Here is a 72,089-nt window from a genome sequence, read left to right on the forward strand (position 1 = left end):
AAAACTTTGAAAAAAATTTAGAAGAATGTATAACTAGAATAACCAATACAGAGAAGTGCTTAAAGGAGCTGATGGAGCTGAAAACCAAGGCTCGAGAACTACGTGAAGAATGCAGAAGCCTCAGGAGCCGATGCGATCAAATGGAAGAAAGGGTATCAGCCCTGGAAGATGAAATGAATGAAATGAAGCGAGAAGGGAAGTTTAGAGAAAAAAGAATAAAAAGAAACGAGCAAAGCCTCCAAGAAATGTGGGACTATGTGAAAAGACCAAATCTACGTCTGATTGGTGTACCTGAAAGTGACGGGGAGAATGGAACCAAGTTGGAAAACACTCTGCAGGATATTATCCAGGAGAACTTCCCCAATCTAGCAAGGCAGGCCAACATTCAGATTCAGGAAATACAGAGAACGCCACAAAGATACTCCTCGAGAAGAGCAACTCCAAGACACATAATTGTCAGATTCACCAAAGTTGAAATGAAGGAAAAAATGTTAAGGGCAGCCAGAGAGAAAGGTCGGGTTACCATCAAAGGGAAGCCCATCAGACTCACAGCGGATCTCTCGGCAGAAACCCTACAAGCCAGAAGAGAGTGGGGGCCAATATTCAACATTCTTAAAGAAAAGAATTTTCAACCCAGAATTTCATATCCAGCCAAACTAAGCTTCATAAGTGAAGGAGAAATAAAATACTTTACAGACAAGCAAATGCTGCGAGATTTTGTCACCACCAGGCCTGCCCTAAAAGAGCTCCTGAAGGAAGCGCTAAACATGGAAAGGCACAACCGGTACCAGCCACTGCAAAATCATACCGAAATGTAAAGAACATCGAGACTAGGAAGAGACTGCATCAACTAACGAGCAAAATATCCAGCTAACATCATAATGACAGGATCAAATTCACACATAACAATATTAACTTTAAATGTAAATGGACTAAATGCTCCAATTAAAAGACACAGACTGGCAAACTGGATTAAGACTCAAGACCCATCAGTGTGCTGTATTCAGGAAACCCATCTCACGTGCAGAGACACACATAGGCTCAAAATAAAAGGATGGAGGAAGATCTACCAAGCAAATGGAAAACAAAAAAAGGCAGGGGTTGCAATCCTAGTCTCTGATAAAACAGACTTTAAACCAACAAAGATCAAAAGAGACAAAGAAGGCCATTACATAATGGTAAAGGGATTAATTCAACAAGAAGAGCTAACTATCCTAAATATATATGCACCCAATACAGGAGCACCCAGATTCATAAAGCAAGTCCTGAGTGACCTACGAAGAGACTTAGACTCCCACACATTAATAATGGGAGACTTTAACACCCCACTATCAACATTAGACAGATCAACGAGACAGAAAGTCAACAAGGATACCCAGGAATTGAACTTAGCTCTGCACCAAGCGGACCTAGTAGACATCTACAGAACTCTCCACCCCAAATCAACAGAGTATACATTTTTTTCAGCACCACACCACACCTATTCCAAAATTGACCATATACTTGGAAGTAAAGCTCTCCTCAATAAATGTAAAAGAACAGAAATTGTAACAAACTGTCTCTCAGATCACAGTGCAATCAAGCTAGAACTCAGGATTAAGAATCTCACTCAAAACCGCTCAACTACGTGGAAACTGAACAACCTGCTCCTGAACGACTACTGGGTACATAACGAAATGAAGGCAGAAATAAAGATGTTCTTTGAAACCAACGAGAACCAAGACACAACATACCAGAATCTCTGGGATGCATTCAAAGCAGTGTGTAGAGGGAAATTTATAGCACTAAATGCCCACAAGAGAAAGCAGGAAAGATCCAAAATTGACACCCTAACATCACAATTAAAAGAACTAGAAAAGCAAGAGCAAACACATTCAAAAGCTAGCAGAAGGCAAGAAATAACTAAAATCAGAGCAGAACTGAAGGAAATAGAGACACAAAAAACCCTTCAAAAAATCAATGAATCCAGGAGCTGGTTTTTTGAAAGGATCAACAAAATTGATAGACCGCTAGCAAGATTAATACAGAAAAAAAGAGAGAAGAATCAAATAGATGCAATAAAAAATGGTAAAGGGGAAATCACCACCGATCCCACAGAAATACAAACTACCATCAGAGAATATTACAAACACCTCTATGCAAATAAACTAGAAAATCTAGAAGAAATGGATAAATTCCTCAACACATACACCCTCCCAAGACTAAACCAGGAAGAAGTTGAATCTCTGAATAGACCAATAACAGGAGCTGAAATTGTGGCAATAATCAATAGCTTACCAACCAAAAAAAGTCCAGGTCCAGATGGATTCACAGCCGAATTCTACCAGAGGTACAAGGAGGAGCTGGTACCATTCCTTCTGAAACTATTCCAATCAATAGAAAAAGAGGGAATCCTCCCTAACTCATTTTATGAGGCCAGCATCATCCTGATACCAAAGCCTGGCAGAGACACAACAAAAAAAGAGAATTTTAGACCAATATCCTTGATGAACATTGATGCAAAAATCCTCAATAAAATACTGGCAAACAGAATCCAGCAACACATCAAAAAGCTTATCCACCATGATCAAGTGGGCTTCATCCCTGGGATGCAAGGCTGGTTCAATATACGCAAATCAATAAATGTAATCCAGCATATAAACAGAACGAAAGACAAAAACCACATGATTATCTCAATAGATGCAGAAAAGGCCTTTGACAAAATTCAACAACCCTTCATGCTAAAAACTCTCAATAAATTAGGAATTGATGGGACGTATCTTAAAATAATAAGAGCTATTTATGACAAACCCACAGCCAATATCATACTGAATGGGCAAAAACTGGAAGCATTCCCTTTGAAAACTGGCACAAGACAGGGATGCCCTCTCTCACCACTTCTATTCAACATAGTGTTGGAAGTTCTGGCCAGGGCAATTAGGCAGGAGAAGGAAATCAAGGGTATTCAATTAGGAAAAGAGGAAGTCAAATTGTCCCTATTTGCAGATGACATGATAGTATATCTAGAAAACCCCATTGTCTCAGCCCAAAATCTCCTTAAGCTGATAAGCAACTTCAGCAAAGTCTCAGGATACAAAATCAATGTGCAAAAATCACAAGCATTCTTATACATCAATAACAGACAAACAGAGAGCCAAATCATGAGTGAACTCCCATTCACAATTGCTTCAAAGAGAATAAAATACCTAGGAATCCAACTTACAAGGGATGTGAAAGACCTCTTCAAGGAGAACTACAAACCACTGCTCAAGGAAATAAAAGAGGATACAAACAAATGGAAAAACATTCCATGCTCATGGGTAGGAAGAATCAACATCGTGAAAATGGCCATCCTTCCCAAGGTAATTTACAGATTCAATGCCATCCCCATCAAGCTACCAATGACTTTCTTCACAGAATTGGAAAAAACTACTTTAAAGTTCATATGGAACCAAAAAAAAGCCCGCATCGCCAAGTCAATCCTAAGCCAAAAGAACAAAGCTGGAGGCATCACACTACCTGACTTCAAACTATACTACAAGGCTACAGTAACCAAAACAGCATGGTACTGGTACCAAAACAGAGATATAGATCAATGGAACAGAACAGAGCCGTCAGAAATAATGCCACATATCTACAAGTATCTGATCTTTGACAAACCTGACAAAAACAAGAAATGGGGAAAGGATTCCCTATTTAATAAATGGTGCTGGGAAAACTGGCTAGCCATATGTAGAAAGCTGAAACTGGATCCCTTCCTTACACCTTATACAAAAATCAATTCAAGATGGATTAAAGACTTAAATGTTAGACCTAAAACCATAAAAACCCTAGAAGAAAACCTAGGCATTACCATTCAGGACATAGGCATGGGCAAGGACTTCATGTCTAAAACACCAAAAGCAATGGCAACAAAAGCCAAAATTGACAAATGGGATCTAATTAAACTCAAGAGCTTCTGCACAGCAAAAGAAACTACCATCAGAGTGAACAGGCAACCTACAAAATGGGAGAAAATTTTCGCAACCTACTCATCTGACAAAGGGCTAATATCCAGAATCTACAATGAACTCCAACAAATTTACAAGAAAAAAACAAACAACCCCATCAAAAAGTGGGCGAAGGACATGAACAGACACTTCTCAAAAGAAGACATTTATGCAGCCAAAAAACACATGAAAAAATGCTCACCATCACTGGCCATCAGAGAAATGCAAATCAAAACCACAATGAGATACCATCTCACACCAGTTAGAATGGCAATCATTAAAAAGTCAGGAAACAACAGGTGCTGGAGAGGATGTGGAGAAACAGGAACACTTTTACACTGTTGGTGGGACTGTAAACTAGTTCAGCCCTTGTGGAAGTCAGTGTGGCGATTCCTCAGGGATCTAGAACTAGAAATTCCATTCGACCCAGCCATCCCATTACTGGGTATATACCCAAAGGACTATAAATCATGCTGCTATAAAGACACATGCACACGTATGTTTATTGCGGCATTATTCACAATAGCAAAGACTTGGAACCAACCCAAATGTCCAACAATGATAGACTGGATTAAGAAAATGTGGCACATATACACCATGGAATACTATGCAGCCATAAAAAATGATGAGTTCACGTCCTTTGTAGGGACATGGATGAAATTGGAAATCATCATTCTCAGTAAACTATCGCAAGAACAAAAAACCAAACACCGCATATTCTCACTCATAGGTGGGAATTGAACAATGAAAACACATGGACACAGGAAGGGGAACATCACACTCTGGGGACTGTTGTGGGGTGGGGGGAGGGGGGAGGGATAGCATTGGGAGATATACCTAATGCTAGATGACGAGTTGGTGGGTGCAGCGCACCAGCATGGCACATGTATACATATGTAACTTACCTGCACATTGCGCACATGTACCATAAAACCTAAAGTATAATAATAATAATAATAATATTAAAAAATAAAAATAAAAAAAAAAATAAAAAAAAAAATAAAAAAAAAAATAAAATAAAATTCACATTTAATTAAAAGAAAAAAAAAAAAAAAAAAAAAAAGAAACCTTCCTAAAGTTTCATAGCTAGTAGGTGGCAAGCAGGGATTCAAATCCAGGTCTATCATGTTCTTGAGCTCAAGCTCAGTGATGCTGTGCCACAGAGAGTATCATCATTTCCTGCACAGATGCTCATCTATTTCTAGTCCAGTCCCATGATATAAGGGCAAACTAAACCAAACTGGAGGCATTTCTCCCAATCCAATTCAAAATTGGAAGAAAAGCTTATCTTAAGCCTTAGAGGATTCTCTTAGATTTAATCTAGCACTTGAAATCTGGGTCTCAACAGAAGGGAAATTGTGGAAGGATCCAGACCAGATGAACTCTCAGACTCATCAGCATGGACCAAATCTAGGTCCTTTGAGAAAGGAACATAATTTATCCAGCACCCATAATGCCCCTCCTTCAAGGGTTGGTGACTAGACTCATCCCAGTCACCTTGCAGGAAATTCCGGGCATGAAACAGGCTCCAGTCCCAAATTTATGACACTTAGGCAGCCGACAGTCTTTGCAGACTTGAAAAGAGACTCAGATGAGGTTTTGTACACAGGCATTAATGCTATTTTAGCTACAAGAGATCTAGGCAGCCATATCTGCCAAGAGAAGTGGATTTTTCAGGCAGAGGTCTAAGATAGCTCCTTTACCTGCCATAGTAAATTGTCAGCTATAAAAAGTCATTCAGTCCCCAATGAAGAAGCTACTCCTGGTCAACAGTTAACTCACATTACAAAGAACATTTTAAAAGTCTGATGGCATAAAGAAAGTAAACAGAAGATTAATATCCAACATTTTTATGCAAGCAATATATCATTAATGATCATTATGGAGAACTTGCGTAGTTCAAATGAGGTTCCAGAAGACTGGAAGCGTTTCACTGTAGCACCAGTATTTATAATAGCCACCCTGGGGAACAGCAGGCCCATCAACTTGACATAGCTAATATGCAAGGTAATGGAAATAAGTAGAGGTGAAATGGAGCCACACGGACACTGAATTATCTTGGGAGCCAACTTCCATGCAAATAATTAGAAACTGCCCTGATTATTAGTAGAGTGGAGAGAACGCTGCCTCAAACACTTAGGTCACATTTTAACTTACTATTTAAAACTGGCGCATCATGTTGTCCTGCTGCTTAAAATCACAGCAAAGAACACTGGATGCAATTGACAGAGGACAAATCATTTCTAATGAAATTTGAGGAAGGAGTTTGTTCACATCGTTTGGGAAGCAGCACAACATTGGAGATGAGGGTGGTCTGTATTTTAGTCCCTGTCCCAAGTGACTCACTGTGCACCATTTTATTATAAAATTCCTTTAACCTTTTATTAATTTTCTCAACTGTAAAATTTAGATAGTATTGCCTAACCTCTTGTCTCATTGTTTGTGTAAAACAAGAGAGATGAGCCTATATAAAAATACTTGGTAGAGTATAAGACAGGAGAGGGAAATGCAGATGCATAAATGAGCCAAGTGGCTGCATGGAGGACGCTGGGGGATTTTGCAAACTGGTGAGAAACACCCTATTTTTTAAAAAGGCCTTTCAGCTCTAGCTCATTGTTGCCTTGCAGGAATGAAGGACTGGTGTTGCAGGCAGGTCTTCCCATTTTAAAGTAATATTGGAAATAGCTTTTCTTTTCTGGTAAGTGATCTAATTTAAAATGCAGCAGTGAAAACAAAAGTTTCTAAAACTCTGTACATGCAGATTCCATCCTATTCATGGACTATTAGTCCTCTCCCCCAAAGGGTCATATGGTATAAGGGTAATTGGGAATTTTATTAGTTGATAATAACAATAATTGCTAACATTTATAGAATTATAGACTAGAATATTAGCTGTGTGCTAGGTACTTATTTTTACTGTGGAAATGAGGGTTTCCTTCCAGCTTTATTGAGGTATAACTGACACAAAAATTGTATATGTTCAAGGTGTACAGCATGATAATTGGAGAGGTACTCTTCCAAATGTTATATAAAGTAGTCCCAGAAAGCCCAAGAAAAGGTACTATTATAATCCCCATTTCACACATGTGGAATCTGAGTGAGATTATCCCTGGTTAAAATTACATGAATTTTTTAGAAGCCTTAATTTCTAAAAAAAAAAATTATAGAAATCTTAATTTTTAAAAAAATGTAGTGGAGGATGTGATGTAGAAGCCCCCAACCCTCAACTCTTTTTAAACCAAACCCTTCACTGTGACCATTCCAAGGGAGTATTTTCCCAAAGCATGGTTAATTATGGATCTTTCCTGTACTGTAAATAAGTACAGAGAATTTGCCAATGTTTCCTCTCATACATCTACTTTTCTTTAGCTTACCTTGGCCCATGGAGTTAGTTAACTAAATAAAACTAAAAATTCATTTTTATTTAACTGGACAAAGCAGGGAGTGGCCAGGGAAGGTAATTTCTTAGCCTGACTTAGAGCTAACCATGATGTGGGAAAGGTGAGCTGCCCAATGTCAATCCTGGATCAAGTTCAAATACAAGAGTCCAGAGGAAACACAATAATATTTCATTTTCTCATTATTGCACATTAAAGACTCTACTAGAGGCCTTTCATCCTGGAAAATAATATCTAGAGAGGATCTTCAAGTTTAAGAAAGATATTTCCAAGAAGATCTAAAAATAAAGAGATAGGATACCCACAAGAGAGGAAAAATCCTCAATTTTCTATTAGTAGATCAAATAATGAGGTGAATATCTGAATGATGAATAAAACATGGCTTCATTTTCCCTTTCTTCTTGTCCCTTTAGCAGGTCTTTGTCAGTTCCTTTGCTTATTAGCATGACTGCCAGAGAGTAGGCAGAACAACAGTCAAAAAGCAGTATTCTTTGTGGGACAGTTAGAAGAAAATTATCATCTGTAGTGATTATTAGAAAAGGGCTAACAAATAAAGAAATTTCTGATTACCTACACACCTTAAGCATGCACAATTGGCATTAGTATTATTTGCCAATCCAAGTCTGTATTCCTACTCTTCCTTACACTCTCATTTCCCACATTTCTGTTTTCCCTGCCCAGACATTTCCAGCAGTCTCTTTCAGCATGGAGATGAAGGGCTTCCAAGTGATGGCAAGCAGTTAAAAATATCAGAAGGAGCTGGCAAATGACAGTAATAGTTAAGGGAAGTAAGAAATGGAATCTTACCAAGGGTCAGTGTGTGGGACTCCGACGATTCCGGTGCACGTGAATGACTAACTTGGGCCAACAAGAAAACAAAATGGGCAGTCCAGATGAAGAGGAGCCTCATGCCATCTCCCTGTCCACGGGCTTGGGGCCTGTGTCCCTTCTTTTCCTGTCATGGTCTGAGTGTTTCCCCAAGAAGCCAGGGAATTAGAACAGGATGTATGTAACCCCAGAGGGAATTCTAAACAAAAGCAAAACAAGAAAAGAAACTTCCCTTTATGTGCCCTTCACCAAAGGAGCATTCATTCTGAGAAGTAGATTTCTCTTAAAATGGCGTTTCCTTGGCCTGTGAGAGGGAACTAGTCAGTGATTCTCAGAAGCAACTGCAAAAGAGTCTTGGAATTATAACAGCTTGTTGCTAACCTTGACACTAATCATGAAAAAGGAAGTGGTAATCATTAGAAAATTCCCAAGAATAGGTTATGCTGGGACAGAGGGAAGAACGGTACTGATATTTTAAAATTGAGCAACATTTATCCCCTCCACATCCTCCAAAACAGCCCAGGGAGCTTGTGGATCCTAAGCGTTTTTATCACATTCAATTGTGTAAGTATTCATAGGGCTTTGGAGTATACCTACCACTATGCTAGGAGTTTCTTTAGCGAGAGAAGGCTTTTTCATTAAGCAAAGACATCATGTTTGGGAATGAAGTTAGTGGGGTCAGGAGAGATTTTCATGATTCTCGGGCTTAAGGAGGGACTTACATCCTGGCCCTTGATTCAAGACAGGAGAACTGTCTTGTGCACATTCCAGAAGTGGGTATCCCAGAGGTGAGGACATTTAAGGCACCTCAGTTATCAAAGAAGTACAGGCTATTGGACAACTTGCAGCCCGCTGTAGGCCCAAACTTAATGCTCTGTGGAGAACTAGACTCAATTAAATTGGGGACTGCCTTGCAGTTACCAAGTTTCATGCAACTTCTGATGGATTTGGAATGAGGAAGAGAGGCAGGCCCAGAGCAAAATCAGCTGAGTCGGGAAAGGGGAAAATAGACTCAGAATGTAAAAGCAGGGTTCTCTGATGGGCTGAAGAACTGACACATGGAAAATGTAATGCATTATTGACAAACACGTATGCTGGCTGCAAAAATAATTAACACAAGAAGAAAAGAAATAGGAATGAAATGGAGCAGAAAGACTTAGAAAGATTGTGAAGTGGCCGCTGAAATTGCCAAGCTAATGTCAGAGAGATGATTAAAATTTTCCAGTAGAACAGGTGAATAGGTACTTAGGAGAGTGTGGTGTAAACCAAGAGAAAGTGGATCATTATATGGATCTGCACTGAGGTACTAATCAGCATTTTATGTGCAACTTTGCGGTGCACATTTTAGCAGATGGAGGAAGCTCTTAAAAGCTGATAGCTAAACCAAGTCTGACTGCCTTTCTGTTTCATAATAACCATCCCTGGAATGGGTACTTGTTCCTGTGAGCACTGCAGAATCAGTTCCCAGAATAGAATTCCAGAAATATCAATATGTTCACAAAGTAAAAATATCTGCAAAACTCTAGGATCAAAGGAGAGGAAGGGAAAGGAAGGGAAAATTTACATCTTCCTAAACAGGAGTACCTAGATGAACAGGCTATAACAGAGTTCTCAGTAATGAGAACTCAAAGATCAAGTAGCAAAAAGGAGGAAATCTTCTGCAGGCCAGACTGTATATATGCACTCATGCACACACACATTTTTGTAGAAACTGTATTGCTGCAATAACCAAAACAATTAGATGGTGGATTGTGGGTATGTTAAAAGAGAATAATTCTTCATGATCAGAATGTCTTTTTCGCTCATTCAACAGAAAAAGACTCTTATTTTTTATTTGTTGGCAAAGCCAAATTAGAAAAAATATATATCTTTACGACCATAGGAGACAAATGAGTGATACCAAATATCACTAAAAATGCTATTAATCTACAGTGATATAAAATTACCATCTCAGCACAAAGAAAGCCTATATAATCTGAATTTCTCCGGCATCATAAAAACGAATGAGAAGCGAAATTGAGAGTAAGTATGCTTTTGAGATGCCGTTAAGAGTTACATGGATTGTTAACAAATGTGGCTAGACAGACTGGTGATTTACCTTGGGTAACAAATTTATAGAGATACAGAAAATTTCCAGAAGGGACCAACTCATTGCCCTTCACTTTGGTTGATGACACCTTTGAGGGTGTTATTCTCCTTTCTTGGATATTAAAGTGTGGCTGATTAGCTATTGACTTTATAGATTATTTCCCCATTTTTATTTGTTTATTTTCTGCATATAGCAGAAGCCAAAAATAGCTTGGGGTGGGGTGAGGGTGTGGCAAGGAAGAGGATACAGGTCAGGAGTTTCTTCATGTACCAGAGGAGCCTAAGTGACCTCACTGGGTGACCAGTGAGGTACACAAAGGACTTTGGCTTCATCACTATGGGGACTTCCTCAAATCTGGACAAGCCCCACTCTCTGTTAATCTTCCATTATCTCTTAATCAGTCTAGGTGAGTGGAACGTCAGCCCAATTCCAGGCTATTTCCACAAGACCCTGGAAGAGCTGGACAAGGGCAATGGCCAATTCTATAACTAAGAGGAAGTACAGGGCAATATCTTACAGGAAGTGGAGAGCAGTATTTAACAGGAAGTAGAGGGCAGTATCTGACAGGAAGTAGAGGGCAGTTTCTGACAGGAAGTAGAGTGTAGTATCTGACAGGAAGTAGAGGGCAGTGGCATTGGGCTGTTGAGGGGGTGAGAGGACAATGAGGATGTGGAGGAGGAAGGGTAAAAAGATGGGATAAGGAGGGAAATGAGTGTTTTCACATCTTCTCCCATATTTAAAAAATAAAAAGAAACAAAAAGGAACCTCACTACCAACACCACCACTTAGGGGAAATTTAGAAAGGAACGTGTGAGTTTTCAATTTGTCTCAAAGTTGGTGTGTGAACAAGATATGAAGGTGATAAAACTTTACGAAAATGCTGCCAGTAACCTCTGAAGTTTGCTGCTAGCCAGGGAAAATATGCAATGAGTGGTAGCAATGGCATTTTCCTTTATGTCAGCTGCCTTCTACAAAGATTTTAACATTTATATTATAATACTAATGCAAGACATCCCTGTGAGATGAGCAGAGGCTTTTAGAATCCCATTTCCCTGAGGATTACAGCCTCCTTCCCAGGGGCACATAATTAGAACAAGGCGAATCTGGAAATAGAACTGAAGTCCCATTCTAGTCTATTGTTCTTTCCCTGAAACTGAACCAGGCATCTTTTCCTAACATCCCTCTAGACAGAAACTCCATCTCTGAGAACATGAGGATGCTGGGCATGGCCTTTTATGTCGAGCAGAAGTTCCAAGGTTGGCCCCCACGATAGATCCAGGTTTATGGGACCTAAAGCTTAAACTTGTGGGTCACTCTTGAAGAAAAAGAATTTTAAAAGATGAGTTAAAAAGTAGGTATGCATGGGAGAATTTATTTCAAAAAGAAATTGCATCAAATCAGAATGTTGGAAAACTCACTGCTGTAGTTTAATTTATCTGACTCCTCCATTTGATCCTCAGTTTTGGAGTAGGGCCTAATGAGAGGTGTTTGGGTCATGGGGTGGATCCCTCATGAATGGTTGGTGCAATCTTTGCAGTAATGAGTTAGTACTTGCTCTATATTAGTTCCCGTAAGAGCTGCTTATTTAAAAGAGTCTGGCACTCCCCTCTTTATCTCTCGTGCTTCTTCCTTCACCTGTTATCTCTGCACAACTGGTTCCTCTTCCTCTTCCACCATGAGTGGGAACAGCCTGAAGCTCTCACCAGAAGCAGATGCTGGTGTCATGCTTCTTGGACTACCTACAGAACCATAAGCCAAACAAACCTTTTTTCTTTAATTATCCAGTCTCTATTATTCCTTTATAGCAATACGAATGAACTAAGACACTGAACAATATCACAAATTAAAAAAAAATCAGAAAGGAAAGTAACATTATGTTTTTGGTAATTAAGCGCCTAATTGCAGTTCTATAATGCTTGTTTCCCTTCATCTTTGCCTTTATACTCTTTGATTGTCCCTTTAGAAAAAATTACAAAATTGTTATATAGAGAGGAAAACATAATTCAGTCTTTCCTCTACTGTGTTTGATCAAAATGTGGTCATTATTGGTTTCGAAAAGTTACTTTTCACTTCAGCCTTTTATTGGCAATGCCATATCTGTAAATTCCTTGGCAGTTTTTGCCTGAGGCCAAAACTTTTAGAGACTGTCAACCTTCTAGTCTGGCTGGTCAGCCCCTCACTCCACCTCCCTGTTCCCAGTTACAGTTTCTCACCGACTCCTTCCTTACCAGGTCCAACCTGGGGTAAGGTGGCCAGGGAGTCAAGGTGCTCTGAAGCCTAGGTCAAAGTAGTAATGAGCAGTGCCTGGTTCAGATTCCTCTTACTGAAGGTAAGAATGGGTCAGGATGCTCATGGCAGGCCTATCAGAAGGAGCTGTCATTAGGTGTAGGCAGAGGGAGAGGATTTTCTGAGCCCACCAGGCCAGCCAGCAGCCCCAGGATCATGATAGGCAAGGGCAGTGATGCCCCCAGGCTGAGTTAGCAACTTTGTCTTCTTGCTGGGGTGGCTGCTTTCTCTTGAAGACAGCACCTGAGCCTTGAAAAAGACCTTGAATTTTAATCTCCATCTATGCCTTGTATCTGCATCTAATTGGCCATCAGCAAATTATGAAATAGAAGGTTTACTTTCAGGAACACCCTTTCTCCTATGAGCATTTTCTGTTCTTAGAACATAACTACAGAGAAAATTAACAGATAGAGAATTTAAATAATAAGTTTGAAGCTCAAAGGTGCTTTTTAAACCTATCAACAATAAACTGTCAAATTTTGAACAATCATGTTAAAGACTGAATTATCATTCTATGCTCTCTGTAATAAATATTTTGAAATTGTCATATGAAGAGTCAACCAAAGAGTATGTAGCCAAAAAGTGTAGGAAAAAAGGTATTGTACTGCTGTGATCCCCTAACCAGCCCCAGAAGCCAGAGGAGATTCCCCTCAACCCTGTAGGACTTGCTGTTGGCTTCCTGGTAGAGCTCATTAAGCAACACGTCCCTTTTGATTAAATGCCTGGGAGCTACTTAAGATGCCCCACACCTTGGGTGATTGAATTTAGATCAGAAATTTTAAAAACAAAATCATTAAGACTTTAAGGAATTTACCTATATCTGTGGAATTAAATGGAGCCAGTAGGGAAGATATTATGATATTGGAGAATTTCCCCTCATTTAAGCCAAGAGTTAGACATACCCATAACATTTATGCCTAAAGTTAACACCAAGTCCGAGCTTAGCAGGTATTGATCATTTACCAGCTGTATGACCTGTAACAAATTTCTTAACATTTTTATTAGTCCTAGTTTCCTCATCAATTAGAAAGGGGAATGATGCTATGGTCATACTTAGCTTGCAAGGTGTGAAAGCACCCTATTACAGTGCCCTACATATGGTGCTTAATAAATGTGATTTCTTCTTATGGTTTTACAATATGAGTTCTTGAATTTTATAGTTTTCTATGGTGTCTTTCATCTTTACTAAATGGTCCATTTATGTAACTTGAGCTCCTGCTGAATCCCAAGAGACCTCATTGTTTTTAAGTCCTTACTAATTCCTGATTTTTGCTTTATCTCCTTCACCTGAAGACCAAACCCTGAACTTTTGCTTATACCCTGTATTACCTATTTTGTGTGATGTTGATACTAATACCTGGAATAAATGTGCTCACAATGTTATATCATTTCTTCACATAGATTTTGATGCTCATCTTCCTAGAAAGACTAGCCACATCTCTCAACGGGCAAGTCTGAGGCATCATGATACACAACACTTTTTCTCCTGCTCAGATTTCTCTGGACTACACATATTTCTAATTTTAGGAGTAGCTGCAAGCAGTTAGGAGTCATGCACTCACATATTCAATGGTCTGTGCCAAAGCTGTCCATGTCTGATAGGGTAATGTGTACTCAGTTATTTTAAGTTCTTTCCTTTGAAATGAATGCTTTACTGTTTCCACATTTTCTGATATTCAGAAATATACTTTTCCAGACCTCTTCCTAACACATGTCGATTTTAAGGTCTGCACCAGAGCTCTGTTCTGCTCTTGACTGTTGAATATATGTGGCTTACTTTAAAAAAAAAATTGTGTTTGCCCATAGAGGGGCAGGGGACCGGGGAGGAGAAGGTAGGTAAGGTAGGATTCTGACTCCAGATGAGCTGATTAAAAGGTATCTGAGATAACTGTTTTCAAAGGTGGAAAGAGACGGCTGGAAATCAATGGGCAGGCATGTTGGAATATAAAAGTAATCAACATGAACACAGGCCATATCATCAATGCTCTCTGAATGCAAAGGGAAAGGGAACTACTATGCTGTGGCTTCCTTCAAATTGATGTGTGTTTCCAAACTTAGAGGAGCAAGGGAAATGCTTGCAGGGACTTTAACTTGAAAAAAAATAGGCTTGTGGCATTAACATAGCACGCTGAGTTCTTTGGAGTCAAGGTGCTGGCTAAATTTCTGCTGCTAATAAATGCTTTTATCACAAAGTATACCCAATTCCACCATCTGTGTGATGCATACCAAGTTTCTTTGGTTTGTAGCAAGACCATTTTGCATTACAGTTATTCAAAAAATCACTGATCAATTACTAAGATGCATCTTTATAAGAAATAAATTCTTGACATGCATAGAAGTATATGGATGGTTGAAAGTAACTTGGAAATTGGAGTAACTGAAATAATTTAATCTAATCCAATCATTTCACAGGTGGGAGAGCGGAGGCCCAAGTTACTTGTCAAAGTAACTATCATTCTTTGACCAGTATTAACATCTGTGTGTCCTGATACCTACTCGAAGTCAAACTATGACATGATAATATCTGTACACCAATCACACAGAAATGAACTAGAGGTGATATAGTTTAGACATCCCTTCCAAATCTCATGTTGAAATGTAATACCCAGTGTTGGAGGTGGGGTCTAGTGGGAGGCGGATCCCTCATGGCTTGGTGTTCTCCTTGCAATAGTGAGTACTTGCAAGATCTGGTTAAGTCTGTGGCACCTCTCCCCACCTCACTCTCTCTTGCTCCCACTCTGCCATGAGAGATGTCTGCTCCCACTTCGCTTTCTGCCATGAATAAAAGCTCCTTGAGGCCTCCCCAGAAGCCAAACAGATGCCAGTGCCTTGCTTCCTGTACAGCCTGCGGAACTGTGAGTCAATTAAGCCTCTTTTCTTTATAAATTATCCAGACTCAGGTATTTCTTTATAGCAACACAAGAATGGCCTAATACAAGGGGGGACTTGAGGACACCTATATAAACAAAGTGAAAACATTTACATTTTCTTTATACTTTATTATTATAATAAAAATAAAGAGCATTAGAGATGGATATTGAATAGTGAATGTGTGTAAAAGCTCAAAATAAAATCTTTTCCAAGAATTTTAATGAGAAAGTTGAGCTTGCTTCCAGGTACATAACTATTTTATACCAAGTTTTATGTTTGAAATGGCTACAAGCAAGTCCTGATCAAGTCTTTTTAATGATCTCTTCAAATTCTTGATAGTCACCGTTGATGAGAAACTTTGTTCTCACAAGTAGGTGATAAAAAATTTAAAACCATTTTTTACAGCCATTCAAAAATTTATAACAGTTGAAATTATCTTTAAAGAATTTGAGCTTTTCTTTTTTGTTTTCTTTGACCGATGTAAATGTTAAAATTTCTTTTGATAATGAGAATGGATTTCAAATTCAGTCAAACTTTTTTCATTCCAAGTATTTCAATAGAAAGGCACTTGAACATGCAGAACATGCTCGCAGTGCTGGAGCTCTTGCCCTGCTGTTTGTATGGGCTCCATTAAAAGGGCACTGCTACTGCAAGTACAGGTGTAAGTATCCAGCATACGTGAAGAAAGAGGTGCAGGGCAGCCCTTGAACTCTACCCTGCTGGAGTCTCACCTGTCCTCCCTATCTCCTCATCTCCCACACTCAATCAAGACTTGGACCTCATGGCAAGCTCCTCAGGCCCCTGGAACAAGAAGTCTCTGGCATCTCTGCAGATTTCTTGCCCACAGTGGGTAGCAGCGTGCCCTGAAGCAGACTGCTGAGACAGACAGTGAGGAGCACTTCCCTGGCAGCACTCAGTGTGTTGCAGACAAGCTTGTGGTATTTGCCACCTGCAGGGACTATGGGACATGCTGTCAGAATCCCCTCAAACTGCTTTCAAGGAATCCTGGACTGATGATCAGCTCAGGACCTCAGTTATCCCAGGCCTCATGGGCCAGGGGTTTATTAGATCACAACATACCTATAACCACTGCATGGCACAAAAATCAGGAAGCCCAGAGAACACAAATGTCTGGCCCACTTCTGTAAGTGACAGCCCAGGACTAGAAGGCATTGTCCACCACTCAGTCTGTATTCTTTCCCCTTTCTGTAGTTCATCTCATTAATAATTCGACCAACATACCATCCTCAAGGATAGAAGTATGTCTCCTGAATTCTACCAACAGACCAGTAAATGTGGTAGTTTTACTTCTCATGTATAATAAGTAGTAGTCCTAGAAATTCACCTGATTTGTGTCTATTTGAAATTTTATTTTATGAATTAATTAAAAATAATAAATCCTGTTACATCCATTGTGAGATCACAGAGATACTGCTGCCCTCTTCCCTAAATGTTCAACATCAGTGAGACTGGTACCACTGACCACTTTTCATCTATCACTATGGATGGAAAAATAAAAACAAGCAATTTTATCATGTTTTTCACCCAAACTCCATTCATTATCTGACTTTGCATATGCTTCATCCATTTCAATTCCCCTGGGCTGAGCAGTTTATGTTCTAAAGAGCTGCAGACTAGACTGAAAATGCCCTTCTTTCATCTTTCTTCTATAAAAGAAACATTTTTTTTCTCCTGTGCCTGGGAAGAAGTGCTGAGTGGACAGCCCTGGTGGCTTCTGTTTATACTGTGAGCAACTGAGACACAAATCAGTACCAGGGTTATCTTGATTTCTGCCTGGAACAGTACTATCCTGCAGGGACCCACTCTAGGGATCCAGAGGGTGATATATCCCTTTCTATCATAGGTATGTGCCTAAGAGGGCAATTTTAGCCCCTCTGATGCTGCCAGAGACTGTGAATAGCAATAGGATGGAGGAGTGGCACCATGTCACTACACTCTCATCATAACTCACCACCAACACACATTAAATTCCTACTTTGTGCAAAGCCATGTGTTAGTACTACGTACTAAGTCTATGTGCTAAGTCCAGCCTAGGATAGAAGAAATTTAATAAACATTTGTTGAACATTTCCTATACTCCAGGCACTAAATCAAATGTGTTGCATGCATCATCTAACTAAGCCTCACCATGATCCAATGAAGACTGTGTTATTATTCCAATTTTCACATAAGCATATTATTCCCAAGATTATGATGCTTCTATGTAAAGATTCTTCTTAATTATTTTATCTAATGCAAATATCTTTTTCTCCAGTTCAGCTCCTTGTTTGTTTTCTTCGTAACACTTCTCACATTTAAAAAAAATATTTTTTTTTATTTGTTGGATTTTTTTTTTTTTTTTTTTTTTTTTTTTGCTGTCTCTCTCACTAGTATGTTATGTTCTGAGGTTAGAGATTCTGTCTCTTTCGTTTCACTGCCTAGCAGGGTACCTGGACACATAGTAGGATCTTAATAAGTGTTAGTTGAGTGAATGAATAAATAAGTGAGTGAATAAATAAAGCTGATACAAAGAAGTTAAGTACCTTGCCCAGGGTCGTAGAGTTAGTGACAGAGCTGGGATTCAGTGTCCGTGAGCTTATGCACATAGCTAGTCTCCTAAATATGTGATAAACCTGTTTAGGATTTGAGATTTAGACATAGAAACCAATATAGAGGATTCAGGGGTTATGCATCCCAGAGAAAATCACTTTTTTCAGGTATAGTGTAGAACTGCATTCTATTTTAGATCCCCAGCTGAAAATATGGCAGGATTCCTGCCAGATATACTGACCCGCTGACCACATTACCTTTTCCTGCTCATCTTTTGATTTTCTCCTCCACTTCTCTTTGCTACTTAGGGACACTGGATTTTGTGGATGCTCCTTGGACACACTGGAATGCACCTTGGGTAGCCCATGGATCATTTTCCCCAGTATGAAGCATGGGAGGAGCTGGAAAATGAACTCATGAGCCGGTTGAGCCAGCACAACAAGCTGGAGCCAGGTAGGCCTGTTCATGATCCGAACTATATTTATTATCTGACTTTGCTTCCAGAAGCTGCATAGCCAGAAGTCAATTTTTCCCATTGATATTGGACCAACTGAAAGAATAGAAAGATTAAATTGATGAGAGGATTGGCTGTCATATAGAGCTTTTCTCTCATCTTTGGCTGAGAAGGGAGAATCAAACATAGTGCTCAAGGCTTCAATTGGAGTAGGCGCTCAACTAATATTTACTGCATGAATAAATGAATGACTGACTGGAGAATAAGTGTTTCCCTTCATTAATAGTCTATCTTTCCCTTAACTTGTTTAAGTTCCTTCTATGAGAATTTCTAATGAGAAGCTTTGACTCACAATGTTGTAAATATTACTGTTTCTCTCTTATATAGACCAATTATTACATTAAAATTGTAGTATCTTTTACTTCTCTTTCTTGGGGAAAACTTCCCAGGGACAGTGAGACTTTTTTCAGACAACCAGCTGCTTTGGGATTCATAAAACCACTGGTATTTTAAACTCTACAGATGATACCAAAATGTTTTTTTAAAAAACTGAAAAGAGTAAACAGACGGAATTTATTATCTCATCTTGGGAGGTGGGGCAGTGCGGCATGCACTTAGATCAAGAAATTTCCTGAGTTGTGAGTGGATGTGACTCACTTTTTATACCAAGGCCGTGGAATATTTATTAAGGGACAGTTTTCCATCTCTGTCTTCCTGAAATGGTATCATCTCTACATCATTGATAATAAATGTATTATATTTTCTGTTAAATATCATATTATCTGGGGGAAAAAAGAGGCACTGGTGTTACCAGTGGTTAGAAAAGAACCTTTGTATATCTCAAAGTTTTTACATCTTTAATTGGGATTTTTCTTTTCTCTATTTCTCTCTCTCTCTCTACCCCCCTTCTTTTCTTTCTTTCTTCTTCCTTTCTCTCTTAATATACATCTACTTCTCTTGAGCAATTACATGTCTTTGATAACTCTCATCAACATAAATTGTCAACATTATTATGAGCCTGTGAGTTTTCATCCTGAAGTGAGGCAGTGGAAGTTTCACTGAGGCAATATTCTCCTTCCAGTAGGGCTGGGTTGTTAGGCTAAATGTGTAGTTGAAGAGAGACCCCCACCCCCACCCCCATCCTCCAGAATTATCAAGAAAGTTCTGTGGGTATCGACAGTGGGAATTGAGCCAGCTACAGTTAACTTTCAACAATAAACCAACTGGGATGTCTCTGTGGCCTCATCAGCATGTGCATTCAAATGAGCTCCCATTAGCATTATTATCCCAAATTTCTTTCTTTTGTCCCACCCTGCTGAAGCATCCCTGCCAAGGCCTCCCAGTGAATTCCTGGGAGTCCCCAAGGAGTGTCTCTTCTCCTCACATGCCTGCCAGTCAGGTCCTTAAGCAGCCCCACACCTTCCTCTCCTGGATCCTCCACTCATGCCAGTCTGGAGGGAACCTCACTGTAGCACCAGCTGGTGGTGCCTATGGTAAGAACGAAGTGTAACACTGGCGACATCTCCCTAACCCGCTAATCTTCAAGCAGCCAGAGCTGTCTGGGTGCCTCAAAGAAGTAGAGGAGAATGGTCCTCAACCCTAGTTCTGTGCCATACTTTGATACGCACAAGAGTGGCCATGTTGGGGTCCAGGTGACAATGTCTCTTGAAAATAGCTCCTTCAGACTCTGGCCCTTACCCTTCTACCCACCAGGTGATAACCCAGTCCAGGGGATCAGTTGCAGATGGAGGTTAGATCATGGCTTCAACTCTCCATGGCTATGCCCCCATCTGAAAACTATGCAAAACAACAAACAAAAAGAAAGAAGTCACTACCGCCACCACCAACACACTCTCCTTGCTCCAAAAACAAGAGCTCTTATGGATATCAGATTATACAAAGTTGTACACAGAATAGTTACTACTCTATGCTGTTCCACAAGCAGCCTAATTCTTACCCTCCACCTGTGCGCTCAGCAGAGCCTTACGCTACTGTGCTCTACATGGCAGCCCCCACTTTCCATGTTCTGCACACCCCTGCTGGAGACTCCGCCATTCGCTTACTCACTGTGCGTTATAAGCATGATGCAATGAGCATTCCTTGCCTCCTTCACTTGCGCATTCAGCAGTTCTGCTGGTATCAGTTAGCCACAGCTAATGTTGTACATCAAACCACATTCAAACTCCATGGCTTAACAGAATAATCATCTATTCTCCCTCATATATTTGGGTTTGGCTGATCCAGGTTCAGTTCAGCTGGGCTTGATTTCAAGCTACAGATTGGGTCCAGATGTGCTCCTTATGTCTTCTTCACCCGCTTTGGACCACCAGGCTAACCAGGACATTTCTTCTCATGGCAGAAGCAAAAGAAGGGCCAGCCCAACTACACAAGCACATTTGCAGGCTCTGCTTATATCAAGTCTACTAGTATTCTGTTGAGCCAAGCAAGTCACAGGGCCAAACCCCACATCAATGAAGCAGAGACGTACCACCTCCGTGGAGGTATAGAGGGGCGGGAATTGGGGATGGTGGATAGGGAGTGAATATTTGCTAAATGATAGTCAAATCTATCCCAATGCTCAAGCTCTAACTTAAATGGTCAGTAAACAAGTATCAAATGTAGTCAAGAAAATACCAAAGGAGTTATTTTTGCCTGAAACAGGCTGCTCTAACAAGTTTATGTGGAAGGATACATCCATGTCTCATATTGTGGGACCATGTGTACAAATGTTTCACATCAAAGCATTACCACTTGCCTTCTTGGTCAGCTCCCAGCTGATTTTGTTTGAAACAGTCACAACTTAGTCAGTGAGGGATCTCTGGTTTCCAGAACCAATTCTGCCTTGTCTTTCAAGAAATCATTCCTGCTTTCTCTGCCTTGTATTCCATCTGAACTTCCTCTTTCACTATTGCCCCATTTCCATATCTCCTGTGTTCAGACTTCCCTGTTGTCCCAAAATGTTTCTGGAGAAGTCTGTAATAGCTTTCCAAATTCAAAAAAAGGAAAAAACAGAGGTCCTTTTCTATCACTCTTCTTCCAGCTTAAATTATGTGTGTGTGTTAATATATATGTGTATGGGTGTATTTATGTGTTTGTATCTATAAAGAGAATATATGTGTGTGTAATGTAATTATTACTCTTATTACTGGTGATGAAACAGAGATTAAACAAACAAAAACAGTAAAGACATATACAGCACTCACCCCTTCCTGCAGGTGAGGAGAGTTGCAACACTATATTTGGGATCCTTCTTGCTTCTATTGTTCTGCATTCTCTTTGATCTGAAATAGTGACATAGAAATTTTCTTTCACAGGGACAAAGATATCCTTTTTAGCCACATATTTAATTCTTCAATGTCAATATTTGCAGAAAACATAAGCACAGCATGATATTGCCTTGGAGTTGTTGATTAATCCCATTCGGAAGCTTCCCTAAGTTGTTTTTTTTTTATCTTCAGTTCGTCATTAGTCTGGTAATGGTGTGTGTGCCTCTGTGAGTGTATTATCGTATTGCCCCAAAGCCTAATAATGATGACAGTGAGGCTTTATTGTGGATTAAGTTTACAGACTTCCTCATTCCCATCCAGTTCCATGGGAGGAATGACTTAACTGAGCTTCCATGGGAAATAGAGACCAGCCATAGATGCCTGAGAGGAGTAATGATGGCACTGATGTAATCTCCAACCTAGATATGCCAGGGATGTTTGTCACCAGTTTAAGAAGCTAAAATGTCATCATGGAGTCTACAGTTCTTTGATAACCATTTCATCTACAAAACAAAGGAGGTGTGTGAACACATGAAAGGAAAAATAAGAGACACTGTGAGCTAGGGGAGCCCTGGATGCCCTCCAGGAGTCTCTACATCTTGGGGCACTGATGGTCCTCTCCCAGGGCTGGGCACAAGGAGTCTCTCATTGTGCTCACCCTTTTCCCTGCCTCACTCTGGCTTTTGGATGAGAGTAAATAGAATTGAGAAAATATCAGAAAAGTTGCTCCATAAGAGAAAGGCAAACCATTTTCAGTCTCCTAACCACTCTTCTTCCTTTCTTGAGGCTTAAACCAACTTTAATCACAAAGCCGTGAGGCCATTGGTTTTCCCACCCATTCGCTGCGATGTGGGATCAAACATTTTCTTTTTTGTGTCTGTTTATATGATCACTTATGTAGCCTGCAGACTTTCAGAGAGATGCAGTATTGGTTTCCTTCAAATATTAGGGCTTTATTTTATTTTCATTTCCCAAAATAAAAAGTCTGAGTCCCTTAGCTTGGGATCACTAAGTACCAAGAAATTAGCTGAGTTAAAGTGGCTCACAGAACTTGGGACAATTATAGCTTCTTCCAACGCCAAAAAGTACTTCTGAGCCAAGGTCATTCAGGAAATCTCAGCTAAATAAAAATGTCATTAAGTTTTGTAAAACCTTTTTGCTGGGCAAGAAGTAAAAAATAACTTAGAAACCATTTGAAAATCCTAAAGGTCAGACTTCTCTGAGCAAAGGCTTCATCAGGCTTCTGCCTCTTACTGAAAGTCAAAGCATCAAATGTCCACTGATTCTTGAGCCCTCTTTATTCCCCACCCAGAGCTGAGCCCAATGCCTCACAGTCTGCCTGTTTCCAATTCCTCTGTGCCAGCATATCTGTTAATGTCCCAAGCGGCTTCCTTTACAGCCGTGTGATCATCTGTGTATTATTAACTAACCACAAATTAAAGTCATTACTTGGTGCTTAATTTTATGTAACATTTCTTTGTAATGTGTACAAAAGAAATTTGTTTTTAGCAGGAGTTTTGTAAATAGCATGTGCCATGATTAATTAGAGAATATGAGTCTGCTGATTTGAAATTAAATTCAGTGCAACCATTTTCTTTAGAAATAATTTCTTAAATAACATTTCAAGGTGTGTGAGTCTTCAAAAGAAAAAGTAAGCATCTTGCATTGATTGTCCTAATGCTCCATCCTAGATACTGTTTAGACTTTACCTGCTAGAGAACTCGCTTTTATTTTTCTCAAATCTATAGGCACTGTAAGGAACAGCAGCATTCAAAGGGCTATTATAAATCCTTTTTGGAACAAGGCAGCGTATAAATGAATAAACTAACAAATGAGCAAATCCTCAAATACTTGGAGGTCAGTTATATTTCAGTATAGTTTGCTCTCCTCCAACTACTGTGCTTTTTCTCTTCCTCTTACACCCCAAGTGCATTCTTGCCTCTAGGCCTTCACACTTGTTCCTTCTGCCTGGACATCAGTCCCCCTGGGTCTTCGTGTGGCTTGAACTTTAAGTCAGGGACTTTTCTGATCATCGTAGCTAAGGAAGTTCCCTGCCCCAGCCCCTATCACATCACTGTGTTTAATGTTTTATTTGCTGAACAAATCACTCTGTGATATTACTTGGCTTTGTGGTTGTTTCTTTTCGTCTGTCTCCTCCTATGAAATGTAAGATCCTCAAGAGCAAAAACTTGTCTGCCTTGCTCTCCCTGTATCTCTAACACCAAGAACAATGTCTGGCACATCAGTGGGTGCTTAAATAATCTCTGCAAAATCAACGAATGGATCACATTGCTCTCACAAGCCAATAATTAACCATGCCCCTAATGGAGAGAAAGCGTAATCGGCTTTCAAAGTTTTCTTGAGGGAACAGAAAGAGAAATTCAGTATTTGTTGCCTAGGGAGATACGTTGCAAGGGAATGAAGAATTAAAATATGAACAAATTAGATGGGAAAAGCAGGAAGTAAATGTTCTAACTAATTGCTTAGTTTGTGTGAACACCAGACGCCCCCTGAGAAGTGAAGCCTTCAATCACTTGGCACCTCCTGCCTTTATGAGCCCAGCAACCAGTTGAACTGTTCCTATTAAAATGACTTGGCCAAGCCGTCATCTTTGCTGATAATAAATTAAAAGATCTGAAGAATCCTTCAACCTTCATGTATTTAAAACCAGATTCTTAGGGTTGGTATGGTGTTTCTGAGCAAGAATTAGATGAGGGTGGTGCTGTGATATCACAAAGAGTTTCTGACCAAGAGAATAAAAATTAAGAGGTATAAATTTACATGTTGTATCATACAACCTTTTAGTTTTGTCTTCAAAATATACCAAAGTCTTTCTTTCTCCCCGGAGTCTCGTGCCTTTTAAAGCTCTTCTGTAATTCTTCTTTTACATTAAGTCTAAATCGAATGGATGGGACCTTGCCTAGCAATATTAAGATTTTAGCCTGGGTCCAGTGGCTCATGCCTATAATCCCAGCACTTTGGGAGGTGGAGGCAAGGCATCTCTTGAGGTCAGGAGTTCAAGACCAGCCTGAGCAATATAGTGAAACCCCATCTCTACTAAAAGTTTTAAAATTAGCGAGGTGTGGTGACCCATGCCTGTGGTCTCAGCTATTCTGGAGGCTGAGGCAGGAAGATTGCATGAGCCCAGAAGTTTGAGGTTACAGTGAACTATGATCACACCACTTGTCTCCAGCCTGGGTGACCCAGCAAGACTCAAACAAACTACAACAATGACAACAACAAATGATTATATTTCCCAATTGTGAGTAGAGTCTGGAAAATGTTTATTTTCTGATTTTTCTGTGTACTTAAAGTGAACAAAAATTTAGGTGGCTCAGTGTGCAATGAGTTGCAATTGCCACATGTTCAAATTCCATCTCTGCCATTTACTAACTGTATAAACTTGGGCAACATACTTAAATCTCTCTGAATCTCAGTTTTCTCATCTGCAAAATGGGCTTAAGATAACTCCCGTGGATCAAATGTCAAGCATTTGTTTTCATGTAATCACAAGTGGCAGTTCTTTTACTTTTTACTTTTGGATTTTAAAGTGTACTCTAGAGAGTCATCTCCAATCCTGGTTATAGATTAATTCACCCAGGGTTTTTTCTCTCCAATATTTTAGATGTTCTACCTTTTACACATAAATTTCTCATCCACTTAGAATTTGTCCTGTTATTGGCCAGGCGCGGTGGCTCACACCTGTAATCCCAGCACTTTGGGAGGCTGAGGCAGGTGGATCATAAGGTCAGGAGATCGAGACCATCCTGGCTAACATGGTGAAACCCCATCTTTACTAAAAAAAAAAAAAAAAAAAAAAAAAATTAGTCGGGTGTGGTGGCGGGCACCTGTAGTCCCAGCTACTCGGGACCCTAAGGCAGGAGAATGGCATGAACCTGGGAGACGGAGCTTGCAGTGAGCTGAGATCGTGCCACTGCACTCCAGCCTGGGCGACAGAGCAAGACTCTGTCTCAAAAAAAAAAAAGAATTTGTCCTGTTATGTAGTACAAGGAGTGGCGTCAATTTTATCTCTTTGCATGCAGCTATCCAGCTACCCTAACACCATTTATTAAAAGTTCTATCCTTTACTTATTAGAGATACCATTTTTATCACATATTAAATATTCATGTGCAACTAGGTATACCTTTGAATTTTCTATTTTTTCCATTCTTATGCTTATTCATTAACACCAAACTATTTTAATTTTAGAGGTTTATGTTTTAATATAATACCATTGCTCTTCTTTTGAGGCATTTTCTAGCTATTCTTGCATGTTTATTCTTCTAAACACACTGTATAATCAATTTGTCTAGCTCTAGGAAAAAATGTGATGAGATTTTCACAGGGATTACATTAAATATTTAAATAAGCATAGAAATAACTAAGATATTTATGTTTTCTTCATGACTGTCATTTACCTTTCCAATTAAGTCTAATTTTGTACCTTTATGAGTGTTTAATAATTTTCCTAATAGTGATTTTGAACATTTCTTGTTAAGTTTATACTGAGGTATTTTGTTTTTAGCTATCAGACACATGGTCTTCAATTCCATTATATCTTCTAACTGGTTTTGTTTGCATCTATTGATTCAGGAATCATGTCGTTATGGTAGTACTGGTATTAGTATTCTGAAACTGTTGTGTATGTAGTGTGGGGTAAAGCAAGAATATGTATATATTGGTGTCATTGAGAACTGGAATTTTCAGCTTGGGTGAGAGTAGATAGAGCTTGTAAGATCAATGAGGTAAATATGTTGTAGTCCTGAAAATAAATCTGAGTAGCAGCACTAATTCATAATATGTTTTATGGTTTAAAAGCATGCATTTTCTAGTTCTTTCTACTGGAAAGGCCTAGAAACAATGGCCTACTAGCAATGAGCACCTCCAGAACCCTGATTGCATCTCTGAAACTATTTTCCACCAACAGGAACACACTTCTTGGAAAGATGGCTGATTCCAGATCTGAGACAGGAAGTTTATTAAATGAGCCTGGAATATATTGTCATGCCATGTATCAAGGATGCTATGAAAAAGTACTATGATTCTGTCCAAAGAGGATCCAACTGGCCAAAGATGGGATAATTTGAGCTCTTCAGTGGAATGATAAATGAAATGAATTCAATGGAAACATAACAAGTATATTTAAATTTAAGTTCAGAATGATATCAAAAATCTAAGTTCATTAATCATCTTTAAAGAATGCTACAGGATTAATTGTGTTAAAAAAAACTGGTCTCAAAGTAATCAAATAATCAAGGGTAAGTTTCTCTTTATAGAATTTTTCCAGCTAATAAATGAATGAAGATGGATAGAATTGAGATATCAGCATGTTGCAACCTTCTAATGAATTAATGGCTCTGGACAGTGTTCACTAATGGCTGCTAAACACCAAAGAGAGACACTTAGACATTACGTACCTCCTAACAGAAGTGCAGAACACTACATGTGCATTATTCTTGACAAAATAATAATTGAACCTGAATCTGGTCAAGCTTCTAAATCCAACTACCAATTTACAGCTTACAATGACAGAGGAACATGTTAAACATCACAGGGATGCCATCAGCAAACTCCAAACTGTGGGAAATTCCAAGACAGCCAGTTTATTCAACATTAACTTAAACAAGTTGCAAAGGGGAGGTGGGAGATATGGTTGAGAAACTTACAAATTTTTTTGGCATGCAAACATTCATTTGACCGTATTTTAAAGGCAGAGCAGAATCACATTCACTTTCTTATATATATTATAGTGATTATATATAATCACTATATATATATATATAATCACTATATATATATAGTGATTATATATAATCACTATATATATATAGTGATTATATATAATCACTATATATATATAGTGATTATATATAATCACTATAAATAGGCTGGATTTCAGAGCTCTAAGTTCGCTTTGGAAATTTTTGAACAGTTGACCACTAGCAGCCCAGCAAGCTTTTTCCTTCCCTTCCAGGCTCTCCTGCACTTTAGTAGGGAGGAGGCAGTGTGTTGGTGACAACTGATGCTAAATAAATAGTGCGTGGTTGTGCTTGCCAAACCCTTTCCACCTCCTCCACAAGCAACAGGGAGACTTAGCTTATTCTTTATCTAAAGTCTCTGAGTCAACAAGTAGGTTATCAGACACAGAATAGAGGGAAGCTTCTGTTGTAGATAATTTTAAACATTAAGAATGGATGAACTTGGAGCTTAAGTGTTCAGTCCTTCTTTTGCTGACCAGAGAGAGGTATGCTAGCAAGAGAGCTCAGATGCTTGGTCTATTGAAGCATCATGTAATATATTCAGTTCCTTTGATTAAAAAGTGCTGGAAAAGCCATCTCTGGGTGGAGAAGGGAAGTGAGTTGATTACAATGATGGTACTATAAAAGGCAAATCAAAGCAGCAAACAGCAGGCAATGCCCCTTTCCTCTTGAACTCCAACAATCAGTCCACTTCTGTCAGCTTTACAGGCCAAGCAAACTCAACTGGGAAAGCAGAGGATGATAACTGGGGCAGAAAAAGGAGAAGACCTTTGTCTAGACCTGTGGACCACTTCAGATACTCTTTCTTCCCAGCACTGTGTGCTTTCTAGTCAAGGTGGTTATGGGGTTTAAGACCATTTTCTGGCCAGTGCAGTAAAATCACATAAACAGCTGATCCTTTAGAGGTACACCATGCAGATGTCGTGTTCTTTTCCAATTGCACCTTCCATGGTTTAGAGGCATAGATAGCTTCCCCACTGATGCTCAGCCACTTCCTAAAAGCAAGAAGCCTTTCTTGGAAGACAGGAACAGTTAGATCATCTTTAGCTTGTCCAATGTTGAGAAGATAGTTGCCTCTTAAACTTGCTGTCTGAAGCAGTTCCAAAACCATTTCAGATTCACTTGCAAAGTCAGACATTGCCATGTTGCAACCATTGCCCCAGAATTTCTTGTCAATGGTGGTACACATCTCTTACTTGGGGTCTTTCAACCTCCACAGCTTAAGTTTCTCTTGACAGTTGTAGTACTGTCCATGGTGACAGGACCATTTCTGACCCCATTGGTTATTTACTACCACCTCTTCCTTGATAGAGCTATCATTGTAGAGCCAAGTTCAAATAAGTATCTGGACATTCTCATTTATTAGACAAAATCATATCAAACTTATGCCTGTTAACAAGATCATATAGCTGTGGCATTGTTTTTACACTGCCAAAATGCTGTGTTTTGAAGCCATTTTTTTTAATCAAGTAGCTACAGTGGATGGAACCATTCTAAGAAGTGATAGAGTTCATGGTGTATGTTCTTCTTCCAGACTGTTGTTTCCAACTCACCAACCAAACTGGTAGGGCCCCACATCCTTAGAATTTAAGTTCTAAGACATGAGACTCAGCCAGTTTGTGATGCTTTGTATCACGACTACATACTTGGCCTCCAAATCCTGGAAGAGATTGGCCCACTTGTCCATTCAGATGGAAGAAACCCACTGTGAACTGCTGCCTAAAATCTGCATGGCTGAAGCCAGGTGGGTAGTGGCGATACATGAAGCACTGGTAGTGGATCTGTCTTCACCTTTCCAGAGCCACTAGCACGAAGAACACTCCCCAGTGCACAAACATGCCCCAGTGCACGAACATACTGAAACTGGCCTCATCAAATCAGTGTGGCAGCACTGAGGAATCCAGCCTCAGCCAGTCCAAAGTGTACCTGCCTGGAGCCCCAAGCACCCACATGATGGCTCCATGCACCAGCAGCAGCAGTGGCAGCAGCGCAGGGGCCACTGCCAGCAACCTCATCTAGTGAGCCCTGGAAGCCTGCAAATTAACAGAGACTTTTAATTAATTAATCCTAATGAATAAACTTTGTTTGGATCTCAGTCAAGCAAACAAACTTATGTTTGTCATGCTTTAAGGAAAGCAGTACCAATAGGGTGTTCATGGAAGCAGATGGAATCTGTTGTGGAAATCGGAAAGAATTAAAAGAAGTTGGGGAGAGTGAAGGTTCAGGCCAAATGAGCTGGTGGTGGTACTTGTGGTGGTACTTTTCACAGCCTGTGTGGTGGTACTCATTACAACCTCATTTATTATACATTGTCTTCAATTTGCCCCTCGGGGAAATAGTTTGGTCTAAATAAAAGCTCAGAATAAGGATCTAGAAAAAGATTAGCTATATTAAGCCATGCACTCCAATTCAACTACAGATAAAACAAGAGGGAAAGAAGGCATATCTCCAAATTCAATTCTCCTAGCTTCAGTTATGTTTTATGGAGAACTTCTGCCATTCACGAGAGATGTAGTTTCCCCAGGGGAGACAGCAGGTGTACATTTACTCTCAAGGTTATTTAATTGCTGTCAGGAAGACATATGATTAACAAAGCCAAATGCTGGAAATATGAAGTATAGACAATTTTAAAGTTGTTTATATAGTGGATTACAGTATATCATACAATGTGTTTATTTGCCATAAACCTGCCTATCACAAGCTGTTTCCACACCTGTGTGTCTTCACTAAACTGCCTATTGCTTAGCTGTTTGTGAATTCCCAGCTATGTGGATGGCCACAGCTGGACAAGGGGCAGCTTCCACTGGTGGCCTCTCTGAGCCACCTCCAATGTACAAGCTTCACACCAGGGCTTTGACCACTCCAATCTAGGGTTGAGACCTGCTGGCCCATTGTGTCCCCTGCTTTGATGAGAGCCCTATGGAAGGAAACCAGTATGGAAATGAAGGGCCTATGGGGTTCCTCACTGTCCTTTATGACATCCCACTCAACGTGAGGCCCACTGTCTGTCATCTGTGGGATACTGTTCAGAGACTAAGTAGGGAGTTGAGGCATTTAGGACTGTCAGAGCCATTTGGCAGCATGCATTTGTGTATGTTGAATCTTAAAATTTTGAAAAGGGACTTGAGTTTTGTATGTATTGGTTTTTTATTTCACTTTATGTTTATTACATTTTGCCAATCAGTCTGTGACTGATTGGAAGTAAAAAACAGAACTGATCCTTCACTACAGATAGTTTGAGATGCACTGGTAGAGAGTGATGGCCCCAAAGCACGCTGCATCCCAGGGCTTCACCCTGACACTCAGCAGTTCCAAGGGGACAGCAGATGGGAAAAATGTGACCCACAAAGATGGCTTTCGAAAGGGTCTCTCAAAGGTGAGGAGCAAACATTGAATCTACTGCACATATGTTAGGTTCATTCCAGGGCAGGGCAGATCTAACAAAACCAGCCTAGCTGACCCCTAGTCACGGCATAACTCTTAGGCCTTTCAATACTAGCAGCAGCAGTAGTAATAATAGTAGTAGAAGATGAAGATACAGCTAAGACTTATATAGGACTTAACTGTGATCCAGGTTCTGTCCTAAATGCTTTGCCTTGGCAGCATGCATTTCTGAGAAGGGGCAGAAAGTCACTCTCTTTACACAGAGTCTAAGAAGGCTTATATAGACTTACTATAAGCTACAAAATAGCAAATGGTCTTCCTTTCTCTTTGAAGTGATCTATATTCTAGCCTACACATGTACATAGAAGTATAGCATCCAAATCTGTTTACAGTGATTCCTTGTATAGCCATGAAAATTTACTAATGACTGACCCCTTCTTAGGGTATTTTAAAACATCATGCCAAATATACTAGCTATATTGCATATGCCAGATATACTAGAGACAGTAATTAAAGAAATTTGATACCCAGGAAATAGGAGTTTGTGTGCAGATACTGGTCATGGAGCATATCTGGAAAATTGTTAGTACAGAAACAGCATTCAATTTTAGAAAATATGGAGATAGTTTGACCAACGTTTTGATTATTTGTTGCTGCACTTGGAAATTCTTGGGCATGAAACAGAGACAAAAAATATATAAGAATCAAAGACAACAGAACAAAACTTACATTACTGCATAGAGACATTATCCAAGACCAAGTCATTTATCTACTAGTTTACTCCCTCCGAAAAGATAGAAGACTGAGAAGTATTTCAGGTATTTCTGTGCTCCTTCCTGCATCATTAGGGTTTTTTAAAAAATGTTTGAGTTTTCTAAAGCCTATACTTAACAGTATAATAGAGAGTCTGTTCACCCTATTCCTCTAAGAATGAGCCTTCTTAGACTCTGTAAAGAGAGCTACTTTCTGCCTTCTCCGATAATCTCTGCAACAGCCAGAGCTACCCCTACTATTGTTGGCAGCCAGATTCCCTGCCTGGCTTTGAGGTGGTCAGAAAATAGTTAATCACACACAGATTTTCAGTGTATGGTTGTAGGGAGGATTAAGGAGTTCACCCTAGGGAAACATAAATGGTGGTAGCGATGGGGACTAGTTCCCTACCTCACGTTTCCATGGCCTCTGTCCCTCGTCAGGTTCCGTGGACAAGCTGGTGCTTGATTCTGCAAGCACAGTGGATAGTTTCAATCCCAGGTGAGCAGGGAGGGAAATGTTTCCCCTTCCAACCAACTGACTAAAATTTCTTCTTCTTCCCATAAATTTAAACCTAGTAGTAAAATGGTAATGCTGAATCCCAATCAATTACTATTCACTGGAAGCCCATAACATTCCAGAGCCATGATTCCTGCCCTTGGGAACTTTACCCTAATGAACTGTAAATCACAGGAGAGCCTTCTCCATATTAACTCTGTGTACCCTTCGAGATGAGGTCATGTTTGTAGGCCTACCCTAAAGGTAGAGAATCCAAAGGAAAAGAAGGCTAATGCTGCCCAAGACTCAAGGTGTGCTAGTGAAATGCCAAGAAGAAAAAGACATTTATTATTTAGTGGGGATATTCCCAGGAGAGAAATGTCCAGCTTGTATGAATAGCATAGGAGGTCACCAGCCTCAGGCACATGGCAGCTGTGAGGCCACACCAATCCTTCTGTCCTCATATTGGCAGACAGAGGCCTCCACTCTGGAGCTTTGGTGGAGGCCTGGCCACATTTGGGAGCCTGAGCTGGAGACAGAGCCACATCCTGGTGCTTGGTTTGAGCCCTGGTCTTTGACTTTGGCCAGCAGAGCCTGAAACCCTTGATGATGCAGGGATGAGCACAATTCCTGAGCTTGGGGTTGTCAGTGCAGGCAAGTTGATTGAGTCTGCACCTAATGCCCTTTGGGATCTTGGTCTTGACCTCCTTGGACTTCACAAAGGCCCTGACAGCCTCAGTTGATTCACTTGTGGCCCTGACATCATTGACCTGCATCTTCTTCTGGCCCTTCTTGTGCTTCTTAGCAAAGTGCATGTTCCTCAGGAACTTGGGGCCCACGCTTTTTAAGAGATTGACATCTTTGACATAGGATTTTCTTGATGCCATTTCTGTTCTATTTTCAGGACTAGTCGTGTGTAGTGTGGTTCTTGGACTTGGCCGTGTTTACACAGTAGCCCAAGACTCCCAAAGCAACTAGTAGCGGTAGAGAAAGCGTCCACCCTGTTTCTTTGTGTTATTTCTTATGTCTGTGATAAAGAGAAATAAAGTAACTTATAAAATATCTTCAAAAATTGTTATTGTATCCTCCCAACAAGGTGATAAGATAGATACTAATATCTCCATTTTACTGACAAGGAAACTAAAATGCAGGAAGAATACATCCCTTCTTGAGGTCTTGCAGAATCAGGGCCTTAATCGAAGTCGTTTTCCATCAACCCCAGTGCTTTTTTGCCATTTTAGCTGCCTTTATGGTCTTTTACTGGATTTTTTTCCTTTGGGTATTTCACAGTCATCTCAAATTGAATTTATCCAAAACGGAATTCCTAATTTCTTCAAATCGTGTCCTTCTCCTGTTTTCGATATAAGAAATCTGGGAGTCATTTTTGATACCTTGTCTCTCTCACTTTCCCATATCCAATCCATCACCACGTTATGACAAATATACCTCCAAAACACCCCTCTTGCTACTTCTTTCTGGTTTAAGCACTCTGGATATTTATTTGTTAAATAAGTGCTGAGATGTAATGTGTGTAATTAAGAAGGATACCAGGAAGACAAAGTAGCTGGGAAGTGAGCTAGATTTCCTCTTAAAAATAAAGATTTTGAAAGGTCTCTTCAAAAAAAAAAAAAAGAGAAAAAGAATTAAGCTCGTGAGTCATATTTGCTTTACTATATTGTGTAGTATTAGTACAAGTAGTCATAGTTATATCTTAAATTTTCATTTTCGTTTCCCTAGGTGCAACTGAAATTCTTTCTGGAACAAAGCAGTTTAAATTAAATTCATTGTAGTTTAATAATAAATGAATGCCTTAGATCAATTATCTAGTTTTCTTCTCACAACTAGACTCTTAAGCATAGGCAAACAGATGTTATTATAATTTATGGATTGAAAACTGAGGTTCAGAGAGGCAAAGTGACTTGCCCAAGGTCACACAGCTGAGACTAGACACCAGAATACTCACGCCAGCATGAGTGTTTTTTCCTAGTAAGCTCTGCTAACTTCTTTAACACATCCTCTCATCATATTTTAGTGCTGAGACAACACCAAAATGGAGACTAGAAAATGTGGCACATATACACCATGGAATACTATGCAGCCATAAAAAGGATGAGTTCATGTCCTTTGCAGGGACATGGATGAAGCTGGAAACCATCACTCTCAGCAAACTAACACAGGATCAGAAAACCAAGAACCACGTGTTCTCTCTCATAAGTGGGAGTTGAACAATGAGAACACATGGACACAGGGAGGGGAACATCACACACTGGGGCCTGTCAGGGGGTAGGGGGCTAGGGGAGGGACAGCATTAGGATAAATACCTAATGTAGATGATGGGTTGATGGGTGCAGCAAACCACCACGGCACATGTATACCTATGTAACAAACCTGCACATTCTGCACATGTATCACAGAACTTAAAGTATAATAAAAAAATAGAGAATAATATAGGAAATTCACTGATTTAGCAGAAACCTGTGGCGCATACACTGGCTCAGAGAACATAGTTGTTGCTGTTCTTCCTCCTCCCCCTCCTCCTTCTCATCTTCTAGAGATTGTGTGCACACTCCAACAAATGAAAACAAAGACCTTAATAAGAAATTTTCCTTATTGGTAATATGACAATTCTGAGTAGGACAGAAAAAAAACCCATAATGGCACATTTCTATGATACTCTTTTGCACACTAATTCTTTCTGCCATGGATACAAATCCTGCATGAAGTAACTATCAGTCTTGCTGAACCTTCACTCAAAATGTCTTCTGAAAAACTGTCTTTTCTTTTTTTTTTTTTGCTTTTTTTTATTATTATGCTTTAGGTTTTATGAGAACACATGGACACAGGAAGGGGAACATCACACTTTGGGGACTGTTGTGGGGTGGGGGGAGGGGGGAGGGATAGCATTGGGAGATATACCTAATGCTAGATGATGAGTTAGTGGGTGCAGCGCACCAGCATGGCACATATATACATATGTAAAAACTGTGTTTTCTTATGGTCCTTCTTGTAGTTAGAAACCATGTCTTCTAAAGAAATTCAAGAAGCAATTCAAAGCAATTTTTTCATTTACTATTTACAAGGATTGGGTTGGGTCACTCCAAAATATAATCTTTTTTTGTCAGCTCTGTAGCCTAGGTAAAGTATTTCTTTTCTCTCCAAGTGCATGTCATTGAAAAATTTACCACAAGATTCCTAAAACCTGGGTCTTATGCTAAAGTGCACTCCTAGCAGAGCAGACAAAGGTAATGATTTAGAAAATCTCTCGGTGATGTGGATGAGAATGAGTGTTAGAGCAATTCCTAGGCAGCAGAAAAAGACTCCAGTGCTTACATAGTCCCAGTGTGCACACATGGCTTCTGCTATAATTCTTTTTTGTTAAAACTTACCTGGCTTTGCACGAGACCTCAAATGCAGTGAATTCTAGATAACACCTAATATTTATTCATGCCATTGTCAAGAGCATCTTTGCAGTTCTTGCCAAGGTCTGTCGTCGAATATGTTTATCCAGCTGCATGGCAAAAACCTAATACATAGTCATCATTTTACTCAGTCACCTACTCAATATTTTCTTCTATGATTAAATTAACTCATAAATATTACACTTTTAATGCGAGAAAGCCATGGTTCATCCAGCCAGTTGAATAGTTGTTTGTCCATTATCTAATGTTGCCGGGCACTCAGTCATTTCATTATGGAGTTTGAAATAATGAAAATCATTGCATTTACTTAACATGCACAATAAACAGACCAGGATCCTTCCAAGAGCTCCTTTATTATGCAGTGCAAGGCCATAGAGGAAATTTTGTAAGAAGCACAAAGAACTGTGGGGGCTGTGTTGGAAATGATTTTGGTGTATACAAGCAAATCTGCTCTAATTGTCTAAAGCCAAGGACAGAAATGCTGACTCCATTTGCAGCTGGCACAATTTCTGGCTCAAGCAAGTAGAGTTGCAAATAAATACACACATCTTGATCTTGCTTATACCTGATTCACTACCAGCTGTGCCCATAACCCCTCTAGGCTGTTTCTATGTACTATGGCATTTTTGAGACCCCTTCCTCTAAATATCCAAACCCAGTCTGGTTTTTTAAAGCAACCTACAGCAGGTCTTACACATTCATCTCCATAGTATAAAGATTGAAGCTTGAGGACAAGAGTCTGCCTTTGTCCTCCAATGCCAGCCCTAGTGACAGTAGCATAATATGTATCCACATGGTTACCCAGCCCTAGAGACAAGAGACATATTGCATAGGATCATTGTGAAATCACCTTCTGAATGGAGTATTTATAGCTGGCACTGGCCGGGCAGTTATCTTGTCTAGAATTATATCCAAATTTTGCTCAATCATTCTGGGAATAGCCTTGGTTAGCAATTGCTCATAATGTCAATGCTTTTGGAAACTTTTTACGTCATTTTATTGTTTTTATTTCAAAAATAAAACTTAAAGGAGCTTGAAAAGTAGATTTTTAGATGATCACACAAAGGCTTGATTTCAGTAGTTTCAGTTCTGTGCATTTTACTTTATGTGCACCCACAGAAATTAGCCAAAATTAATCCATATTTGAACAAAGACTATGGATACAAATGAGCCCTAACTTCCGAGACTACTCAGTGAAGTGCACTAGCTGAAGCGTTTGGAATGCATTGGCCCTGGGAGGCAAGGAAGTTATAGCGAACAACATATGGGCTCTAAAATCTGGAACTATCCAAGACAGACAGAACAAGAGAGCTATTTTCACTTTCCTTGTTCCATTTTTTTCCTCCAGAAGATGAATGATTTCTAATCACATTTTACTCTCATCTTTAGAGCTGGATCCTGAAAGAGCGAGGTTGGTTTAAAACGGCTAGTGAGTTTGCAGCCTTGTCTTATGATTACCTCATGCATTTGTGTCATCTGCTTTCCTTGTGTGAAAACACACTGAGGAAATGTGTAAGTCCACTGAATTGTTCCAACTCTTTTATTCACCTTTCAGCATGCTAGTTCCTTCCCTTGGCATTGATATCATGCATTTGTCAAAGATAGACTGTCACTTTAGGGCCTCTATTATGTGCAAGAATTGGCAGCAAATTTTACCACTGGGATTTGCTTATATCCTCTGTATGTTATTGTACTTCTTTGGCATTCAGTAAATTCCGTGCACCCACTTCTTTGATGTTCATTCCAGCCCCTAAATGTGGAAACAATGACTAAAATTTTGGATCAAAGCATCCCATAGATGGCAAGCAACACAGCTCTCTGATAATTCACTAGAACAGAGAGCATCTCCCCTCCCCCACTAAATCTAGGCCAGTAGTCCTTCAAGAACAGCTCTGGCTTCCCCAGAGCTGCAAGGGCACGCGAGGAAGTTGAAGAAAACGACTCCAGAGTTTTAGTAAAAGGAAAGAAACTAAACTGGATGGCTCTTTGGAAGCTCCTGGCCATTTCTAACTATAGGGAAAGAAAACCATGGTTCAAATTCCTTCACCACGTTCTTTTTCCTGGTCCTGCTCTAACTAGCACTTGAACTGGGCCAGCCTATTTTCAGCTTGGAAAAAGACCTATTTTCTCTATCATGCCAACCTCACAAAATGGCCCAGATTTTTTTAAAAATGAATCTTTAAAAGGAGAGTTAAAAGGTCCATGAATTGAGGAATTTTTTTTTAGTAATTGAAAAATCACAGAACTACCAAAATCTGAACTAGTAACTTTTGCAAACTGGAATTAGCTGTCTGGAACACACTTTCAATGTTTGCTTTTGCTTTACTCCTGGAATGCCTGTGCAAATAATTACTTGATTCAATTTACTTCACAGGTCAACTTTGACTCATAAAAGTAGTAAAGCAGGTAACCTCCCAGGGATGCTGGGAAGACAGATGAGCAAATAGATATAAAACTGTTGTAAGCAATTAGCAGGGGTTGGGGGGTATTTTATAAATCGAGCTTATTTTATGGTTATGTTTTCACTTCACACCATTTAGTATCTAAAATGTGCTCATTATAATTAATATGCAATGTTGAGAACTATTATAGAAGTACCATATTCCTTTTAAATATAGTGAAGAAAATAATTGTGTTTGGGGAATCTCATACTGTGTAAATTAGAATTCCCAGTAAAGTGGCATAATTGAAAATTGGGCTGACTGCATGGAATGGGGAAGTCATCTTAGCACGACAGTGCATGTTCCATCAAAAGGTCGCACCAAGGTGGCAACTGACAGCTCTTAAAAAATGATGAGTTCATGTCCTTTGTAGGGACATGGATGAAATTGGAAATCATCATTCTCAGTAAACTATTGCAAGAACAAAAATCCAAACACCGCATATTCTCACTCATAGGTGGGAATTGAACAATGAGAACACATGGACACAGGAAGGGGATCATCACACTCTGGGGACTGTTGTGGGGTGGGGGGAGGGGGGAGGGATAGCATTGGGAGATATACCTAATGCTAGATGACGAGTTAGTGGGTGCAGTGCACCAGCATGGCACATGTATACATATGTAACTAACCTGCACATTGCGCACATGTACCCTAAAACCTAAAGTATAATAATAATAAATAAAAATAAAAATAACATGCTAAAATTAAAAAAAAAAAGTTTTAGATTCTCTCTCTAGATAGGAAGTTTTTACTGCCTGATATATGCAATAGTGACATCCAGTGGTTGTAGAGATAATTACAAGTGTATCTCATTTTAAAATATTAAATGTTTTATATTATAATCAAATATTCTGTGTTGTCCAATATTGTCTATATTTTTTATTTGGCAATATGGAAGTCAATAATTCAAACTAGATACCAAGTAAAGCAAAATGCACTCTGTTTATCTACTAAGCAAATTCCTAAGTCCTGTTATTATCTTCTTGTCTTTTAATTTTACTAAAATTACAGTAAGTCTACTCTCCAAGGGTCTCTCTGGCCCTCCTAAGCACACCTGGATGTTTTTACAGGCATAAATGGGGTGGTGTGCATACTACACACGCAGCAAAAATGGGAACTGCATTTTACCAGTAAATACTGGAGAAAAGGCATCTGTGATCCTGAACATGTTCATTGCTGCAGAATTGCTCTAAGGAGTTCATTAAGATGTTTTCTAAGTCATTGAAGAGAAATAAGGATTCAGAAAGAAGAAAGGAAAATAAAATGAAAGAAAGGGAAAAGGAGGGAAAAAGGAAGGAAAGGAGGAAGAAAGGGAGGGAAGGAAAGAAGGAAGGGAGGAAGAAAAAAGGAAGGAGGGAAGAAAAAAGGAAGGAGGGAAGAAAAAAGGAAGGAGGGAAGAAAAAAGGGAGGGAAAGGAAGGAAGGAGAGAAGAAAGATGACTACACATTGATCTTTATTAAGGTTTGACAATGGAGATATTAGCCTCCAAAACAAATTTTTGTTTGTTGTTTGTTTTTTTAGATGGAGTCTTGCTATGTCACCAGGCTGGAGTGAGTGGAGTGCAGTTTGTTTTTTTAGATGGAGTCTTGCTATGTCACCAGGCTGGAGTGAGTGGAGTGCAGTGGCATGATCTCAGCTCATTGCAACCTCTGCCTTGTGGGTTCAAGGGATTCTTCTGCCTCAGCCTTCCAAGTAGCTGGGACTACACACCCAGCTAATTTTTTTGTATTTTTAGTAGAGACGGGTTTCACCATGTTGGCCAGGATGGTATCGATCTCTTGACCTCATGATCTGCCCGCTACGGCCTCCCAAAGTGCTGGGATTACAGGCATGAGCCACCGCGCCTGGCCAAGAAATTATTGTTTTAAAATGCACTTCAACTGCCAGGAAATTAACTAAGGCAAAAATAAAATTTTTTTCACTAAAAAAAAATTCCTCCTGGCACACCTGTAGTCCCAGCTACTCAGGAAGCTGAGGCAGGAGGATCAACCACTTGAGCCCAGAACTTCAAGGGTGCAGTGAGATGTGATCACTCCACTGCACTCCAGCATGGACAACAGAGTGAAACCCTTTCTCAAAAAATAAAAATAAAAAATTGAAAACAACTGCTATGGCCACAAAGTACCTAGAACAGAGCCACTTATAGGAATATGCTTCAAAAGCATCTCTCTCCTCCATGATGAGGAGGAAATTTAACAGAAGCCTTTGATGTCATACTGGCTTGTATGTCAATGTTGAGCACTCCAGGTGACAGCACACCAACTTCCCAGAAGCCACACTAGATAGACTGTCATCTGTGTCAGGCTGTTCCTCAACCTTAGAATCCCTGACTGTTGGAGGTTTTCTTCCCTCAATCACCTGCCTTTTTGAAGCTGGAAACCATCATTCTCATGAAACTAACACAGGATCAGAAAACCAAGAACCACGTGTTCTCTCTCATAAGTGGGAGTTGAACAATGAGAACACATGGACACAGGGAGGGGAACATCGCACACCGGGGCCTGTTGCAGGGGTGGGGGGCTAGGGGAGGGATAGCATTAGGAGAAATACCTAATGTAGGTGATAGGTTGATGGGTACAGCAAACCACCATGGCACATGTATACATGTGTAACAAAACTACGCGTTCTGCACATGTACCCCAGAACTTAAATAAATAATAAATATTCTCAGAATGGGAAGAACTTAGAGGCGCCCTCTTCCATTTCTTCCTTGCTGGAGGAGAAGAAAAAATCAAACAAAACAAATAAACAAAACAGTTAAAACATCAACTCCAGTAGAAGGTACTAAAATCGATATGTAACTCCATAAACACACAACACACAGAAAATGTGTTGGATTGGTAGCGCATGTGTGCATGAGGCCTGTTATTTGCATTAAGCAAAGAGCCCTAGGACAAAGAGAAAGGAATAGCCTCCTTTCACTCTGAGAAGTGATTCCCATTTGTGTCAGTGAGAGTTAAGGGGAGAGGTGCATCGAGACAGAGCAGGTGAGTCGGCAGCCTTTAACCAGGTTGGTTTGCTTTAACAAGGGCTTTGAACTGCAAGCTGGCTTATGCAGATACTGAAGTCAAAGAATGCCGCCCTCCTACACACTGCTCTCAGAGTACCTTCCCTCAGAGATTGCTCTGGCTTCTTGCTTCTCTTAGTCATTTTCACAGCAGGACTTTATTGGGATATATGGAAGATTAGCATGCCCAGGTCTCACCTCTCCCTTTAATTCTGCAGGAGTCTGGCTGGGCTAGCTTTTATCTTGTGCTCCCTGGAACCCTGACTGGATGATTTCTGAAGTCGAGCTGGAGCCCATCTAGAGAGAAGGTGAGACTTCTCCTCGGCATGCAGGGCCTCCTGCACCCACACTGCCACAGTCACCGCATTACCAGCTCCTGCCAGTCTGAGGAGCAAGAGGCTGGCATGAAGAATCAGTTCCATTCTTTCCTCCCTAAATTTAGAAAAAGCCTGTTTTGCAAAGCTTTCTTCAGTGTTTCAGGACAAAAAAAAAAAAAATTAAGCAGTTGCACAACATGCATATCTTCTCCTGGCCTGCAGCTCCAGGTATAGTGTAACTATGGTATATAATCTAATAATCCATTTAATTTCTTTAGAGAGATGTTATATATACAGGTGGCATTTGGACGGAATCACACGCCGTAAACCTGTCTGCTTCTATCCAGGTTCAGAATACAGAAGAAGAATCTGTTTTACAGGCCTTCTGGAATTTTTACATGGTCAATTGGCTGGTTTTTGTATTCTGGAACATATGAGAGCATCTGCAGGGAAAAATATATATAAATCCTATAAAATGGTGGCAGGATTTCTGATTTACTGATAGTGCTGGTTTGAATTTTCACAAAAATATTTAGCTATAGGACAATGTATTAGGCGTATTCTTAAGGGTAAATAACTGCAGCCAATAAAAGTTCGGCCTATAAAGGGTCCCATCTTCTACTAGTTTTCTGCACCGAGAATTACTGCCAGGATAATCATGGCTCCCTGCACACTAAGGTTTCCTCTGATACAGGATGATCAATGTTGTGGAAAAACATTTATTATATTTCTTCTAGCTACTTAAAGGCATTACTGAATTATGGGCATCACAAAACGAATCCACTGTGCATTTTTTCTTTATGTGACGTTTTTACAATCTTCATTTTCTGCTTTGCAGCCACTGAGCTATAGAGATCCACACTTCGTCCCTCTTACAGCTGCCACTGGGGCTACCCTCTCCTTTCTGCTTTATTACGTCTGAAGTGCACTTCATATGATAACATTCCTTTTCATTCTGTACTGGACTCTCATTTGAAAGGAAGAAGTTATGAAAGAAATTAAACAATCAGTGTTGTTAATAACAGTTCTTAATCTCCTTACTTAACAAAGGTTATGAAGTTTAGACTGAGAAAAGGACAAGGGGAGGAGATGGTATTTTACAGATCATTCCAGAAGAGCTGATGAACTCTGAATGGGTGTGGGTTTTGCAGTTTTGACATTTAACGATTTTATTAACATCTTTGCTTCTTATGCACCTTAAATCCACAGGATATGCAGCTGGGAGTGAGTGTCCAGCCAACAGCCTGTGTCTCAGGCTCTGCCAGGGGATGAATCAATTAGCAAGAGAAGCAATGATGCAAATGCTCCGGGGTCACTTGGGATGCTGTTTGCCTTTTTGATAGAGAAAGCACGCCATAAATAACATCACACATCAGGAAATCATTCCAGGAGGCCCCGATGCCGGCAGGGCTGCTGCCGGGGATGGAAGGAATCATTTGCTCATTGTGTGTATTTCCCCCAGCTCAGTCAATGGGAGATTTGTAGTAAAATCAAAGTATTTAAAAGGAGGACAGTATGTGGTAACAGAGGCATGTTTAGTAATTTTTTTAGTACCAGAACCTGTAATTTATGACCCAGAGTTACAGCCAACTTTATTACAAAAATGACTTCACCCATAATAACCTTATTCAGGGCCCCCTGGAGAATGATGTAGTATCCAACAGCATTATAATCTAGCAAATATTCAAACACAATTCCCGCCTCCGCCTCATTTCCAACCAACCCCTCAGAAGCAGGCTTCCCCCTTTACCTGCTGGGAGAAGTGGGGTCCTGGGCAAGGCTTTGTGCTCTGTCTGTGGGAGTTTGCTTGGATCAGGCATTTATACTAAGCCAGGACAGAAGGCCACCTCCTGGGGTCTCAGTCATATCTTGTCCAACCTTGTCCCCTGAGGAGTAATGAGCAGAAGACACCCACTCACCCTTCATTTCCTCTCTGTGCTGAAACTTCTTTCCTCCCTGCGTCCCCCCACCTGGAGGCAGAGCTCAGATCCCCACCACCTGAAAGGAGCTCCAGTAAGCTCCCTGACATTTTTAATTGCCATGGTAACTGAGAGCTGCACTAAAACCGCCAGGGCTGGGTGTCCAAGCAGGGTCCCCTGGGCGTACCGGAATCTAGAAACTAGCCCTCCATCTTATTAAACTCCGGTGTCAGTTCCCAGCAATTGTTTTAAATTTACACCCTCAGAGTGGCTTAGTGGGATTACATGTCCATTTGCATTAAAACAGGTTTCTGTCATTAAACTGCCATACAATAAGCTTCCGTGGGACAAATTAATGAGCTCTAAATATCATCAAGTAGAAGTTCACCTCAAGACAGGCAACAAGGAGGGGGGGGGCGGAAGGAAGTGGCTGCTCAGAATCTCATGGCCCAGGAGAACGATAAGTGCCAACTAAAGAAGGGTCTTGTCCTGTTTCTTCACTGCACGATAAGTGGTCCTGATTTAGAGCCGACTGGGGAGATTTGGCAATATTCTCCCTGTTCGCCAAAATCCTATAGCTCATCTTCTCCTATGCCCTCTTCCAAATATGACTTTACCCTTGACTTTGCTGAAATTTGCTGATGAAACACTGGCCTCTTGTCTCAGTGACAATGTCTCAGCCTCATTTTCTTTGTCCTGTTGTTTCTCTGTCCTTGAGGAACTTGAGTGCATCCGTGTGGCCTGGGAACAACACGCACACAACGCAGCACCATGTGTAGCTTGAACAAGTGCTCCCTAACTTTGTTAGTTCCCACACACTTTGCTAAAATGCATGTATGGTTGCTACTGAACTGTCTGGTCCTCAGACCTTATCAGGACCCTGGAAAACACGAGTCCTGATCAGGAGCACCTTTCATGGTCATCAGGAGCAGAATAGGAACAGGGAACAGTTGAGCTTTTAAGACTGAATTTGTCCTGCTCACAAGAATCACCAGAGCTTGTCCTCACAAACACGTATGTGTGTCTAAGTAGAAATTTTTCATTAACACCAAATAAACCCCCAAACCTTCCCTTATGTAAAGGAGATAAGACTGGCTGCTAGACAGACTTCTTGATCCACAGAGGCTGTGATCTCATTTCTGTGTAGCCTTAACAGGGGACAGTAATGTATGATTGAGACACTGATATATTTAGGAATGACAAGATGAGCATTATTAATAGCTTAATTGACATTAAGGCAATTACCCCTACCCTTATTACAGTTTGTAGAATTACACAGAAAATATTGGCTGGGGCCTTTTTTTCCCTAGAGCTACCCAAGGATACAGCATTTTATTTCATGCCAGATCCCGGCTTTGACATTAGATACTTAGCCATAGAATGATTCCAGTAAATCATTATAAATGCATTATAATAAAGATGTTATGAGCTATCAGATATTAACCCCCAACCCCTAAAGAGAGATAAATAGTCCAGTTGCATGATTCCCACTTTTGTTTCATAAGAAATAAGCTTTTGCAAAGAGCAACTGACTAATGAATTATAAAATGGTGTGTTGAGCTCAGATAATTAAACAATGCATTTTAGTGTCTAGTGCAGGATGAACACTAAATCATACACAAATAAAAAAGGTAAAAATCTGAGCCCCAAGCCTAACTCCTATTTTTGAATAACATTAATGTTGATCTACAGTCCAAAAATGCTTCAACTATTTTCTTATCTGATTAGAGGGGCATATCAAGTATAAGATCAAGGCACAGTAGGTAAACTAAACCAACAGTCAGAACAAAAACAGTGAAGGTGCTAATTTCAGATAAGCCCACAAGGTTATTTTAATGGAGATTTTACATGGAGATTGCTTTTTTCCCCCAAAGTGTTAATGGGACAAAAGTCTAGAAGGACCTGGAAGTTTTCAAGTTTCCTTATACTTTATATTTTCTCTGAACTCATAATAAAGCATATTAGTGGGAACGGGATCTATGGTATTGGTGGTGGTCTTAGCCTTATAGTGTTGGAAAGACAAATGCACATCCTAAAATCTTCTCTAGGTTGCGAAGGTGCAGGGATGAGGAGGGGTTGGTATGGGTTTCAACCATTATCCTCCCCAGGTGGTGGTATCCCGCCCAGCAGGGCTTCATCTAGTGGTCAACCATGGATCACCATGACATTTTCACCAGTGGCCCCCAGACAGGGCTGGTTTGCCATTAGCTGCCATTTCCTGGCATGTCGTAGATTTGCTGCGTGATTTGAAGCTGTGCTTCAGCACATCCTGAATGTGTTTTTTAGTCTTTCAGTATCTCGAAGACGTGGTGTCCGCCTCAAGGTAGTCTCCTATTTCTTTGTCAAAAAGCACATCATTAAGGACTGTGTGGCCAAAATTACAGATGGTCTTGGACTCTGTATGGGCAATGACCACCTGTGCTGGTATCAAGGTGTCCCTGGAACACCTGGGAACATACCACGCAGCCAGTCTTCTCCTGTGCTCCGGTCAAGCTGAACCACACAGCCCGATACTCCCTCCACTTCCCTAGCTCCATGTGTTAGCCACTGCAGGTTAATTGATCTAAGGCTTATTTTCTTCAAATATAAAATGAAGATAATAATGCCTACCCAGAGGGTTGTGTGAACATTAAATGAGATCAGTTATGTAAAGATCTATCTATGCAGTGCCTTTTACAGAGTATGCCCACAAATAAATGTTACCTGTTTCGTTTTAGTTATCTATGTTTAGCTATCTTTATGTTTTTTCTATCCTGCTTCTTCTCGCTCCACTATACTCTTACATCCTAATTCTCTCTCTCTCATACACACATACTTTGCTGTGTCTAGCACAGTGCTTTGCTTGTGGTGCACACTCTACATGCTTGTTACCCTGAACAATATTAACAAAAGCAGCTCCTAGTAACAGTTAATGTTTTCTGACCACCTACATGAGCCAGGCACTATGCTAAGTATCATTGCTTCCTTTAATTCTCACAAGCATATGAGACAAATACTATTTTAATTCTCATCTATGGGAAATTAAAGATTAAAGATGTTCTATAACTTGCCCAAGGTCACACAAGCTCTTAAGTGGATAGTCAAGATCCAAACTCAGAACCGGCCTGGATTTGAAATCTCAGTTCTTAACTATCACTGTGTCAGACTGATTTTGTTAGCTTTTTCCTCTTTTAGACTGGGCCCTATCAAGAGGTGTCATAAGCATGTACCCACTCTTAGATGAATGATCCTACGACCTTGAGTTTTGAAGTTCCAGGAAGTCCAGAAGTGTATGCTAACTCTAGTTTATAGCTGTGCAAAAGTCACTTGTCTAAAAACTTAAGGGACATTATGTAAAACCATCCAAAAAAAACCTTATTGCACACCCCATAAAGTTAATTTCAGTTTGAAAAAATGTGTTTGAGGGAGGTGACGCACTTGGCTATGTATTCAGGTTGGTGGCCACAATATATGGAGCTGTGCTGTCATCCTTGACACTCTGGCTTACTGGCAGCCTCGCTCCAACACACTGTCACAGGCGAGGGATGGCCTCCCGGTCTTGACTCAGAACATTTAAGCTTCCTAATGGTCCAAGTCTTGCAAACCACACACCTCCCTTAATTAAAAAAGTAAATTAAAAGGAGTATTTCAACTTAGGGATGAACTATCTTAGTAATTTAAGATTGACATTTTATTGGATAAAAGGACATGCATGAGTTTATTTTAAAATACTGCCTTCATGAACAAGAAACCACAGAAAAGATTATCCTGAGGTTGCAAGGGGTTTGTAGAGCCAGAAACACCCTCGCAAAACAGCCACTGTGAGAGGCCAGTTGCTGCAAATCACAGGTCAGCCACTTCTACACTTGTCCTTCAAGCACATCAGCCGGACATTTGGAGTTTTCTATAGTCTTCATTTCAAACTTGATCATCCTGAGTGTTGTGGTGGACACTACTATTGTCACAAAGAATCCAGCACCCTCTCCTTCCAGGTATATAAATGCTGCATTGCTGGGCTCCTTTGCAGTTGGATAGGCCATGTAATTTGTCTGTTGTGAAGAGTTGTGTTTCACTTCTAAGCCAAAGCATTTGATTGTCAGTGGAATACCCTCCAGCTCTCTCCTTCCCTGCAGAAGTGATCTTGGAAGCATGTGTTGAGATGACAGAGTTCCCAATAGCCTAGATTCCTGAATGACTTAGTGGAGCTGAGTCCTCCACAGGTCCATGTTGGACATGCAGAATCAGTGAGAATAAACTTTTGTTGGATTAAGTCACTGATGTTTGGAGACTGTTCATTACCACAATAAAATGCAGCCAAATCCCAACTAATCCAGGAACTAACCTTTTGTTCAGAAAATACAGCCCTTCTAAGTCATAAATCCATATTCTCTTTCCAATAGCTTATTAAATGATTTATGTATTTTCCATCCTTTTGGTATACTCTCAGATGCCTAAAATTACCACAGTGACCTTGGATTGGACAAGGTAGTTGTCTTTTAGCCATTAATAAATATTGCTACTGTGGAATGAGTGAGGGAAACAGAAGAAGACAAGGTTGGCCTTTTGAAAATAATATGGTATCAGGTAACGATGTAAAAGAGAAAAAAATACAGAAAAAAGAGAAAAAGAACAAGAGAAAAATGAAAAACAAGTCTATAAGAGAGAAAAGTAGAGAAAAACAAAATAGAAATGCTGGGCAATTTGTTTCAGGTTCACCGTAACCAACTGCTTGTTGTTGGGTTCCACTCTAGAAGGCATCTCTCAGGATGTCTTTGACCCTCAGCACCTTTTTGTGTATGTTCCTAGCATACTGAGGTGCTCAATAAATGTTGATTGAAAGGGTAAATAAAGGAATAAATTTCCATTTTATAATCCTGGAAGCATATATTACTTTAAACAGCTTATGACTATGAATGGACATTCCATTGCACATTGAAAGGCAGTACAACAAGTGAGAAGGGAACTAGAAATAAATGAGTTTGAATAGCTCTTCATAACCTTTAAACCTGAGTCCTTGCAAAGAGCAACTATGAGGTCAGAGCAATAATTCTTTGTCCTAAAAACAGGACACCACTGATAACTCAGAGCCGTCTGTTGAAGAAAGTGTTTCAAATAAACTGGTTAGCAATGCCCTTGTTTTGTTTGCCTCTGGATGGGAAGAACTTGGTGCAATCAGCACCAAGGTGTCTATAGCCTTGATGTGGTGGGAGATGAAAGTAGGGGAACTGAATAATTTATTTTTTCAAAACCTTGAATGAAGCGAGAAATACTGATAAAAAGGAAGAGTTGTGAGTCATTCTTCTGCTGATGCCAACTGGGAAGCTCCAGTAGTATATTCCCCTGGTGATGAAGTAATTCACTTTTTCTGAGATTAACATTCTGTAGTAAGGCTGTTCCTCATTCAAGGTTGCTCACAGGTAAAGTTAATAAGAGGCAGAGTCTAAGAATTCAGAAGGAAGTTTGCCTTTCCATGGGGAGAAAGCATGCATGCAATCAGGGTCTCTAGTCTACACGCACGCGTGTGTGTGTGTGTGTGTGTGTGTGTGTGTGTGTGTGTGTGCGTGCGCACTCATATGCACAGCTCAGATGTCCAGGACTTGAGATGAGAATGGAAAGCTCTGAATAAGAAAGCTGCCACACAGTAGGCTGAAGGAGGATGACTACAACCTTTAGGCTGAAAAAAAACACACTACATGCTGGCATGTATCCTTGTGGATATGTGGAAACACAACAAAAGTATTGGTCCATCCTGGCTGCAGTTTTAAAGGAAAGGAAGATCTCCTGGCATGAACATCTCTTGGAGATGAACGCACTATACATGCAAATTCAAATCTATCATCTTCCACCAGTTAACCCAAGCTACAGTCCCCTTCCATTTATTATCAAAGGAATAAGCATTTTTGTTTCCCAAGCTTAACTCCTCAAAATCATGAGCTTTTCTTCCCTACCTTTCCCTTCATTCGAACTCTTTCCTTTCAAAATGTTTATTGAATTCATTCTTATCCTCTCCCTGCCTGGGGGTTTATCTAGCTAGTCTAAATTCTAGATCATTGCCTTTCTATAGGAAATATAAAACACACAAATAATGAAATACCCATAATCCAAGGCAGAAATCATGAGTGTTATAGTAACAATGGCCTCAAGAGCTAGACTGCCCAGGCAGCTCATATTTCATACAATTTTACTATTTTAAATAAAATCAATTTGAAAAAATCATTATGTTGAAGAATAAAAATGTTTAAATATTACCTGATTTTTTTTCTCATTTCTTTTTTCCCTTTTGACCTTCCTCCTTCCCCATTCAAGAAGCTGGACATGTCTCTGCTGTTTAACTCAAGGAAGGAATAAGACAATATTAAAGAGAAGAATTCTTTCCCTGACTTGCATATTTCCAAAGCTGAGCCCCTCAGGGATGTAAAGACTTAAGGTAGAGGCAAAAGATTTGGGAAAAAATAATGTGAATTTAAGGTAGGCTTTACCCTTATACCTCTTACCAAAGAAAAGATTCCCAGGATTGATTAATGGAAGGGGATATTTGGAAGGAAGCAATGGGAACAGAGATGTTGGTGGGCTTAGGTCCCCAAAAATAAGGACCTGGGTCCTGTCCACCAGTTTTAGATATGGGAAGGTGACAAACCCCCCATAATGGTTTATGGGACTAGAGATAAAGGAAGTAAAGCTTAGTAAATTGGTTCTGGAGGTTGATTCGGCATCATTTGGTAAAATTGAAACATTGGAAAAATTTTTACACATATACATAAAAAGCTTTGTACAAAAATGTTTATTGCAGCATTACTTCTAGTGGAAGAAAGCTTCCCAACAACCTAAATATCCATTAATAGAAGAGGGAATAAATAAAATGTGAAATATGTTGACTGTAGAATATTGTGTAGCAAAAAAAAAATGGTTAAAACAATAGAAGACAGTACAGAGGAATTTAGATCTTAGAATCCAACTGTCTTGAGAGTTAAAGCCTTAAGAGTTAAACTCTAAGTGCCTCATTTTACAGATGAGAAAGAATGGGGGACCTGAAGGCCAAGTGATTTCTTGAAAGCAGGCTGTTGTTTAGACTTCCAACCTGGCCTGTCATCCATGATGTCATTAGATGCCCCAAGCTACCTGGTATAGTTCAGTCTATTCCGGGAAGCAGAACATCATCCCCTCTGATCTATTAGTCTAGCACAGAAGAACAAAAAGAGGAGGGGAAAGGGGGAAGAAAAAAAAAAAAGGTTGCCCTTGTTCTTGAGGTCACAGTTCAGATGAAGAACAGAATCATAATATGAAACCATAAAAGCCACTTAAGTGGCACAGTTCTCTTATTTCCCACATTCACAGCTTAAGGAGTCTTTTGATCATCTCCGGATCTCCATTTTCTTACTAGCGAAACAAGGGGTTCAGCTAGAAAGAATTATCATCGACTCCTTAAGTTCAAACTAGTCTCCTTGTAATGAATCTAACTTTTAGCTATGGAATCTAAGCTGTCTTGATTTCATGGTTGAAATCTACACTCACAAAATATTTCATACACTTTCCCCAAATCTCTTGTCTATGCCCTAACAGTTTCTTCTGATTGGTGAAACCTAGAGACCGTATCTGATGCTTCTTTTCCAATATTTAATTCTCAGCACTCTGATAAACTTCTGGGAAGAATTTTCTGCCTTTGTTTTAAAGATAGGCACTGCATTAAAATCTCGATACTAAATGGCAATCCAGGCACTTATTTTTTCAAGACTGAGATCCCAGTGAAACGGCTTTGGCTTCATCACTTTGCAAGCCTGAGATGGGAATGGACCCCTCCACCTGCCAGCGCTTACCTCTCGGCATGGTCTGATGGGCCGAATGGGAGTGGGAGTCAGGAACTCCACGGTAAGTACTAATTGTGTGACTGACTTGGGGCTGTGACATCAGAGAAAACTGTTCTACTTCAGGCTTCTTGTGCAAAGGAGGAGAAAGTTGTAAAGAGAAAATTTCTCTGAAAAGTACATCATGCTCCAGAGGCCAAATGTGACAGTCATTAAGGAAGCAAGAGGAGATGGCTTCTTCCCCAGCCATGACGGGATCACTCATGGTATCCCCACCCATGCTGCCAGTGTGTCACAGCTCAGCCACAGAAACACAGCAACTTTCATGCAAATGGCTCAAATTCACTTTTCGCATTTAAAGTAACACATTTTGTAATTAATGGTTAATTCATGTGACCACCCATGAGTGAAGGGCATTTCCGTCTCCCACATCTTTAATGGCAAATAATTAATGATGTGTTAGAAATTAACAACAATTAACAGTGCATAAGAACAATGGCAGAAGGTCAGAGACTCTGAAGAAATGCGACGTTTAGCTTCTCGGGCAGAATCTGGCAGTTTCAAGGAGGGAGACTCCAGGCAGAAATGTTTCCCTCAGGTACAAATATACCTCAACTCTTGCTCCAGAACATGGGCCCAAATACAATCACTTTTTAAGATTAAGTATATTGAAGGAAATAAACAACTACCCAGCACTTCTATTAAGCTTATTAGTTTTGCTAAACAAGCAAAATGGTACAACATATTAAATTTTTAGCTTAGTATTAATGAGCATTGCCTGAAATATAGAACAAATTTCTGATTTAGCAATTACATGATCATTTTAGAATGTAGTAGGGTCTAGTGAATTTCTAGAAAGAACTCTGAGTAACATGTAGATATAAATCACTTATAGAAACTGTATGTGTATATCATATTTTTGTGTTTATAGGATCTCTGCAAGTATTATTGCTGTATATAGGCAAGTTAAATAAATTGCCTTAACTTTATCTACATGATAGATAAGTGGCAGATAATATTACTATTGGAGTGTTGAATTTCCCAGCCTTGCTCTATGCACTTTTATCCTATTTTCCAAAACAAAACAAAAACAAAAAAACAAAACAGAAGTCCTTGGGCCAAAGTCTTATATGTCTCAATGTTGAAAATAAAGTCAGAGAAAGTGAGTCAAGCTCAAATATACAAATTGATGATCTAACCAAGGATATCCACCAAGGGTATCCTACTATAGAACAGGCATGAGATATATATATTCTGCTTCCACCCACAAAGTAATTATAATTACATTACCTGTAATTATAAACATAATTAATTATATTCCTGCGGCGCTTTAGAGCTTACAAAGTGCATTCACATACATTAATTATTTAACCTCATCTGCACCTGGGAGGCAGGCATAGCCGAAAACCCACAGAATAAAACCACCGGCTTCATATTGAACCCAGATCTATTGCTTCCAGGTGGCCACTTCCTTCTTTCCATCTTGTGATTATCCCCTTAAACCAAGCTTGTTCTGAAAATGGGGGGAGAATCCATTTTCTGGAAGCAATGATATTTCTAGCTTCTTGGTCAAGCAACTTCCAAACCAGGAAAAGTGATTTTCAGGGAAGGAAGAGCCCAAAATTTGTGGGGAGGAGGCACCAATGACAACTACCTCAAGGCTCTGGTTTGGCTCAGGCACACAGGAGCAGTTGGTGGGACCTGAGCCTCACCTCTGTCCATGTTTTCATAGGCAACAGTAATTCAAAGAATGACAGACTTTTAGAGGTAGAATAGAAACATGTCCTGCACGTCTAGAAAGTGTGCCTTGCTGAAAATGCAAAGAGAGCCAAACTCCACAGCAGCTTATGGAAGGAACCATCATGATGAGACCTTGCAGTTCAGCCCTTGTGCTTTGCAGGTTAGGGGATCAAATGTGCACTCCTCTGCCCGCTTTTCAAGGTTCCACACCCCACTTCTCAAAACCCCCATATCATATTGGATATGCGGCACACAGATTTCTAGCCCCATTTCCCATTGCACCTTAATATCCTAACCAGTCACCCTCCCACAACCGTGCAGCTCTCTGTTCCTGTTCCCATTCCTGGGCTCCTCATGTGCAGGCTCTTGCCTGCTGTTAGTGGATTCAAATCCCACCCAGCCTTCAAGGCCCAGACCAAGGCCCACCTCCTTTCACCAGATATAAGGGAAGGTAGATTGTAGCCCTTCTAGGGAAGAACTTACAGTCTTCTCAGAGAAGAGATTTGTATTCGAGTAGCCATAGAAGTTGGAAGATGTTCAGTGAGTGGGCATAAAACGGAGCTACTTAAGTATGGACCAGCAGATCAGTATCACCTGGGAACGCATTAGTAATGCAAATTTTGGGGTCCTACCCTGGACTTACTGAATTAGGATCTCCAGGATCAGCTACGGAGTCATTGGTTTAACAAGCCCTCCAGGTGAATCTGATGAATGCTAAAGTTGGAGAGCCCCTGCCTTAAAATAAGTGAATTTAAGGGAAGTCAAAGGAGTAATTGACTTCCAGGGAAGTCTTCTAGAAGAAATTGGCATTTGAGGGTTGGCCCTTTAAGACTGTTAAGATTCAGACACCTGGAGAGGAGTGGCAGGCATCCCAAAAGTAAAGACGATGTGAGCAGAGACCCAAATCCAGAAAGGCACAGGGGGTCTGGAAACAGCAAGGACTTCCATGTGGCCAGTGCTCAGGATGGCTGGAGAGGAGTTGCTGGCAGTCAAGTTTCAAATAATAACAACAACAACTTGTATTGATCCCCTATGGTGTGCCATGAAGATTTCTAGATGCCGTATTTACAAGAATTCCCTTATTCTATTCCCATAACCCTATTGAGGAGAAAGTGTTATTAGATGATCCCCATTTAAAGATCAAGAAACTGGCAGGGTGCTGTGGCTCATGCCTGTAATCCCAGCACTTTGGGAGGCTGAGGCAGGCAGATCATTTGAGGCTAGGAGTTCGGAACCAGCCTGGCCAACATGGAGAAACCCTGTCTCTACTAAAAATACACAAATTAGCTGGGCATGTTTGTGTGCACCTGTGATCCCAGCTACTCAGGAGACTGAGGCAGGAGAATCACTTGAACCTGGGAGGTGGAGGTTGCAGTGAGCCGAGATAGTGCCACTGCACTCCAGCCTGGGTGTCAGAGTGAGACTCCGTCTCAAAAAAGGAAACAAAAAAAGAAGATGAAGAAACAGAGGCTTAGAGAAAGTAACTAAACTATCCAAATCACACAATTTGGGTTTGAATTTTCACAGCAATAAGGATATAAGTTGAGCTTTGAGCTTGGCAGCTCCAAGCTTAGAGCTTGACTTTAGGGCAATTTGGGAGCCATCTAGGGGTGGTTGACAGGCAAAACAGACGGTTGGCAAGGAGACCAGTGCGGCAGCCATAACCCAGGAGAGAGATAATGAGAGTGAGGATTAAAATTAGGGCCAGGGGCATGAAAAGGAAGGGGCAGATTCCAGATAGTGCAGGGTCAGAGGAGCAAGACTTGACCAGGGATAAAATGGAAGGGACAAAGGAGAGGCTGGGGTCAAAAGTCTCCTGGGAGCTTACTCTGGGAGGAAGCTAGAGTCATTAACTGAAGCAGAGAACAACAATAATGACAACAAATAGATCATCCTCTTCTTCATATTGGATTTTATTTATCACACACTTATATACCAGGTACTGTTCTAAGAGCTTTACATAGATCAGATCATTTAACTTTTACAACAGCCTCCAGAGGTAGTTACTATTATTCTTCCCATCTTACGGTTGAGAAAACTGAGGCACAGAGAATTTAAATAACTTGCCCAGGACCACATAGTATAGCCTTCCTCGTCTACTCTTGCTGTAAAATAGCACTGGCATCTTGTCAGGGATTGGAATTCCTCAAAATGATTCAATTATGTTTCTTCCAAACTTGGAAACAAACAGAACTGTAGCCAAGTAAAGCAACAGGTTAATGAATCCAGTAGTTCTCAATGTTCCCCATGCACTAGTATCACCTGTGGTGCTTCACAAACTTACCAGTGTGGGGATCCCACATCCAGAGATCAGGATTGTGTTGGTCTAGGCTGATGCAGCATTTGTTGGTTTGCTCGTTTCTTGTTTAAAGCTCCCCAGGTGTTTAATGTGCACACAGCACTGAGTCTACTGAATAAATCAATTGACAAGCAAGCATTTATTGCTTACCTACTATGTGGTAAGTGCTGTGCTCCATGCAGTGGTAGATTCCAAAGGTGATCAAGATACACCCCAGCCCTCAGAATTGATATCTTCCAGGATTTGCATAAGGCTAAGGAAAAAGATAGAAGAAATTTGGTAGCAGAGCAGAGGTGGTGAACTTAGCTAGTGACCCAGAATTAATCCTTGGAGCTTGCTGGGAGAAATAGGGAATACTGGAGAAAAACAGTGTTTACACTAAATAAAACAGATAAAGAAACCTCCAGAGATTGCTGGGTAAAGTTATCCCTTCACTTTGGAGGTCAACTGGTATAGACCAATTCGTCATCCTCTATCTCCTTTCTATGCAATAGGAACTCTGAATGGCTTGTGTATCCAGGCGCAGATCAGGCCCTGGCGCCAAACCACCAATGGCAAGGCATATCTTTTTTTGGGCCAATGGGAAAAAAAGGAAAACATTTCAGCTGCTGCTAAGTCCCAGTGTCTTTATTTGAACTTCCCTGGAACAGGCAAGTTAGTGGTATTTATGGCTTACAAGAATTTCCATCTTTAAGTTTATTTTCTTGTTAAAGATCAGCCATCCCTCTACCCAAAACAACCAAAGACAATAAATCAAAGCTTAAATAAGAATCAAAGACTTATCTCTCCAAGTAGGAATCCCTGTAGTTGCTAACATACTACATTTTACTATCAGGCATCATAAGAGGTTAAGTGATTGGGAGGCAGGGACGAGCTTCCCTTCAACTGGGTATGCAGAAGCCATGGAAATGAGACCAAATGTTGTCCAAACTAAGGGAGGAAGAGCTGGGCTAGCATTTTCCAATGAATTCCAGCACCTCATGCCACACTTACCTCTCCCAAATGACGCACACTGTGCTGTTGTTATTCTTAACTGATTCTGCCAATTGATGACTACACTCTCCAATCTGGTTCCTTTCCCTTTTGCAGAAACAGTGGTGTCAAAACAAGCCTGTCTCATTTCTGAATACTGAACAGATGTACCATTCTATCACTGTCAGTGAGGGAATGACAGTGGAGTTTGGCAGCAGCCTTAAGCCAGTGCCATAAGCTGCTGCTATTGTAGCAAAATGTAAAAGAGGTACTATTTGGTGCCCACTGGCCTGCTCTGTGCTCTTGTTGTCCACACCTGCGTTCAAGTGCGGTGTTAGTGACAGGCCCAGACAGTGGCCATTCTACCCTAACACCCAAGTTGTTCCCATGGCCCACCTACCACGCATTGCACATTTTGGGGGGGACATTTACTTACTGCTCAAAAGCAGCCTTTTTCACAGATACAGTAGAAGGGGCCCATGGAAGTAGGCCTTTTACTACCAAATATGTTTACTGATGAAGTTACCACATTGTCCAAAAATTTTTGTTTCTGAAGAATTTCTGAACATGTTTTTTCTGAAAAATCTTGATCAGTGTTTTCTTTTGGAAAAACTTGGGAGGACTGCTCACTCCCTCAGAACTTCTCTTTTAAAATGCAGTTAATCTTTGGAATTTAAGTTCCACATCTTAATGCACTTTTATTATTTATTCACCATCACACAGAAGGTTTTCCAGGAGTAATAACATATATACAGAGACTATAGAATTTAAAACCTACAAATCATGGTCATGGAAATGCTTTGTTCTCAAATGCAATCCCATATGGGCAGATAGGGTCCTAATCTCCCTAGTATTGAAAATGGCTACCTGGCAAAGACAAGGAGTCAACCTAAATGCCCATAAATGACAGATTGGATTAAGGAAATGTGGTACGTACATACCATGGAATACTGTGCAGCCATAGAAAAGAACAAGATCATGTCTTTTGTGGGAACATGGATGGAGCTAGAGGCTATCATCCTTAGCAAACTAATGCAGGAACAGAAAACCAAATACTACATCTTCTCACTTATAAGTGAGAGCTAAATGATGAGAACTTATGAACACAAGAAGGAAACAACAGACACTGGGGTCTACTTGAGGGTGGAGAGTGGGAGGAGGGAGAGGAGCAGAAAAAAATAACTATTGGGTACTGGGCTTAATATCTGGGTGATGAAATAATCTGTACAACCAACCCCTATGACACGAGTTTCCCTATAAAACAAACCTGCACATGTACCCCCAAACCTAAAATAAAAGTTAAAAATTAAAAATTAAAAAAATAAAGTTGTAAAATCCAGAAAAGAAAAAAAGAAAATGCTGCCTTCCTAAGAGTGCTTTTGCTTTCTATGGGGAAGGCCAGGGAAAGGAGACAAGAGGGAAACAGGCTGTCATCAGCAAAAGTTTCCTCCAGAGGAAGCAAAGCCTGACCTCAGGATTTCTTCCTGTCATAAGGGGGCTGCATATTGCTTTTGTCCTCCAGGGTTCAAAGAGAAATCTATCTTATTCTTTTCCTCTGAAAAAAATTTTCTCCCATTCCCTCCTCCTTTTCTTGAAAAATTTAAAAGATACAGAAAAGTTAAACTCTCACATTCATACTTCCTGGAGTTAACAACTGTTAACATCTGGTCATATTTTCCTCCAGTTTTTTTTTTTTTAAGAAATAATATGTTTCAGATTCCAAACCTAATCCCCTCTAACCAGCCTACTCTCCTATATCCAAGAGAAGCCACTTTTATGAGCAGATGTGGGTCCTTCCAATCCATTAAAATATAGACATTGTATACAATCAGGTATGCCACAATAAATAGCATTGCTTTCTGTATGTGCAGTGTTTCATTATTTACATAAGTGGCATCATTCTTGATAGTTACTGCAACTTGCTTTTTGTTTCTCCTTAACATTGGGTTTTTGGTGATCTATCCATATTGAGCTATGTAGATCTAGTTCTTCCCCTTCCTTGTGTATATATCACATTTCCAATCCACTATTGATGAATGTTTAGGTTCTTTCCAGTTTCTTAATATTTTCTACAATGGTGCAATAAACATTGTTATACTTGTCTCTTTGTATAAACATCTAAGTATTTATGTAGAAAATATACACAGTAGTGGAATCCATGGGGCTAGGATATATTTCTAGTTTGCTTAAGTGCTGCCAAAAGACTCCCTAGTGACTGTTATGCGCCAACATAAGATGATGGAACCATTTCCCCCACATGCTGGCCAAAGCTTGATGTTCTTGGACACTAAATTCATTTCCAATTTGATGGTTAAACAATAATGCCTAAGTATTGGTTTTATTTCTCATTTCCATGCCTATTAATAAGTGTAACTACCTTTTGCAGGTTTATTGGCATAACAATTTTCTTTCATCATATCCTTTGTGTATTTTTCTGTTAGATTATTTGTATTTTTATTACCAGTTTATAAAGGTTCTACCTGTATCCTGGGTAGTAACCTTTTGCATATTATATACACTGAAAATGTCTTCTTTTCTTTTTTTTGAACTGGTAATATATGCATATGATACGAACTTAAAGAGTTACAAAAGTGCACAGTGAAAAGTTCCCCTTTCACATCTACTCCTCTTCCCCCATTCGGTTTCCCTTCTTAGACAAAAACCAGTGCTGTGGTACACCCTTCCAAAGAGTTCTATACATATACAAAAAATAGTCTATATGTTCCTCTATAGTTTTTTAAATAAATTTAAAAGATTCAGTCTGCATATTGCTTTTTTCACTTAAAAATATTTTAGACATCATTCTGTAAGCTCCATTCAGCTTATATGGAGCTATTTCTTTTTCTTTCTTTTTATTTTAACGGCTACAAAGTCTTCTTTTTCTATTTATGGACCAGAATTTATTCAACTAGATTCCTACTGATTGACACTTCCAATTTTGTGTTATTAAAAATTTGCTTCTTACCAGAGGCTGGGAAGGGTAGTGGGGGGGATGGGAGGGGAGGTAGGGACAGTTAGTGGGTACAAAAAAAATAGGAAGCATGAAAAAGTTCTACTATTTGATAGCACAACAGGGTGATGATAGTCAATAACAATTTAATTGTGCATTTAAAAATAACTTAAACAGTATAATTGGATTGTTTGTAACACAAAGGACGAATGCTTGAGGGGACAGACACCCCATTCTCCATGATGTGATTATAATGCATTGTATGCATGTATTAAAACATCTCATCTACCCTATAAATATATAAACCTACCATGTACCCCAAAAATTAAAAATAAAAATTTTTAAATAAAAACAATTGTGATTCAGTGACAATTCATATTATTTCATACATGTACAAATATCTGAAGGATAAATTCATAAAGAGAACTAAAGACTAAGTGCCTTTTTAAAAAAATAGATTTTGCCACATTGTCCTCTGTAGAGTCTGTACCAATTTATACTCCCATCAGCAATGTATGTGTCACTTGTCTTTTAAAAAGATTAATATAATAATAACAGATAACATTTATTTTGTGTTTATAATAGGTCAGGCATATTTCTAAATCCACGACTTGTATTTTACAGAAATCATTATGGAAAATGTCAAACATGAGTAAAATAAACTAAAATAATATAGTGAACTCACTTATACCCTCCCTCAGCTTTAGTAATTAATAATATATGGCAAATCTCCTTTCATCTGTACACCCACTCTCATTCCCTTCCCCACAAACCTGCTGGATTAAAGCAAATGCCAGGCACTGTAAAATTGTAATCACAAATACTTCAGTAGTTCCTCTAAAAAACACAAATCTTTAAAAATTACCACAATATCATTATTATGCCTTAAACGTTAACTATTTCTTACAATTTCTTAATAACCAGTCAGTATTCAAATTTTCCCAGCTGACCCACAAACATTCTTTCACATTGGGTTTCTCTGAATTAGAATCCAATGGATGTCCCTCTGTTTTATTTGGTCACTGTGCCTCTTAAGTCTCTTTTTGTCCCTAACAACACTCATCCCTTTTGTTTTCTCACCATTTATTTATTAAAGCAAAAAAGCATCATATGTCTTACTCAGTTGTCTTAACCTTGTTTGTAATGGGGTCGAGGATTTGTTTGGTTTCGTTTGCCATAAAAGGGGTGAAATTTTGCTATTGTCAGATTTCGGTACCTTTTCCTCCACGGTATGTGTATTTTGTATCTTGTTAAAGAAAGCTTTCCCTACCCCAAGGATACTTATGTATTTTTTTCTCACAGGTATAGAATTATATTATTTACATTTTGGACTTTTAATCTATCTGGAGTCTATGTTTGTATATAATATAAGATAGAAATCTCATTTTATTTTTTCTCTGGTATACAGCCATTCTCTACCCTTTCTTCATTGGTTTGCAATGTTGTCTCTGACACGAGCTAAATTTTTCATATATACCTGGCTCTGTTTACAAGCTCTCTCTGCTGTTTGATTAATCTACATATCTGATCCTACTCCAATACCACACTGTTTTAATAACTATAGCTTTTTAATATGTCAACACGTTGTTGGCACAGATTTGCTTAAAAATTTTTAAGTACAATAAAATCAAGCCCTTTAGAGCCCTCCAATGTTCAAGCAATGATGAACTTTGATCTTAGGGAAAAAAATGACATTTGGCAGACTGTTGAAACTGAGATGGGAATCTGTGTTGTGCTAATAAATAAAATGTAAAAGCTAGATTTACTTTATTTGGAAAAGTTGTATGCAGTTCTTCTACAAGTACAGGACTTTGACGATGACTTCTCAGATCAACAAAGGATTTGCTCTTTTCCTTCCCTTCTTCTTTCTTCAGCCTTCTCCATATCAGCGTGGACAGGGAGAAGTGGAGGCTGAAAACTCATGAATCCAGGAGTTAGGTGAGGGTGAATATTCAAATCCTTGCTTTACAGATTAAGAATAAGAGGCCCCAGAAGTGGGAGATGGACAAACCACAAATCTCAGGACTCTTGTTATTTGTGTCCTGCTAACTACTAAATTTTGTAGATTTAAATGCCCCAAAGAGCCAATAGCTGACTGGTCATGGTTAATTCATCAGACATGTACTGCTTGATCAATCTTGAAAACCTGGGAGGAATGGCTGCAGTGAATGTACTGATCAGCTCTCAAATGAGAGACGAGTATTTTTGCTGCAAAGGAAAAAAACACACAGAGCTCTAGAAACAGACCTGTCCCATTTCCCCGAGGCTGATCAAGGAAACTACTTCTACCCTATCTCAGTATGAGGACCACTCCATGAAAGCAAACACTACATTCTTTACTCCAAGGCTTCAAAGATCTTTGCCCATCTTCATAAGGCTGACTAAATACATTTTGATGGTAAAGTATGAAGAGGTCTAGACCCAAAGAAAATACACTTGGTGAAAATTAATTAGGAGTGCTGCATAGCATATGAAATGTGGTTTGATACATTGTGCAGAGAAAAAGACCTGCTCGAGTTTTTCAGTCTCCAATTTGACAAAGTCCAAAAGATAGTAGATTTCATAGCCAAGATGGGTAAAGGAGATGCTGTCTCTTTGGAGACATAAAAGGAGGGGTAAAAGTAGAAAATCAACTAATGTTATATTTTCTAAATGGTATACAGCAAAGAGTGATGCTGCCAACAATTCACTACAGTGGGGAAATGTAACTTTTGTTGGACACAATAAGGTCAATTAATAGGACTCTTATTTATTCATTCAACAAATATTTACTGATCCCTATTAATGCTGAGGAATCCATACTGAACAAGACATTCATGGTGCCATCGTTCATGGAGTTTCCCTTCTAGAGCTGAAAAGAAAACAAGTAAAAAAAAAAATGACAAGTTGCAATAATTTGTATGAAGGAAGCAGGCAAAGCACTGAGACAGAAGCCAAATACGGAGAACCTATGTTATGGGTGGTCAGGGAAGGCTCATCTGAGGACCAACGCTTCTATTAAGACATATGGGAGGCCAGGCACAGTGCCTCATGCGTATAATCCCAGCACTTTGGGAGGCCAAGGCAGGTGGATCACCTGAGGTCAGGGGTTTGAGGCCAGCCTGGCCAACTGATGAAACCCCGTCTCTACTAAAAATAAAAAAGCCGGGCATGGTGGCATGTGCCTGTAGTCCCAGCTACCTGGGAGGCTGAAACGGGAGAATCACTTGAACCCCAGGAGGTAGAGGTTGCAGTGAGCCAAGATCGCACCACTGCACTCCAGCCTGGGTGACAGAGTGAGACTCCATCTCAAAAACTAAAAACTAAAAAATAAAAATAAATAAATAAGACATGAGGGAGGCAAAGATCAAGGAGAAGAAAGTTCCTGGCAAAGCAAATGGTAAGTGAAAAGGCCCTGAATGGCAGAAGCTCAACGTATTCAGGAAGCTGAAAGCGAAGCAGCAAGCCAGGGCCCTGGTAAGCTGACTGGGGGTGCAGGAGGTCAGGGATAATGCTGGAGATGGGCCCTAGATGGGTCATGCGGGGCCTTATAAGCCAAGGTAATTCATTTGCATTTTTATCCCGAAAGCAACAGAAAGCTTTGGACAGTTTTAAGCAAGAGAGTAACATGATCCTATATGCATTTTATAAAAATCTATCTGCTGTGTGCAGAATGGATGGAAAGGTAGGTATTTAAATAAGAAGAGATGGTGGCTTGGACTGGGGTGGAGAAGTGAAGAGGGAGAAAAATGGATGGATTCAAATATATTTTGAAATTGGGTTTGACTGGGCTTGTTGGCAGACTGTATTGAGAGGATGAGGAAAGGGGTGAAATAAGATAACTCCTAGTTTCTTCGTGTGAATAACTGAATGGATGGAATTGGCTTTTACCAATACAGGAGATATTGGGAGAGAAAGGGCACAAATGGGAAGTGAAAATGAAGTGTGGTATTTAGACAAGTTCAATTTTCAGGAATATAATTATAAAATTCAGAAGTTTGGGCTGGAGATAAAAATGTGGGACTTATTAGCATGTAAAAGACACTGAACATGGGAAGGAATGTGATCGCCAAAGGAGAGAGTTTGGAGATGGCCAAGAAGGACCAGAACCAAAAGCCTGAGGAGTATTGACGTTTGAGGTAACAAGGTGACAAGGGATAAGAAGCTCACACAATTGCCTGGGGAGAAAAAAAGAAAAAGAGTAGAGCACATTATGGTGATCAGACAAGGAGAATATCTCAGGAAGGAAGGAGGGGTTGGCTTTACCAAATCCTGCTAGGATTCTTGAGGAGCAGGACTAAGAGAATTAAATAAGAAGAACACACCTGGGATTCTGGCTTCTAACAACAACTTTCTCAGAAGACTTCTACTCTTCTCCTTATGGCCTCTGCAGCAGAAGTTCAGGAATTTACTGTCCAGGAGGATTTGTTGGCCGAAGAACTATCACTGCCCATCTGAGGATTTCCCACTTGGAGGCAAACTCCAAAAGAGTCCATTATGGGAGGTCAGGAACTCAACACCTCTCCCCTGGATCACTGTACTGGATCCTTCCTCGCTGCCGTGATTCTGGACTTACCAGATCTGACACATTAGCTCAGCATTATTTCTTAAAATACTGCTCAAAATTGGCATCACGTTTTTCAGGGCAATTTGTCATCATCTATTAAAACTTAAAATGCTCATGCACTCTGACCTGGCATTTTTACCTCTATGTGTCTCTCAAGAGCTAAGATAAATGTTAAGGAATGTTCCAAAAAAAGTTTTGTTTGCCATAGTAAAAAAATTGGAACAATTTAAATGCCCACCCATAGAGAGATGGTAAATATTAAAGTATAACCTGTCAATACAGTTGAATGTTATGTAGCTACAGAAAAAACATGTAGTCTTTCTAGATGTGTTGACATGGAAAAGCAACCATGACATCTGTGTTGGTGCATGTTGAGCATGAAATTCCCTCTCCTTGCCTTCTAACAGATCTCCAGTTTTCCTTTGGTCTTCACTTCCTCCCCTTGGCAGCCCATGTGACTCAGAATTTACCCAATCTATTTGTTCCCCTAGAGACCCTAAATGTGAAGACCAAATCTCTCCTTAACTCCGTAGCCAGAGAAAATTTTAAACACCTAATCACATCACCTTCTTCTCCTTGACCTTAAAATAAAAACCAAAATCCCATAGAAAGGTTGGCATGGCCCTGTGTGATCTGAGCACTGACTGCCCACTCCGTCACATCATCCCTCTCTTGCTTGTTCTCTAGGCTTCTGGCACACTGGCCTTCTTTCTGTTCCTTGAATGACAATGTTTCTTCCTACCACAGCACTTTTAAACATGATGTTCTCACTGCCATCATCCTTCAGACAGCCCAAATGTCACCTTCTCAGGGGAGCCTTCCAGCCAACACAAGCTAGGTGAGATCTGTCTGTTTTTATTCTAAAAGCCATTTTGTCTTTTTCCCTCTTGGCCCTTCTCATGATGTGCATGCAGGCACTCACTGTTTGATGATTTCTCTGTCTCACTCAACCTCAAGACCTCTGAGGGAAGGACTGTGTCCATCTTGCTCAAGATTTTAGTACCCAGCACAGTACCTGGGGCATAGTCAGTGTTCCATAAATGTTTATCAAATGAATGAATCTGAAATTATGTCTTACACATAGTAGGAGTTCCACTGATAATGATTAAATGAAACTGAATTGAAAATGATGATCTCTCTTTGTCCTGTTAATTTTGATCAAATCAATGTATGTGGCTTAAAGTTTAAATATAATATATTCCTCCTTCCTCCATCCAAGCCATCAGCAAATCCTATCAATTCTACTTCTTCCGAAACACATTTCCAGTCTTTCCTCTCCCCTTCATTTCCACCACAACCACCCTAGTGCAGACCACTACCAGCTCCTATCTGGACTATTGAAATGCTTTCCAATGGGCCCCTGCCTCCACCTACATTTCTCTGTAGTCATTTTCAAGGAAACAGACAAGATACCCTTTCGAGTAAATCAGATCATGTCACACCCTTGCTTAAAACTATCACTTCCCAACATAACTACAAACACACTTGAGATGCAGTTCAAATTCTTTACCCTGAAATCTTTTTGACATAATCTCATAATGTTCTCAGGAACTACCTGTACACTCTAATATACTGCCCTTCCTTCTATTCTTTGTATATTATCAACCTATTGCCATCTTAGGGCCTGCACTGGCTAGTACCTTTGCTGACAGTGCCCACCAGTCTGTCATGTCCCTCTATTGTAAATCTCTACCTGGCATTTTTCTTGTTTATCCTTTCAAGTGTCCTCTTTACTGCTATATTCTCTGTACCTAGAGCAGTACCAGGCCCCTAAGAGGCTAATGAATTTCTGTTGGATGAATGAATGCCTTTAAAAATTCTTTACTAATTGATTTCCAGCCTGATATAGTTTAGATATTTGTTCCCTCCAAATCTCATGTTGAAATTCGATCCCCAGTTGTGGAGGTGGGACCTAATGGGAGATGTTTAGGTCATGAGTTCTCAGGATAACGAGTTCTTGTTGTATTAGTTCCCATGAGAAGTGATTGTTAAAAAGAGCCTGAGGCACCTCCCTTCCTTCTCTTTCTCCCTCCTCCTCCTCCTCCTCCCTCCTTCTCCACCTCCCTCCTCCCTCCTTCTCCACTTCCCTTCTCCCTCCTTCCTCCTCCTCCTCCTCTTTTGCAGTGTGATCTACGTACGGCTCCCCTTTGGCTCCACTTTGCCTTTTGCCATGAGTGAAAGCAGCCTGAGGCCCTTATCAGAAGAATAGGCTGGTACCATGCTTCTTGTACAGCCTGCAGAACTATGAGCCGAATAAACCTCTTCTCTTTGTAAATTACCCAGTCTCAGGTATTCCTTTACAGCAGCACAAAACAGACTAACTCACAGTCCTATTACTTCACTGAAAGTACTCTCTTTTAGCCACTTCCAGAAATGGCTTTTTTGTTCTCATCCTCTTGAACCTCCCGCCTCCTCCCCTGCTGCAAATTGGATACCTCCTTTCTTTTCTTGTTTGCTTCCTTTCCTTTTGTGAAGCCTCTCTCTCACCACCCAGCTGACTGCTCCTTCTCTCTCCCTTCTAATAGCATCTCCCATTCTCACACTTTGAAAATCCTCCATGGTTTTTATTCCTCTCCATCTCTTAGAAACACCATCTGTCCCAAGACTTCCAACAAAATCTCTGCAGCCATGACTCAACCACCTACACCTCTTACCCCAGCCTTTCATTCACATTTCCGTCTTCTTTATTGCCCTACAATGTTTTCAAATTCCATGTGTTAAATCTTCCTCTTTCCCAGCTAGTTTTGCTTTAAAAAGTCCTCTTTAAGGTCAAAAGCACCAAGACTCATCCTTGCCCTGTAACCCAGGAATTGAGTTATGATTAATTCTTGCTTCCCTTTCGGCCTAAACAGCCAAGCTGTCATCTTGGCCTTCTGAGTCTTCTCTATATTTTTTGGATTCAACACCTTTTCCATTCCCATTTCAGGCCCACTCTACTTTTACCTACAATAATGCAAACTCTTCAATCTTTGAAAATGCCCCTTTTAGCTCTGAAAACTCAGAACCACAGGATAGTAGAATTGGAAAGATTATTTGAGGGAACCTGTCTCATTTTTTGAAATGGGAAAACTGAGTTCCAAAAAATAACTAGGATTTGCTTAATAGTGCAGCTAAGCATTCACGTTAGAGATTTTTCCACCTATCCCTCCACACTGTCTTGTCTCCAAAATATTCTTTCTAACTTGGCTTTCTTTTCTACACAGCTGCCATGTTGGTCTTCCTTAAGATGTAAATAATCCTGTTGTTCTCCTACACAAAAAAAAAAAAAACTTCAGGGACTTCTAATGCCTCAGTTAAGCTGAGAAGTTTACTCAGAATTCCTAGATCTACTGCTCTCAGATTTAAGCTCAAACTCCTCCACCCGGTATCTGGCATTCAGATTTTTATAAGCTGATACCTCTCCTGCTTATAAATGGAATGGAAAGGGAATGAATGAGTAGAGTATTGGCAGACAAATTTCAGAGGAGTATGAAGAGTTTTCTAAGAATTAAAATTCTTCTTCAATGGCATGGATTTTCTTGGGAGCTAGTGAGCTTCCTATGAACCTCAGTGTTCAAGAACAGGCTAGACAATACTTACAATAAATATTAGAAAGAGAGCCTCCATTATGGTGGTGGAAGCTGGTTGAGATGAGTTCAGACTCCTTACACCTCTGAGTGCTAACACCCAGTATCCTTCCTGTCTTAATTGGCTTGGGCTGCTATAACAACTAGGTGGCTTGAACAACAGAAATTTATTTCTCACCATTCTAGAGGCTGGAAAATCTAAGTTCAGAGTGCCAACATTCCTGGGTTCTGGTGAGGGTCCTCTTCTGGGTTGCAGACTGCTGACTTCTTATTGTATCCTGACATGATAGAAAGAGAGCAAGCTATCTCTGTGGCCTCTTCTTATAAGGGCTAATCCCATCATGAGGGTCCTACCCTCCAAATACTATCACACTGGGAAATAGATTTCAGCACGTGAATTTGGAGGGGACACGAATATTTAATCCATTGCACTCCCCATTCTAGCCTACTTCTGGATTCCTTTCACATGCCACTCCAAAAACACCTGAACTTCCAGTTTGCCCCATATGGCCCTCCACTTTCCTATCCTTCTATTCCTTTGTTTATGCTATTCTTGCTGCCTACAATGTCTCTTTTAACCATCTCCATGAAACACATTTAAATGTCATTTCTTCTATGACATCTTTACAGATTCCTCCAATTGAGTGTCTCTGTGTCACTATCTCTACCTCTACCTCTGTCTTATCTCGCTCAACCTCCCTTAGCATAAAATCATGTAATTATGTTGCTCAGGATAGATTGGAAGGAACATTAATGGGCATCTGGTCCAAATACCTATGATTTTATTCTCTTGCCGTCTCCTCTCCCAGGGAGTCCTGTACATCATTGCTGGGTAAATCCACATACCCTTCCTTTCATTGCAATTTTTTCTGTTAGAAAACCTCCAGAAATCCCTGCGTCAAATCTGTGCCTCTTCATCCTGCAGTCAAAGTCACCATCAGTAGCTCCTGCTCCTGACTCTCTCACCAGAAGGGTCCCTCTCCTTTGATCCGACGAGCTCCATCTACTCCTTTACTCACATCCCTGTTCCTTCTTCCCTATATGTTCAGGCCATTCTCTCCGCCTGAAATGCTTTACCCTTTCTTCACTTATAAGAAATGTGTTACACTCCTCTCCAGGAAGACTTTCTTAATTACGAGGGCTACTGTTTTCATTTTAAATTTCTTAATTATTACCCATACAGTAATGAAATGCCTGTCTCAATACTGATGATGAATTGTTTTCTAGCTATTTTGAGTATTGACATTCTCTCTTCCTACTGGGAACATGAACCACCTCATCTTTCTCTTGCCCACTTCCACCCACTCAATGAATCAAGTACACAGGAAACCATAAACACTTGTTGATATTTGTTAAGCAAGTTACATCGTTATAGTGGCCATTTTATCAAACAATAGCCAAAACTGTATATTGTGGTGAGAAGCAAAACCGGATAGAAAGAAAAAAATATGTATTTGGAAGGGGAGACCACAAGGAGAAACTGAATATTAGCAGTGAAACAAAGAGGTAATAAACCTTAATAGTTTCCTAAAAGAGCAGACATGATTGCTTTAATTGAAACAGAAGACATGAACACCGGAGATGTGCTCCTTTAACACCAGGAAGATGAATTAGAAAAGCTGCCCCAAATATTTTTTCTTGAGTGATGTATTATGTGATGAGAAGCTTGTAATACGTTATGGTTGCACCTTTGACATATGATTTAACCCGTTGATGCAAAGTCTGGATTTCTTGGTTTGCCTCTGTCTGCCTTTAGCTATTAGAAAAGATATTCTAAAATGAGAGCAGAAATGGATCCTTATAAGGGTTTGATGTGGCGGGTGAAGTCTTTCTGCAGATTTATGCCAAGAAATTAGAGTAGCTTAGGAAGAATTGCAAAACCGAACGCTGCAATATGAAAGTTATTCCTTAGAGACAGATCACTCTGAAGTCTGGCTCCAAGTGGTCTTCCTGCTTAAGCTTCCAGGCCAAATGATGACAGACAAATATATTGCTGGAAATTGGAGATGTGGCATTTTCACTCTTCCTAATGTTTCAGACAGGTAACTTTTACTGCAGGAAAGTCTTTCATAGCAGAACTGAGCCAAGGTGTAGACCCTCATCTTGGCCCAGGTTCAGGGAGGTGGCCGGTGTCTAACAAGGCCATCAGAGGAATTTGTAAAGGGGCTTCTGAACATTCTGACATAAACTCAGTGAATTTGGGTTGGGGTGAAGAAACGGGGTCGTCTCTCCATGGAACCCCCAAGCATGCACTTCAAAGGCAATTAGCATTGCTGATCAAGCAAACAACTTGTACCTTACTATCTTTTATAGAAGTATTTAAAACTTTTTAACAAAACACATGCCTTCTTCATGTCACCACTATGCTGGTAGCTCTTATTTTAAATGTATTATGACTTCTAAATGCTTTTCTGCCATGCTTGCATAGAGCCAACCCAGCTACATCTCATATTTGGCAAGTTTAATGAGTTTCCTCTCCTATCTCTCTCTTCCATCATTAACATTGTTCTTGAAATGTGCAAGCAGGAGTGAGCTCAGCCCAACACTCATAAACCTTGTCCTCTTCTGCCTTTTGGGTCATGCTGACCTGGTCTTGGGGTAACTACTCTGTGGTCACACCCTGTTTGCTAGTTGAGCACCCATCTAATGGTGTCTTTGCCTCTATAGCATTTCCTCCAGATTACTGATGACTGCAGCACATGGGAGAGCATCAAAAGCCAGGGTACAATGCAACCAGAGTGTATCAGCTGCTTCCCTTCAATTCACCAGGCCGACCGTAAAGTCCTAAGTCCAGACTAGCCATGAACTGTTTTCTCACTGTTACCCTAGTCTCCTTAAAACTGTTCTCAAAACTATTTTTCTACTACTTTGCTGAGTTTAGAATAAATACCACCTTGCATTTGCTACGTCTTTGAGTTTTGATTGTGGCAATTAGCTTTAGCATCCTCTTTTATGTCCTCTTATAAAAACGATCCACCACCTAGTCCATATCTCAATTTCATCTTTAATATGGCTCCAGACTCCTCCTTCCCTTTGTCTCTCTTTGATCCAGGTTACAGTCCTAGAATGAATACAGAGCAAAATTCAGACACTAGGCTATTTCTTTCCTGCAATATCTTTTCCCAGCATCTGACAAGTTCATAGCCTGTCTTTCTCTCTGGGATTGTTCCTTTACAGAAATGTACATGGATTAAATAACAACAATACTCACCATCAGGTTTGAAAGGCATGGGGGATGCAAAGTGCCTGACTCAGGCTTTCCCAAAAATCTGAGAAATGAATCTAGAGAATTCTGTTACTCTTCAACAGCTGTCTTTGAAAGGGAGAAGACATAGAGCAGATGTTATGGGCCCACCCAACAAAGCTGACCTCCTTGAGTCAGGTGCAAGGCCAGAGAGACACATAGGAGAACAGGTTGATGTGACCTAAAAACGCCATCTAAAACTTTCACCCCAGAATTTACAAACTGGGCATTTCCTTTGTTTAAAAAACTTTTGCTTTGAAGTGGGTGTTCCGATAACATGTGGGACTCTATAGCTCAGACAGAGGGTCTGACTTTTGGCTAAAACCAGGAGTTTCATTGAGGAAAACAACAGAATAACTGATTACAGGTTATGATATTCAATGAAACCTCAAGAACACTGTAGCTTCTCAGTCCACTTAGGACTGTAATGATAAGCCCCACACTCTAAAAGATTTAACTGAGAGAAAAGGAAGTTAGCATATTTAAACCCCTTTCTTATTAACACTAATAACAATTAATTACAAACATTTTTTCTGATTTATGGACACCTGCTTAGCATCAGCAACACAGACCCACCCCTCCAATTATTTAGTGATACAATGGCACATTCATTTTGCTCTGTGGAGTCAAGCCTTTTCTAATTTCCTGTGTAGCCACCTTCAGCTCTGTGTATATCTTCCTATTTTAAATTACCAACAGGCCTCAAACATATTTGCCTAGTTTTGAAAGCAGCAGGAGGTGCTTTTTGAAGTTTCTGAAATACACACACATGCATACATGCATATGCATGCATGCACTCACATGGGGCACTCAATCCAAGTACAAGGTGATAAGATCCTTTCCGTGCAAAAGTTTTCCAAGTACTTACTCACACTCAGACATACAAAATTTCTATTTTTTCTCCCTTATTTTAATGATCTATCACAATTAGATAACTTCTTATTTATAACACTATTTTTGCAGTCACGAAGAAATACAAGATAAGTGATGACCAAAATGACTTTAGAAGTCAGCCTAGGACATTATTTTCTGCTATTAGTCCTTACCAATGTCAAGTGCAAAATTTAAATTAACAAGCGCTTCCCTTATTGGAATGACTTCAGCACTTTTGCTGCCTTCCATTGATTTCTATTTACTTTGGCAGCCACAGGCAAGAACATAATTCTGTGCCTGAAGAAGCACCCTAAGGCTTCACTAGGGTGTATAGATGCGAATGCCATGATGAAATGTTGCTGCGAGGTTATTCTAAAATTTAACATAACACAAGAGGAGCACTATTTATGTAGTGTTTCTACAGGCCTTACCTTCCTGTTAGCGTTGTGTTAGAGTCATCTCCTGGCTATATTTCTCATATTAACAACTGGTCTATAGTCCTTTAACCTAACAGTAAATATGCTGTCAAAGCCATTTTAATACTAAACAGCTTACCTGCAAATATGTCATATGCCAGATATTCTGGACCAGAGGTAACCTTGACCCCACACTAAGCTTGTAGGAAAAGCAGCTAATGCCTCTAAATCATGAGGTTACTGTTGGTGACAGGTGTGTATAAAGAACATTCTTCATTAGAAATACCAATAATAAATATTTCTAAGCTCCAAGTTGGCTTCAAGAAGGTATGAAAATCTATAGAAGGGTTAAAATAAGCTTTGGACTCATTGTACGGTTTTTTTCAATTCTTTGTAAACTATTAGCCTCCGGTTTCTTAGAGTTGAAAAACCCATGGAATAAAAACAATCAGAAGATACTCACTTTCCTTTTTTCTCTTCTCCATTTTATCACC

At 40.0% G+C, this 72,089-nt stretch overlaps 2 long non-coding RNA genes across 4 annotated transcripts in view; one reads left to right on the forward strand and one right to left on the reverse strand.

The window, feature by feature from the left end:
- The first annotated feature begins 13,086 nt into the window (after window positions 1–13,086).
- LOC129031524 (uncharacterized) lies at window positions 13,087–43,855 on the forward strand. Of its 2 annotated transcripts, XR_008501068.2 has the most exons (4): window positions 13,087–15,424; window positions 18,299–18,443; window positions 41,191–41,280; window positions 42,499–43,855. It is a non-coding gene; the product is annotated as an uncharacterized LOC129031524 (long non-coding RNA). The 2 variants fall into 2 exon arrangements; XR_010122842.1 differs by lacking the exons at window positions 41,191–41,280; window positions 42,499–43,855 and adding an exon at window positions 26,639–27,420 and having other exon boundaries at window positions 13,371–15,424.
- Window positions 43,856–54,624: 10,769 nt separating this feature from the next.
- Window positions 54,625–72,089, reverse strand: part of LOC134737756 (uncharacterized) — an 18,524-nt gene continuing 1,059 nt past the window's right edge. For both annotated transcript variants that reach the window (XR_010122971.1, XR_010122970.1), the window contains exons 2-5: window positions 69,956–70,123; window positions 67,241–67,340; window positions 55,179–55,281; window positions 54,625–54,922 (exon numbers count right to left, since the gene is read on the reverse strand). This is a non-coding gene — a long non-coding RNA (uncharacterized LOC134737756). The remainder of the gene's footprint in view (window positions 54,923–55,178; window positions 55,282–67,240; window positions 67,341–69,955; window positions 70,124–72,089) is intronic.

The sequence above is a fragment of the Pongo pygmaeus genome, chromosome 11 (genome assembly GCF_028885625.2).
Source record: "Pongo pygmaeus isolate AG05252 chromosome 11, NHGRI_mPonPyg2-v2.0_pri, whole genome shotgun sequence".
NCBI classification, from domain to species: domain Eukaryota; kingdom Metazoa; phylum Chordata; class Mammalia; order Primates; family Hominidae; genus Pongo; species Pongo pygmaeus.